Source organism: Numenius arquata, chromosome 11, assembly GCF_964106895.1.
Source record: "Numenius arquata chromosome 11, bNumArq3.hap1.1, whole genome shotgun sequence".
Classification (NCBI taxonomy): Eukaryota; Metazoa; Chordata; class Aves; order Charadriiformes; family Scolopacidae; genus Numenius; species Numenius arquata.
The window spans coordinates 19244447-19316333 of record NC_133586.1 but is presented as its reverse complement, the minus strand read 5'-3'; the positions used below and the strand labels follow the sequence as shown (position 1 = coordinate 19316333).

At 40.9% G+C, this 71887-nt stretch overlaps 3 protein-coding genes across 25 annotated transcripts; 1 reads left to right on the top strand and 2 right to left on the bottom strand.

Annotated features, from left to right (window-relative positions):
* Positions 1 to 4133: 4133 nt before the first annotated feature.
* On the top strand, positions 4134 to 8659 carry RPS27L (ribosomal protein S27 like). Its single transcript, XM_074155908.1, has 4 exons — positions 4134 to 4169; positions 4498 to 4606; positions 6945 to 7055; positions 8142 to 8659. The coding sequence occupies exons 1-4, from the start codon at positions 4164 to 4166 to the stop codon at positions 8168 to 8170; spliced, it is 255 nt and encodes an 84-aa protein (XP_074012009.1). The 5' UTR covers positions 4134 to 4163; the 3' UTR covers positions 8171 to 8659.
* Positions 8660 to 9894: 1235 nt separating this feature from the next.
* LACTB (lactamase beta) lies at positions 9895 to 22281 on the bottom strand. Its single transcript, XM_074156737.1, is given in 6 exon segments — positions 9895 to 12652; positions 15091 to 15256; positions 16923 to 17268; positions 17611 to 17801; positions 21050 to 21116; positions 21931 to 22281. Coding segments are annotated over 6 exon segments (1665 nt in total). The 3' UTR covers positions 9895 to 12108.
* Positions 22282 to 34871: 12590 nt separating this feature from the next.
* TPM1 (tropomyosin 1) lies at positions 34872 to 55486 on the bottom strand. 23 transcript variants are annotated; one of them, XM_074156713.1, is made up of 10 exons: positions 55058 to 55171; positions 54278 to 54403; positions 53973 to 54098; positions 47577 to 47710; positions 46246 to 46363; positions 45678 to 45748; positions 44783 to 44858; positions 44163 to 44225; positions 43834 to 43903; positions 34872 to 35897 (listed from the first exon to the last, which is right to left on the bottom strand). In XM_074156713.1, the coding sequence occupies exons 1-10, from the start codon at positions 55169 to 55171 to the stop codon at positions 35815 to 35817; spliced, it is 981 nt and encodes a 326-aa protein (XP_074012814.1). In that variant the 3' UTR covers positions 34872 to 35814. The 23 variants fall into 23 exon arrangements, 22 of the variants coding, with proteins under 22 accessions (XP_074012814.1, XP_074012820.1, XP_074012821.1 ...); XM_074156717.1 differs by lacking the exons at positions 44783 to 44858; positions 54278 to 54403 and adding exons at positions 42473 to 42551; positions 45356 to 45431 and having other exon boundaries at positions 35879 to 35897; positions 55058 to 55350; XM_074156718.1 differs by lacking the exons at positions 34872 to 35897; positions 54278 to 54403 and adding exons at positions 36232 to 41001; positions 42473 to 42551 and having other exon boundaries at positions 55058 to 55486.
* Positions 55487 to 71887: the final 16401 nt, after the last annotated feature.

Here is a 71887-nt window from a genome sequence, read left to right as displayed (position 1 = left end):
TTTGTCACTATATAAAAGCCATAGCATCATAAGAGTGTGATGCTGACTTGTACATTTCAAAAAAGCAGAATTTTAAAACCCTTTACCACCCTTAAGTGACCGCCCAGGCAGTTCTGCCTGAATACCACAGCTGCTCCAATAAGCAGATGTTGAGTCCCAACCAAGATACCGCAGAATTCCATTTGTCACTGAGGTGCATGTAAAGTGCACCAGTTAAAGCACCCACCTTCAGAAAGGCGCTAATATGAATAGCAAAATGCACTTACTCCCTCTGTTCGTGTGCAATAAATTTAGCAATCTTTACATACACATTGAGTAACCAGAAAATACTTGTGACTTTTCCAACTCCTACATTTTAAAGAAAAAACCAGATTCATTCCCACTCTCATTTTCACTTTCTCAAGTGACAGGCATCATTACTTGTAGCTTTCAAAAATACATTTTTTTCTCTCAGTTCAAAGGTGAGACTGGTTAAGTAAAAAGAGAACTGTGTGAAAATTGGTCTTTAATTAAGCTCTTCTGTTCAATGCATACAAAATTGTAGGAAATTCTACATCTTAATTGTTTAAGTGCAAGGTTTCAAAAAAAAAAAAAAAGCCAAATAGAGTTTAGAACATGTTGGTAGAACCAGGATCCTGTTGTTTTGGCAATAATTGGAATCTACAGGTCCAAGTCCTACAAGAAATAATGTTATAAGGCAGTCTTGCCCTGAATGCCACCTAACTGCAAATCATTAACATGAGCTTTGCTCCTTAGCTTTTGGACTCTGATAGCTAATATGATAATATTTTTGATGTATATCTTTAACAACTCTGGTTTTGGCAGATGCCTCTGTAATTTATTACTGTTTGATGACCATCATGTGACACTCCTTTTAAAAAAAGTCACTTATTCCCCAGTTCCAGGAAATATGTCTTTCACTGCAGGTAGACACTTCTATGCTCATTCTACACTTGTCTTACTGCATTTGATATCCATATGTCCTGCTTTTAATTCCTAGTTGTAAGAAGACCAGTGCATGGGTTTAATTTTTTTGGTCTTTACAAAGAACAGTACTCTCCTTTACTCTAGTGATCTGAATGTATGAATTTTCCATATGTATACGCTGCAGAACTTTACATAGAAGAGGTTAAATCAAGTCATTATCAGTGAAAAAAAAAACAACTTAGAGTATGTACTGTTCAATTCCAGAAAGGAAAAGCACTGTAAGACTCTTATCTATAAGTTCCAATTAATTTCAAGGTTTGCTCTTATGGCAGTGCTAAAAGTGGACCTTCTTCAAGTTGCAGTGCTAATCTAAACCATCTCAGCATAAGCATATTTAAACCAAGTGACTACATGCCCTGGTTTACACCATTAATTTATAATCAATTAAAATTATAATACTTAATTCTGCAGTATAGGCAAAACCACAGACAGACTGTGTTCCAGATCAAACACACCACTTGAAGTGAACCTACTTATTTGGAGTGCAGCTTAGAGCTGGTTAGTGTATGGAAATCTAAACCGTCTTAATGATAGTACTACAGAGACATTCATGCAAATTTTAGTATTCTAGACAAACCACTGTAAGCATTATTAGGGTGAATTTGTTTTTTTTTTAAATCAGTCAATCAGTCAATACTCATTTCCTCAGTGAACACAGTCGATTTCAACAAGGTTTTCTAGTAACCCCCCCCTCCCAAAAACCTGTATTCTCGCAACATCAGACAGCAAATCCTAAGGACCCACCCAAATTCAGCTGCAGGAGGCCACAAATGGAGCACGACAGAGCAGCACCGGGTGTCAGTGGGTGCTCTCCCAGCCACCACCTCCCTCATGGCAGGGTGGGCTGGCTGGCTGTACTAGCCCAGCGGGAGACCACTGCCGGGCATGTCACCAGAGACACAGATTCAGCTTTTAAACAGCAAGAGACTGACACTCGCAAAGCAGGAAAAAAAAAACACCCAACTGTCACTATGTTGGTTTTAAAAGCCTCCAGACCAGTGTTTGGAAATTTTCTGTTGTCATTCCAGCAGACAGATAATGTTTCTTGTTCTTTTCTCTAAAATGACATCAAAGCCTTTGTTTGCTGGGAGGAGGCTGGAAAGGGGAAGTCCTTCTCTTAGAACTGAATCTGTCTCTGTCTCTGTAGGCCACGCCACCGTGGTAGGGACTGCATTTCTCTCCTTGTTAACTCACAGCTTAAACTCAGTGTTGCATTTCTGTTTTCTGAAGAGAAAACTTCAAAAAAAGCTTCAATCGTAAGGCTGAAGGTAATGCATTAGAACTGACTCATTCAGTAGGTCACTGAACTGCAAGCAGCTATGAAAAGGAAATGAATCTCCAAGTAAAACCAAAATAGAGAACCAAACAGAGGAATGTGTCCAAAACACATCCTGTTTTCAGATCATCCTGTGTGCCCCTCCTTCCACAGAAACCAATCTTTAATGTAAACTGTGACTTTAAAGTCTTCCTCAAGCACCAGAGGCTCCTTGCAGGGAAGGCACTTAAAAAGGGAAAGCCGGGAGGAAGAGGTGAAGGAGGGTGGCATTTTAGAAGTTCTGGGGTTTTTTTGATGGTGCTTTATACATTGGGAAGGTATTTTCCTAAACAAAGAAAAACACAATTCTTCTTCACATTCTGAATCAACAGGAGTCTCCCCTTTCCCTTCTGCTTGCAGATAAATAGCATACATTTGAAAAAGACTGAAAGGTAGTAGGAACAGCTAAGACTCAAGATCTGACTCTGTGCTGATAACAGGACAGCATGCAGAGGAAAGTATGAGTCAGAGCCTTTCATATTAAATTCCCCATGATATAACAATAAATACTTCCAAAATATCTCTGTGTGTCATCACCACTCCAGCGCATAAGGAAAAAATGCTAACATGGCATTACAATGTTACGAGACAATAGTTGTGATGGCGAGAAGAGGAAAAGCAATATAATGGCTTGAAGCACTACATAGCATCGCTCTATTCTTGCAGAATAATGTAAGGTTTTGGGGTGGAAGAAGTATTTTGAAAGTTGTGTACAGTGTCAGCACGGGAGAGGCCATCCCAGCTTTGAGAATATTGTTGCCTCTATAAAACTTACATCTTCACTTGTGCTCACGGCAAACTTTCAAAATAATTTTTGCTAAATGCATCAGTTCTCTCTTCAAAAAGGATATGAGTCAACACACTGCCTGTTGTTGCACGTTGTGGAAGACCTTTCATAGGAAGCAACTTCCATAAGGTCTGTTTGTGCCCCTTACTGGACTTCTAGTGAATTACACTTTTAACTGTTCCAGGCTTGATTAAATTAAATCCAAGAGTCTTTACAGATTATATTTGTGATTATTTTTATCAACTTCTGGAAAAAAACACTCAACCTCTCTCTAAAAAACTAATGAAAGATGTTTTTTTTTTCTCTCTAAAAAACTAATGAAAGATGGTTTTTTTTCATTCCACTATCTGCAATATTTTTATTTCTCACAGGTTCTCTAAATGGGTTTGAACACATACATGATGACTAACAGAAATTCTTCAGCATTTCTCTTTTTGATTGGGGTGGGAAACTGCAAAAGAACATGCACATAGGTTGTATGTACAACTTCATGCAATGTGTCACTTAGTATGAAGCAACAGATGAGTGACAATTTACTAAGCATCCAATATAAAAGTAGATGGGACTTCTAGATTCCATTAACTACCTGAACATACCTCTGTCATGCATTAATCTGTTAGAAAATGAGCAGAATTTTTGAAAAGAGAAGTGGGCTAATATTAAGACTGTCTTTCTCTGGGCTTAATCGTTTTTTCAGCGTCAGCGAGAGCGAGCGTTGTGGCACTGCCCCACCAGAAACGCCGTCACGGCCGTTCACGGGGGTCTCACGCCGCTTTGTCCCCAGAGTGCCGTTTCCTCTAGGCGAAACCAGCAGGCGCGTTACTCTGGCCTCCTGCAAAAATCCTATGAAGGCGGACGTGCTCTCTGCGCTGATTTCCTATCCAATTACGCCGATGAAGCGACGAGCCGATGCCATCGTAGCGAACAGCCTCCCGCCGAGGAGCAGCCCCCACCTCCCCAACCCCCCCACCTCCAACCACCATAGAGCCGAGTCCGCCGGGCGCCCAGAGCGGCTGCGGCCCCGCGCCCGCCGGAAGCGGGCGTGGAGGGGGCGGCCCGGCGGCGGCAGCAACCATGCCGGTGAGTTGTTTACCAGCGTCGCCTGGGCCTTTCCGCGGGGCAGAAACGGCGCGGAGCGCTCGTCCCCGGCCGATGCCGGCTCTCGGGCCGACGGGACGGGGGCTCCGGGTGACAGGAGCTACCCCGCTACCGCGGCCTTTAGCGGGGCGGCCGGCCGCTCCCGCCTCACCGGCTGGGAAGGCCCGAGGGGGGTCTGACCGTCCCTGCCGCCCCCAGCCCCGCGGGGAGGGTGGCTCTGGAGCCGTGGCCGTGCTCGGTTAGAGCGGTCTGTCCGCGTATTGCCAGCGCCGTCTAACGCGCAGTGCCTTCTCCCTCTTGTCCCGCCCAGCTGGCTAAAGACCTGGTGCATCCCTCCCTGGAGGACGAGAAGAGAAAGCACAAAAAGAAGCGTCTTGTGCAGAGCCCAAATTCCTACTTCATGGATGTAAAGTGTCCAGGTAAAGATTTAAACGGTTTATGTCTTAACAGAAGGAACAAAGCTAATTTTGTATGCAGTTCATCTTCATTAATGGTCTGATTTCTTAATTTTTTATTTTTTTTTAAATACAAGTGGTTTATCTGTTCTGCAGAGAAAAAAAGAAGTCTGTATATCGCTTTGGGTTCTTTTAGCAATAAAAGTGTTTTCAGCCTTTCACAAAAGTTAATTTGAGCAATCAGATTTTTATTTTCTTTCTTGAGGTCTGGCATGAGATAATTTTTTTTTTTTTTTTTAATGAAATCCTAGCAAGTAGGGAAAAAACCAAACCCCCAAATTTGCCTGTATAAGAAGTGAGATGAAATGGATGCCTTAAAGCATCCACAGCACAAATGTCAAATAGAAGACAAGATGGTTTTCCTCCTTTTCCAAGTTGGTTGATTCTGGAAAAGCAACCAGAAAAACTTTCCACAGGGATATACACAAGCATCCTGGGAGTTTACATAGAAGGTAAAACATATACAGCTGCCTTTTTCACATGTTGCTGTTAAGAAGTAAGCTGACGTCTAGCTCTCGTATACAAGGGTTCTATTTAAGGTGTTGCCTGTGTCTGCTTTTCACAGACTTTCATTACCTTGGCTCAGAAACATCTGTATAACCAACTTCACTTTTATAAACTAAAACATGGGGTCTTCTAGCACAATTACAGGAGTGTGCTCTACCAGTGAACAGCTTTGATCAGCAGAGCTACATCCGTATCGAGGCACAGAAACTGTCACGTGGTAACTTACCTCCTAGAAACTGCCGTGGTGTAAGAAGGTTATAGCAGTAAGCAAAGTCGTAGACTTACATACAGTAGCGATCATCCTGACTAAAAGGAGGGAATCGTTGCTGTATTCATCTTTCCATATTATCTTATTCTTTCCTAATAGCTCAGATTTCTAAGAAGCTCTGAGACGTTGTTTTCCATCTAAAAATGAGGTAAATTCATTAAAAATGTTTGAAAGTGTAGTTACTTTTAAAAAATATATGGTTGAAGGCTGTCACTGATTTTTTTTTTTTTTAAACTTTCTTCAAACCAGTGTACGTGCATGCGTATACTAAGATACTGTTAATGTCAACATAGGCCCATAGGTCACTGTTTATCTTCATTATTGTTGGATTAATTGGTTATTGAGTTTGGGGGACACACAGAGCAAAAAGCAGAGCTACAATAATGAGAGAGTCTGAAGCACGAGGCACTGAAAACACCAGACGGCCTCATGCATCATTCACTGGTGTTGAAGTTGCTAGCTAGTTACTGAAATAGATTTGGCTCCTTTCCTTGAAAAATCCACAAAGTTAAAAACTCATCAACGTGGAAGTACATATTCATGGGAGGAAAACAACATTTGCTATGGTTAAATTTTAGCTGTGAGCAGTTTTGTGCAAACAAAGATTTGTGCAGTTATTTGTGATTAAAACAAAGCAGAAATCTGTTATTCTGCCTAATGGGAGTTCTCTCTACCAACCAGTACTCATTAGAGAGCTTTCTGAGGGCCTTCCTCGCAACATATACTTTGTCATCTTACTGGTCCACACATGCTGAAAATGTAATCTATGCTCACCTTTGTTTGTCTATTTTCTAGATTAAATCCTTCACAAGTTTTCTCTCCGATAATTACTCTTGGCTAATTAAAAATACTTTGCAGGGACAAGAATGAAAGCAGTGAAAATCCCTTTGTCTAAGCCACGTATGAGAGTGATTTCATTCTTTCTTAAGTCATAGAATTTGGAAATTGTAAACAAAGTGTTGTTGGTGCCTCTTCTTGTATCTGGAATTAATGAAGTTATGTCTTCTTGTTTAAATAGGACACTGGCTTTGTAGAATGCAACCAAGCACATGCCTTGCATGTACCAATTATTAAACAGAAAGCAAACACAGATTTGAACAGCAGTGTTTATATTCACAGCTGCCAGACTTTGTCAACAGCAATGTTCTAGGGTTACAAGTTAAATATTTCTCTAGCTAGATGGGTCCTTCTCTTCAGCAGAGAAGGCTAGTCTAGAACTCCTCTGCTTTTTTTGGAGGAGGCAAACTACAGGCAAGTGAGAGCTTGTCAGCCATCCGGCTGTGTTGATTTTTGTATGGGGAATCGTAACAGTTTCAGTTAACTAATTTGTTTTCCTATGCCTATTAGTAAAAGCAAGTACTTCAGACCACAAAGACAATGTTTTGCTTTGTTTTACTTGGAATGCTGTGTAATGAAATACAGATCCATTTTTGGACAAGTGTATCTACAGTATCTGATTCAATTGCACATACAATAAAATAAAATCATGCTGGAAATAATGGAAAGTTTAATAATGCTGTTTTCCAGGATGCTACAAGATCACGACTGTATTCAGCCATGCTCAGACAGTGGTTCTGTGTGTAGGGTGTTCAACTGTCCTGTGTCAGCCTACTGGGGGCAAAGCCAGGCTCACAGAAGGTAAGGGGCAATGTTTAGCAGCCTAAGTATTTCACTTACATAAATGCATGTATGTATTTATAGCTTGCAAATATTTTAACTTTGATTTTGAAAACTGATTGGAATGTTTATTTTGCAACTTGCTTAGAGTTGGCTAGTAAAAACATTGTTAATGGGCCCTGAATTGCAAATTTTTTTTCAGATCCTTGTTTTTAAATGGTTATACAGATAGGCCAGGCAGCTAAGCAGCTACATTGTGATCAAACACACTCAAGTTTAGGTGGTTTGTCTTGTCATTTCCTTTAGCTTATCTGTAATAAATACTACCTATTTAATTCTGAGCTAAGTTTAGAGTGTTAAAAAAGCAGCATTAAAGGAGTAGGGTACTTCTGCCAGGCTAAAGCCATTCTGTGCCACTGCTAGTCAGTGGTGCCTTGCCTGTTTTTGAACAGTCATACTGTAAGGCAGTTCCCTGGCTCATGTTGCTTAATCAAAATTTGTTTTGTATAAATTGTAAGGGAACAAATAGCCACTGATAATTATATACAGATAACTAGTATAGCACCAGTATATCTTGAAATGCAGCCCAATGTCTGGGGTATGTGAAAAGCACTGGAAATACTTCAGGGTTTAAAAAAATCTAAAGAACAAATCCAGATTTTATTCATGTTTTGTTTAAAGGTCAAAAGGTAAAAATATATGAAAATTGCATATCATAGTGCTAACACCATGTGCTACCCTATGAATGTAGTTTATATGAGGACAGAGTACCTGAAATAAGGCTGTTGAGCAGTTGAAAAGGTATCAGCACTCCTAGCAGCTGTTTCAGTTTGGGGTTTGTATCACTAAGGGATGGAACAGTAAACTGAAATTTTATAAAGCATCTGGAAGAAAAGAAACAGTAACACCTTAGCCTTATTTTAAGCTGAATTATATGACAGCCATGTTGTTCTGGTTGACTTAAAGCAAACTCAAAAGTGCTAAATCTTCACCTCTTGTGGTACATGAAGTTTGTATTTATTGCACAAAAGCTGGGTGGGCAATTTTCTAAGGCAGTCAAACAATTTAAGGGCTATTCATATCTATACTCATGTGATTTCTTTGCAGGCTGTTCATTTAGAAGAAAGCAACACTGAACACTTCAGCATGTGGGTTTGGATCTGTGTTCCTGAAAGCCTTACCAGTTTAAAAATGCCTGTTAATACAACAATGTAATTATGATTGATTTTGTAAAAATTACATGCTATTGGTGACTAATGAGCTGGAATCTCTTTTTCAATAAATGATTTGAAGTGCAAGATTTTCCTGCAAGTTTGCAAACAACTGAGCTCTATTTTTATAATTTTACTTTCAAACAGTGTATTGTTAATTGAGTGGAGTCATTTAATATACATACCTTGGACATGCTGCTTCCTTCCCCTCATTAATCATCAACTACAGTAGTGTAACACATATGGTGACAGAAACTGCTCTAAGAATGCATTTTGTATAGTTTATTACTGCAGCTACCCTAACTGTAAGGGTTATATAGATTTAAAATGGATCATTTGCTTTCAGCGTTGCTTTAGTCCCTTTACTCTGTTGAGTAACGTGGTGATAAATAAAAAAAATGAAGTTACTCACTTATGTTCAGCCGTTTTTCTGGAATGCATGTTTTATCCCTCCCTCTAATCTGGTCTCGAAACTGCATTTGGTATTCTATACTGAGACTTCTGGACACACACACACACAAAAAAGTCTTTTGCAAAACACTGAAACCATTCGGTATAGAGGAGGCATATGGTGTGTATGTAAGCAACAGCAAGTCAGCAAACTACACTAACAGCTGTGAATGGTATCCAGTCAGTAAAAAACTAGTACAGCAAAACCATGCATATTTTCAATATTAAACGCTGACATTAAACAATTACCTTTTTGCAATGAGGAAACAGGTTTTTAGTTAGTTTTTAAAAGCCATCCCTTTCTAAATGGCTGTTAAAAAGTATTTTTTTAAGCCATGAGAAAACATTTGAAATCTTATATGTATCTTATTTTACTAAATAATATCTCAAGTATTAACATCTCTTTGAAAGTATCAAGTGTCTTGGGGAGCTAATTATTGTTGGCAATTTTTATTTAACCTGTATTTTTATGACTTTTAAAACTTCTACATTTCTAGTGAACCCCAAAACCCCATATTACAACTCGTTGCATTTGCAAGGTAAGTTTTATCTCAGTTAATTGAAACAGTGAACACTTATAATTATCAGATGCAAAAAGCAGGTGTTTGATACAGAAATAGATGCACCAATTTAGTATACATGCATTTTAAGAAAAGTACAGCTTTATGTCAGTGCCAAACTGTGCTTTCACAGTAAAGGTTAATGTAAGAGCAAGTTTATCATGAAAGCTGCTCTTAATTGACTGGTTTCCCACACTTACTGCTGGTCCACCAAATAACTGGTTTCAGAAAAAAGATCAAAATAGCAATATTAATTCATTTGTGACCTGAATACATGTGCTAAGGCCAGCTTGATTCCTAGTCTCCTGTATCTCTGCCTTCTCTTCCTCTACCATAAAAGATAAAGACTCATGATTAAGTAAATACCAAATTAGAGAAAGTCTGTGATCCATATTGTTCCAGGTGCTGGAAGATGAAATTTAGACATCATAGCATCTCCAACACTGTACATGTGACAACAGTTTTGGTTTTTTTTTAAAAAGCCTTAAGTTATGGGAGATACAGCATAAAGAACGTAGTATGCGTATAAAAAGTTGGTGGCTAAACATAGTCTATGAGGGGAGTGAGACACTGTCATTGAGGTCTTGGTATTAGAAATGCCTCAGACACTTCTTACCATTATTTGCTTTCATTCATACTTCAAATATTTACATTTATTAGTGTTTGGTCATGTGCAGACAAGCATAATGGTAAACCTATGCCTTCTACATCTTGAGTCTTTCTCTAAATCCAAACATAACGGTCAGTTAGTAACACGTTTTCTGTCAAGTATGCAAAATGGTTTGCAAAAATAAATACCATTTGCAAAAAAAAGTATAAGTCCTAAAATAACAGCATTACTTTTCAGCTTTTCTATATTTCAAACACTGTATTTGATCTATTTTATTCACATATTCTTCAACACAAAACCAATTCAGAACTACTTACTCTTGTTCCCTGTGTAAAATGGGCAATGACCTCTGCTGCCGCACATCTACCCAGCTGGTGGGTGCTCAGGACTGGGAAAAAAACCATACTTTGCTACTGTAGAAGCCACTCACCTGCAGTACAACTGTACTGGAACTCTCAAACACTGTTAAAGACCTCAGTGGAAGAGTGGATAATTTATTGCCTGACCAAATGCCGAGTTTGTTCGGAAGGGTTCTCTCTGTTGTCTCTACTGATGTGATATTCTTGAGAGAAAGACAACCCGTCATTAATGAATGAAAAAGTGAAGGATTGGTGAGTGAGCCAGAAAATCCAAGGAAATAGTCTAGGTGTAAGCTTTTACTGTTCTAAGGCACAAGAATGATTATAATTATGAAGAGTACTAAACCAGTTCTACTTCCTTCAATTAAAAATGTAGGTATAACACCAACACCTCAAAATATTAAATTTCCCTGTTTGTCAGTCTTAGGTAATAAATGTTACCACAGGCATGCTGGGAACAGAGCCCACAGCACGATGTTTCATCATGGGGCAGGTAACGGTGATGAAGTTAATACTAGAAGCACTAACTTGGGAAAGAGGCAAGTAAGGCCACCTTCTGCCAGCTGTTACCTTGCTCCTTAAATTCAGAGAGGCAGAGCTGCCGAGCAGTGCGGGGAGGTAAGTATTCAAACCTTTCCTGAAGGGTATTTAGGTTTGTCTCAGCCTGGAAATACTGTCTGATGTAACTGCAGGGAAAGTGGGGCAGGGGTAAATCTTGGATATCAGGGAGATCTTCTATGCCATTATGGAATACATAAAATTAACATATTCAGATGTTATTGTATTCCTGGAGTAAAACTGAAGATTAGAAAATGCTGCTTTGGAATTCTGCTAGAATTTATTGTTCTACCTTGTGCAAAAGTAACTCCTTGAGGCAGGTCTCCAAATGGAAAAAAGGATGGTTTTCAAAAAAGAGTCTCAAAGTCTGTAAGATTTCTACTACTGGCTTCAAGTGGAGTTATTTTAGCTCCTAATTCCTATATCTAAATGAATATCTGTGTTACAGAACACAGTGCCATTACTGGCTACCAAAGTTAGCATGTGTATCCTTCAAAAACAATGAGACAGTTTGACAGCTCACCGTGGTGTGCTATTCGGGCATATTCGACTGTGGAATTAATACCCTTATTTCACAGTAAAGTAGTTTCACACATTCTCTGTGTCCAACAAAAATGGAAGAGAGGACATCTAAATTACAAAAAAAAGGTTTTTACTTACATTACTCTAGCTTCATTCTTTTCTAATTCTTAACAATCCACAGCTCTGACAAAAGTACTGTAAGAAGCTCTGTACTTCTGCTATAAATCAGCATTCTGGATGTAGCTTCAAGGTTTGGGTTTTGTTGCATTTTTTTGCTTTTTAAGCAAGTAAGAAAAGTGCTATGTGAAAATATAAAAACCAACAGTAAAACTATCTTTTGTTAAAAAGTAATACTGAACAGTTTTGGCAGACTGAAACTGTAAGAATAACGAATTATGTCTTTGTGTGCTCAAATCAAGATGTGAGTTTTTTTAAAAGTTTAACATTTAAGGTAGGTAATTTATTGTTGGACTTCTCAGTGCAAGAAACCAATGCTAATTTTTTTCATCTTAGTCAAATGCTTGACCGGATGAGAAAAAACCTTGCTAATACAATGGTAATTTACACAGGTACTACAGGAAGTCACATTTGACTGTTACATTCTCCTTTTCTGTAAGTTATGAACTTCCCTGAGAGATGAATTCCAGTTACACATAAGTTTAGCACCACTAGCAGAAGTTAATTAAGTCAATTTTTGATGCTTTTTCTTCACATATTCTTAGTGATCTCGAAGTCCAATTACACCCTTCTCCATTTGTTTTTCATGTTTCAGTACAGTGAGTTCAGTTACGCGTACCTCTTTTTTTAATCTATATATTGCGCCCATTTTTCTTTATCAAATTCCCTCGCAATCTTTAAGGCAGTGCTGTTGAGTGAAACAGATTGCATATTACAGATAATACTAACAATTACTCCTCTAGGTGGTGCCACTAGCCCAGTATCTATAGTGTCAGAGTCCAGCTCTTCAGGAAGAATCAGGAGGACGCTACTTGCCCCCACTGCACCACCGGTATGCGATGCGTAGTGTCTCTGCTGTCTGCAACAGCCACATTGTTGTTTTTTCTCTACTACAGCCCAAGCCATTGCATATTTACCATCCCTGTCCCACGATACTTCCGTTTTTGGCACTGGGGTCCACATCATCGCCACTGTGTCTGGTTTGAGGTACCCAGGAAGAAGTTTGCTGTGAGTGTTTTTAAATTGTCCGGCTTGATAACTGTACAACAAGGCATTTCCAAATTTGAGAAGGTCACCTACTGACGACAGAAAGCCACCGCCAGCCCACTTGTAAGAGTTGTCCACATACGGTGCGTTTACCAGCCGTCCCTTTTTGTTGTAAACATAACACCTAGAATTCAAGAAAATTCAACTTGTCATTCTCGGATACTATACACAACTATTTTAAGCTGCCCTACCTTAAAAGGGCAATCTGAACACGTATTATCTTGTTCTCATGAAACTTTAGAATTTTTTAAAATATTTTTTTCTTAAACGTATTTCTTGCAGAAAAATCAACAAGAAATTCAGATGGAAAAACAAAAATTAAGGTGATTTCTTAGGTTAGAAGCTTGGTTTCAATAAAAGTACTAATCCTTCTATTTACTCTTAGGATATACTCAGAGTAAAGGCAATATACGAATAAAACGTGACAGTAATCTATAGATCAGCCAGCGCAGGATTTTCCTTAACTGTACCAGATTTACAAGAAAGAATCCTACAACTACCCCATACTCATCAGACACTGAGCTGAAATTTCACTGAAGTCTTAGGTGACTGCTCTGAGACAGAAGTTTCCATTTATGATTGATTTTCCCCCACTGCTCCATTACAGTTACCATATTCTACAACAACTGAATATTCTGGAACTACTAAGAAAAGTGAGAAGCATGAAAGAGTCTTGCAAAACCTGTCATTAAAATACAAATTAGAAGCTACCAAACAGAATTGCAGAATGAACTACCAGGAACAGAACAACAGGAGTGCAGACTGAATTATGCTTTTGAAAGAAACAGTCCAATCATGACTGGATTAATGTGATACAACATATGAAAAGGAATGTTGAATAACTATATAATCTGATGAATTTCAACCTTTGGCGTTTAGACCACAAGATGTCCATGTACTACTTGGAGAGCTGTGAAAAGGAACCAACGCCAGAAAAAAAAAAGGGGGGTGGGGGGTGGGAGCAGGGCAAACCTACTATCAAACAGGAGAGGTACATTCCCTATCGAGTCTGCACTTATACTGGAAAACTTCTAGGGAACTTCTGAAAGCCGTAATACTGAACCTTGGAGGTTGAACCAAAGGAAGAGAAAAGAATGGTCCAAGACTACCAGCAGCTCTGCCAGTGACTTGATTATCTTGGTGTCCCTATGGTCAGCTTTTCGATCATGGTACCTGTCACAAAGTTGCTGAAATGCCTGACTCACACCTCTAAGAGATCTAGAACACTATTTTTAAACATTTTCATGTCAGTGAAATATAGTATAACCAAACCATTAAACACACCGCAACATGTCAACATGTTCTAGTTTGAGGCACCAAGCTAGCTACTTGTGGAAGCAAAACCATCGTATTAGCATCTCATAAAAAGACACCCAAAAGCAGTGTTTGTCCCAATTCTTTCATCCCAACCATATTTCAGTTTATAAAAGGGTTAATATACACACATATATTTAAAAGAACTTGACTGTACAAGCTTGATAATTTATGAGAACATCACTAGCGTCTAGGTCTACAGCCAGAAGAGCCTCTGAAAATTTGCAAGCAAGATAAATAACCAGCACAAAGCATTTTAGAACACAGCAGAAAAGCTATCCCTAAAACATTACAAACTGCTCTGTATGTGTGTGTGTGTGTAAGTACACACACACACTTTAAATATGCACTTATATGTAAGTACTATAAACCTTGGATTCCACATGTTCATTGCCATTTTCATTCTTAGCATTTTAGAAGTGGAACTTTTCAAAGGTTTGATTATCATTTTAATGAGATTTTTTCCATAACCTACTTTTGTGATTCAGTTCAAATTCTTCTCCTACACCAAAATTTACCAGGTGAGTCAATAAAGGAATTTCAATTTCAGAACCCAGACAGGTAGGTCAATAAAATAAGACTGGAGAGAAAGACAAGAAACTCTACCCTTATCCACTACATCAGAATGGATTTTCCAGTTACATAAATTTCTCTAGGGTTTTTTTGTGGGTTTGTTGTTTTTTTGTTGGTTTTTTTTTTGGTTTGGCTGGTTTTTTTCCAAAAGTTAATAAAAAGGAATCAATTGGTAAAACATGTTCTGTGTTAAACAGAGTTTTAATTCTGGTTTAAAAAGACACTACAATTACATTTATAAAAGCTTGTGTTACTGTGAGACTATTACAATTCCACAGAACTCTTAAAAAGTCAGTATATTAAGCAAACCAAGGTAACTATATATTCTAACATAATCTCCAAATTACTCCTTTATTTTTCTTTATTTACACTTACCTGCTTATTTGTACCCAAAATAAATGCAAACTTCAAAGTCACCCCTGGCCACTCCCTCCTTACAAATACTTTTATAACATGAAATGCTTTTTTTCCTATTCTGTAATTTTACATGGTAATTACAGAACCAATACCATAATGCTGACATAAAATCAGTTACATGACTAACTTTGAAATAACATAAGCCACTTCATTTAAAAGCCTGAAAAAATAATAATTCATGCATTCTTAATTCAGTTGGCTTAATAAAGACAGAAAGAGCGACAATTGTGGGAAACAAAAAGTTTCATCCTTGTTTACCTTGCTCTGTTATATATCATTGCTTCATTGTCATCTAGTACAGTCGATAGCATATCCAAATCACGAAACATTTTTAGCATATAATCTGTAAATTTTTGTCCTGAAGCTCTCTCCACAACAGCACTTAAGAGAGTAAAGCCATACGTTGAATACAAGAACTGACTACCTTGAGGAAACACAATATGAAAGGGGGAGAAAAAAAAAGTTAGCTGCATGATGCTTAAACAGAATCTGAAGAATAAAATTTAAGTAATCACATGTGCAAATAAAACCATATATAGCAATGAATAATCAATTAAAAGACTCTCCCTCCATCCCCATTTTAATGTGAATCACAAGCTTATGATACTGGGCCCTAGGAATTCCTGTACCACAGCAGACACAGACGTTTGCTAAGTGCAGGTAGCTCTAAAAACAGTGCTAAAAACTTTTCAGGGATCTGCACGAACAGCCAGGTTTCATGCCAAGATGTGGAGACTGACACTTAACATCCTTTCCACAAGATTTGCCACACCAGTTCTAACAAGGATCTCTGGATTTGGAAAGCTGAAGCAAACCATAAAATCACTTCTTAAAAGACCTCATCTACTGTGACTTGTTTGTGTGCCTGTACCCTAGAGATGGAAAGACAAGGGTAGTACTCACTCAAGGCTTTCAAAGGTCTCGATCACCTCTACCATAGTGTTTCTAGTTCTAGTTTTCTAGCTCTAGAACATCCTGAAAGACTATAGGAACACTAACATGCATCTTATTTAAGACAATATAATTTATTTACAAAACAATGTTTCATTTTTAAAAATCTCATTCTTGTGGTAATGCCCTTTATGAAACATCTATGTATCAAGCAACTGCCAGACTGGCTACAGGCAAGACAGATCTCTTACTTGAAATGGTTCCTAGAACTCTCCAAGATGGCAAGTGGTTAACTTTCCCCCGCCTCCTATCCCTCTACCCATAAATGCACACTATTTACTGTTTAGTAGCAATGCATATCATTTGCCTGTTAACCTAATTAATTTAGAATTTACACCCAAAGATCCTCAAAGTTGTCTCTAGAATTAACTTAAATAATTCCAACAATAAATAACCTTAACAATTCTGTGATTCTATGGCCTTTCTGTAAAGTCTCTTAGCTCTGGTTTATTGTCTGACTAAAATTATTTGCTTTTGGTTCATATCTAGAAGGCCCAGAACACGAATAGAGCAAGTCGGTATCCATTTACAAAATACTTTGTAGACACAAATTTGTTACCAAAATTATAATCTGCTTTAGCGTTTATAAATTCAGTAACTGGTACATTTCATAGCACTTACTGCATTACTTAGAGCTCTCGGGAGAAGTGTCTTATTTCTACCTAAGGTCCCTCTTTCTCTTCTCTCCTGCATTATCTGGGACTCTTTGTATTACTTTGTAAGCCTTGGCTACACCGTATTTTGAACCTGCTGGATTATGGTGCAGATGCACCATTAGAAGGTACCCATATAAGCATAATTCTTTAAGTCAGTAGATTGGTAAAGATATCTAGACAAGACTGTTATCTAAAATTGAATGGATAAAATCCTGATCAGTTCACTCCTCAAAAGTTACGTCAATTTTAAGACAATTACATGACTAGATGGTTTGTGCAGAACAGCCCAAATACTGCCCCGTTGAGCTTTTAATGGGGCACAGGAAGACAACAACAACAAAAAAAAAGGTGAGGGTAGGGGGAGAAAAGCAGAACAAACCAAAAATCCCACACAAACACTCTTTACTGACTCTACTATCCTCCAATTTGAAACAAAAATTTCACCAGAAGAGCACATCATGGTTTAAATGAATAGAAACTCACCTGGTTTAAAGAATAAGGGATCATTTTTAAATATCTTCAGTGATTCAATCACACTTCCAAATTTTTCCTTCAAATAATACTCCTCTTGCTCAAATTCCTTGTCTCTCCTGCCAGGTTTTGAATTTCGGCTTTTTACCTCACCTTCGTGTTCTTTCCTTGGTTTGACAGAATCAGTCTTTTCTATCCCTTTGCTGCCGCCTTCTTTTTGTTCTTTATCCTGACATGGCTTTGTTAATTTAAATGCTCTGTTTGCCTTTTCTTTTTCTTCTTTTACTTTTGTAATATCTTTTTCATAGTGACGAATCCCACTCAGGTGTGAAACTAACAGTCTTGTAGTAATAGCGACCTAGGTATAAAGGACAATATTTAAATGTGAGCTCTCTTCATTAAAAATATGATGCATACTAAATCACCAGAAAATAAAAATTCAACATGACTAGGAACAGACAAAGATATATAAGGTCTTTTATCTATCATGTATTAAACCCAGTTGAAATATATACATATTTAGGCACACACTACACACTTGATATAAAACTGAAGATCCAAATTTCCAGCGTTGCTTTTTTGAGCTGCAAACATCACCATTTGTCTAAATGATTTTTGGTGTTTTACAGGAATAGGTCCACACATATGGCTGTGCAATGACTGGAACAAAAATCCAAAAAAACCAATTACAATTCCATACCTTTTCACCCTCGTAGACTTTTTCTGGAAATTCAGGGACGTATTTCTGCACTGGAGCATCTAAATCCAGTTTCCCCTCTTCCCACAATTTAGCAACAGCCATCATCGTAAGACACTTGCTAATACTAGCAATTCGCATGATCGTCTCCGGCTTACATACCACACGATTCTCTACATCAGCATAACCCAAACCTTTAAGAAAACAAAAACATTGTGATAAATATTTTGCAGAGAGACACGCCGAATTGATTATTTGCAATGAATTAGATTTACTGGCTCCTTAAAATATTTTTCCTCTAGCTAACTGGGACATGAAGCACTGGACTATCCCCACTCCTGCTTCAATCAAGTTAATAACATTTTAATGTAGTAAGAACCATTAATCAAAGCCCATTTCATTGGCCAATGGCATCCCGAGTTACTGATTGTCCTGGTTTGAGATTACAAAACAAACTTAATGATAAATGAGATTGAAGATTAACCCAAAATTTATACTACTGAGGTCAAATGTTTGATGTAGAAAAACTAGACACCAACATCTAGACTGTAAAGTAACCGACCAACTGTGATAAATACCCCTTTTATTGTTCTGAATTAATGGTTCAAACAGTAAAGGGTCTTATTTTATCAACACAGAAATTGAGAAAGGAAATAACACACAAACTCAGCAATTACCTAAGCTGTAAAACTTCACGAAACAGCGGCATTACGCACACTGTTTCAACATCACTCAGCATAACTTCAATTAAAAGCTTAATAGAATCATAGAATGGTCAGAGTTGGAAGGGACCTTAAAGATCATCAAGTTCCAAACCCCCTGCCCTGGGCAGGGACACCTCCCACCAGACCAGGTTGCTCAAAGCCCCATCAAGCCTGGCCTCGAACACTTCCAGGGATGGGGCATCCACAGCTTCTCTGGGCAACCTGTTCCAGTGTCTCACCACCCTCACAGTAAAGAATTTCTTCCTAATATCTAATCTAAATCTCCCCTCTTTCAGTTTAAAACCATTACCCCTCATCCTATCGCTACAATCCCTAATAAAGAGTCCCTCCCCAATCATCTCCATACCAGTGTTTTACTATGTCACCTGTTGAGGGATATTAGTTGTTTAGCGTAAATAAGTAAGCTCTAATTAGGATAAATTACTTAGGATTATAATATGGTGTGATTTGTGCTGTTTGCCTAGCTTTACTTAGCACGAGTAGCTAGATTTGCTGAAGCATTTAGGCTATGATATTTATTTTCCTTAGTAATTTTCCCAGCAGCTGGTACTGTGCCGTTTAGTCGTTTAATATGGGAAAGGGTTCTGATATTGCACTGATGTTTTGGTAGTGTTTCTCCCAAGTCTGGGACTCTTCAGTTCCCCGTGTTCCGCCAGCAAGTGCAGGTGCACAAGGAGAATAAATCAGAAGATAAGGAGGCTCCAAGCCTCAGCAGAAACTGCAAATCAACAAGGTAAGAGCCTGCCTTCCTGGTCACAAAAAAAGAATCCAATAAGGTGTTAGAAGACCCCAGACCAAAAATCACCATTGGACTAAAGGACATGTGGATAGTGTATGAAGAGCAGGTGTATGGATCACAAGGGTATAATTGCTCAGGAATTTCTTTGTTTGGGTTCCCTCTCTTTGGAGGCACCCAGGCCAAGCTGTCCTTGTTGCTGTACCTTTCAATTAAATTAATTATTTTATAAACTCCAACGCCTGAGACTCTGCTGCAGGAAATCTGGTGTGCAACACCATGAATGGTGTGTGGATGCTCGGGCAGCAGCTTCTCCCACAAGTCTGGTAGCCGGAACTGGAATTAATAAGGCATTATCAGGTTCCCATACTAGTCTTCAGTTTGAGCTAGATTTGAAGAAATTATGCAAGTGATGTTGCAGCATAAAAAGCAATGAAATGCAGTAAGGACATATTTGCAGTTTTCAGTACAAGCAAGGCCCGCAAGCAATGCACGTCTGTCTACATAAAACTGCAGCCTAATAATTAACTACTCGGGAATAAAAAACCTTGCCAAAATACACAAAATAAACCAGATGACATGTCAGTTGCCCAAGACCCTTCCTTTTACATGAAGTTGCTACTCAAGTGTTTACATGGTGCTTGTGAATGCAGATGCTGTATCCCTCAGTGAAAATACCTTCCAAATCTCAAATCACTCCCATCAGTTTAGCAAGAAAGCAGGTTCAGTACCGTGATCACAGAATATATGCAACTTACACCTGTTCTCCCCATGAAGAAGGGAGGAGGACAACAAAATGAGCCAAAAGTCTGCTAGGGCAATGTTTCCCACCTCCCAGCCCCCTTACTAAAGGCACCGTTGCTCTCTGTGTCAATACGCAGCGGGGTACAGAATGCTCTGCCATGGCTTGTGCTCCCACATGAAGTTGTCTTGCTACTGGTGATAAATCACAACCCTGGCACTAGTTCCCTGAGGCACTTACTGCCCTGCATGTCAAGGAAAGGATTCTGCAGAAGTCTTATAAAAACTTCTACTTTCATTGCTAAGTAATTTGAGACCAGAAAAAGCTATCTGGTTTGAGAAAGCCTGTGATTAAGTTTCTAGCACAATTTTCCTACTAGGCCACATGACAACAGGTATCAGAGGCTCTCCAACCCACTCCTGCCACGATGAAAGAGAAATGAAAACCTATAATCAGCTTTACACATCTGTAACAGTTAATGCAACAACAACTGTCAGAAGAAAGTTAACAACAGTCTTACTTACAAAGATTATTTTTTCAACTTCTGTATCACATTAATGAAATATGTTCCCATTTACTACTACCATTTAAGGTGTCCAAAAAAACCAAACCCCCAAAAATATTTCTGAAAACAGACGTACAGTTTGGTGTGCTCTTTTAAATAAACATCAAATGTCTACATGATATGAGCAGTACTAACAGACTCTACTTAAAACTGAACTGTGTAACCAGAAAAACCACTTGCAATTTCTGGAAGGAAGATACCTGTTCAATCTTGGTACCTTCCCAGTAAAAATCTACACCTCAGCCTCCAAATGGGAGACAGATCACCAAATGTGAGCCGTTACTACTTTGACTATTAAGTAAGTTCCTGTGGGGAGAACAGTTCTTCACCTCCTACATACAATTCTACCAGACCACTCTACAGCTCCGTGCCTGGAGTGTAAGTACATTCAAAGACCGATCTGGCAAATTAATGGAAGAAAGGTTCTTAAACATAACTGTTGAGATACATTAGCACATTCAGGAAGCGAATAACTTATCAGATCCTGGGAATTACTGAAGCTTACCAAGGAAAGTATCACTTCATACTCCCTAGACACCTGCTTCTGGCCACTATCTAGAGATGGGACATCAAGTGGATGAAATCCCAGCCTGATCGGTGAGTCTGAATCATTCATTTTTAAAACGTTCATCGCTTCCCAGCAGCATGCACGACTACTACTCCCACATACTAACCTTCTGACCAGACTTCCTTTCCATCTACAGAAACTCCAACAAGTATACCCGGGATTCCCGCTTCATCCTGTCAAAGAAACGAATAGAGGACATTAAAAAGGATCTTCACAGTTAAAAAACACCTTTTCCCAAACCCTAAAAATGCAAAAGCCATCCTATAAATGCACCTGCATATTGCTGTCACGTTACAGTTGAAACTTTGTCAAGTACTAGTTGGGCTGAACCGGTATAAACTGCTTTAGAAAAGTAGCCATTTAAATCCAGCAACTGGGAAAAATACAACTAACAACAATAAAAATGTAAATAAAATTATTTATTTAATGATTTAATAAGTTAGTGATCAGGACATGCAAGAAAACCCGAACAGAAACAAAACACTACAAAATTAGTAGGCAACACGCAAACTGCATAATCTGTTAGCAAGCAGAATTTCAAAGGAGTTTGAGTCAGATTTTCAAAGTAACTACAAGGTGCTTTTTAAACTCTCTCTCCTCCCTACAGCCCTCCAGGCCTCCCCTTGCTCCGGGACACCCCGCGCTGCCCCCCACACCACCCTCGGCCCGGCCTAAGCGTCCCGAGCGCGGGCAGCCTTCCCTGACGCTGCATTCCGGAGAAAAACACTGAAATATTCCTGAGACGGCTCCCGCGACACCCGTCTGTGGCGGCCGAGCACCCGCAGGAGCCGGAGAGCTCGGGATGAGCCCCGGCAGCTCGGCGGGGTTCGCCCTCCTCCTCCGGGCCCCCCCAGAACCGACACCCCCACAAAACTGGACCCAAGTCCGTTGCAGCGATCGCGAAGTCCGCGCGAACGAGATACCCGCCTGCCTCCCCCCTCAGGGGGACGAGCCCCCGGCTGCCCCCCAGCCCCCCTCCCTCAGCACCTTAATCCTCCGCAGCAGATCCCGGCTCCTCTCGATGGCCGCGCCGAAGCCCCGAAGGGGCGGCAGCGGCTTCACCTCCGCCTCCTGCCCGCCGTCGGCCTCGCAGCCCGCCGGGGTCGGCACCTTCACCCCCAACGCTAGCCCCAGCGCCAGCCCCCAGCCCCACGGCCGCGCCCCGACACCGCCGCCCCCTCGCCGGGGCCCCGCCACCCGCCCGGGGGCTGCCGCCCGCCGCAGGGCCCCCGCCAGGCCCTGCATGGCTGCGCCGCCGCCGCCGCCGCCGCCTCACGGGCGACCGCCAGGCAGCTCCAGCCGCGCCCGAGCGCTCGCTCGGCCGAGCTCCGAGCGCATCGAGCGCCGCCGGTGGCGGCGGGAGCGGGACCGGAGCGGGGGGGAGCCCCAGCAGGGCCGGGCAGGCTCCGCATCCCCCCGCCCCGCAGCGCCTCTCCCGAGCTGAGGCCGGTCCCCCTTCTCCTGGTGGGAGTCAGATCAGCGGGGCTTAACCAACGCTTCCATCGCAGCCATGTAGTAGAAAGGGAGGGACAGAAGATGAGGATGGAGAGAAGATGAAGGACGCTCCAAGCCACGACATAATTTCTCACCTTAACTCCGCACTTCACAGCCAACGATGGCAGGGTCCCACGAAAAAAAGCCTGCTGCTGAATGCCCAGCAGGGCAAGCTAGGCTAACACCAAGATAAACCCTTTTACCTGCAAGATGTGCATATTTAATCTAGATTAGTGAGAAATTACTTACAAACGTTGAATTTTCCAACGCTGGTTTTGGAGTCAAGCTTCAGCCTCGAGCAGTGCCAATGGCACCACAAGCACTTCCTCACAGAAATTATTTTTCCATGTAGTTGCTCTCTTTAGACAGAGACTATGGAGAGACAACACTGCCCTTCAATTAACGCTTTTAAACTGTCTCAAAACCTTCCACATATTTGGTTTCCAACACAACTTTAATAGCTCACTTTAATGATTTGAATGTTGACTGAGAAGCAAGCTGAAGAGACTGAAGAGTGACAAAATAGTGATAATATTACTCAAGAAAGCAGAAGGAAAGAAGGATTTTCAGTGCCTCAGCAGATTCAGATTGACAGGTAGGCAGCACGTCAGCTAGATCCAAGTCCCATCCATGGATACGTCCAAAAACCAGGACTCTCGTGAGCTTTGCCAAGTAGATAAGGGTGCAGATTTGGGATCCTCACAACAGCCTTTTATGACAATTAAAGAGCTCATATATGCCCAATGCAAAGGCAAATCCAGAGCCAAAGTCGCCAGCTGAATTTTTAGTCCACGCATCTAACTGAAGCATCAAAATATCTTCATTAGTATGAAGATACTCAGTCATCCCCTTCCTATATGTCATTGCTGGGAAACTGCGAATTGCAATGATGCTTGAGCAGATGATGTTGAGTTCAAAGAAGGTTAAAAAACCCCCTCAATAACAGTCCATTTCAGTCTTTGTTTAGCACTCTTATTGTTCCTTTTTTTGGATTTCAGACTACCTAGTCCAATAGTCCAAATGCAAGAGGGGAGGAGAGGGAGGGACTAGTTTATATGAAGTAAGCACACCATGGTCCAAGATGAGTAGAACATTCTAGAGACGATACCAAAAGCAGCAGAGCCCTTGGCATACTGTGGGGAAAGCACCAGTGTCCTAACAGTTGAGAAATGTTCATAGTAGCCTTTAACTCTTCAAAGTCAGTCCTCTCAAGGGAATGCCTTAGACGGGACTGTTGTAAGGACCTTAGCCCTGCAAATCACAGATAGATGGGGCCAGGACGTATCATTACTTAGCAACGCAGAAAGCTCCTTGTGCAGAAAGCCCACAGGGTCCCATCTGATGGATTGTGCAGGGGGTTGAAGTTCATTTCTTGGGAGATTTTCTGGGATATTTACACAATGACTTAAAACCTTATGTATAGATGATGAAGGATTCTTGAACAACAACTAACAGCTTTTAATAACGGCCACTCCATAAATGTTAGAAATGTTGACAGAGAATACACTAGCTTAAAAAATGCAAAAAAAAAAAAAAAAATATGAGCCATACTTGTAAGCAAAAGTGGGGAGTCTGTCCCTTTAGAACTCCACATATGTTCTGCTAGGAGAAAATCCTGAGATGCTAATCCAGGGAGTTCAATCTCCTTCACATCCGATGATCTCAAAAACTGCAGGATTTGGCAGGAAGTCAGGCCAAATAGCTTTCATGCATAAAGTCAAATGCAGACCAGATGCTACGCTTTTCACTGCAGGCATTTATATCTCATTAGTATTTTCACAATAAAACTCCGTTGCTTATCACAGTACAACGTCATACCCGACCCATACAAGATGCTGTATTTACTTTCTCGTAACTCATTTTCGCTGTGTTAAACTGTCTCTGGAAGCGTTTTGCAGCAGGATTCTCTGCATTCTTACACTAACCTGCTCAGTGGGAACACTCTTTGGCATCGCGCTTGTGAATGGGCCCAAGCCAGAAACTGATCTTGCCATATTTCTCTGATTGCCTTAATGAAGAACTTTGTGTTAAAGCCAGTAGCGCAACATGGACTGCTGTTATCTGTTGTGTCTTCCTCTAAGCTGCTGGTTTTGTTAACTTTGAGTTAAGATACCAGGCTTAGAAGGTTTTGAGAATTTTCTACTCCCACTGTTAGCAACAGAAAATGAAGACAGCAAGCACTAGGCTAATCCAATTCTAACAAAAATGTTTAACGAAGATGTTTTTCTTCTATCCTTGTCCATCAGTTACTTAGAAGGATAGGCACAGACTCTCAGCTGTAATCCATCCTCCTTATGTAACACAGCCAGAAAACTCCATCTGGAGACCCCTCTAGCATGGTGGAAAACCTCCACACGGTTTTCGACTAAACCAGCTGACTTTTCCTCAGCTCTGCCTCCTTGCCAAGTTGTTACTTACCCGATTTGAAAAGCCTGTGTGAAGAGATATGTCTTATTCTGATGATAAAGAGCAGCGCAACACAATGGGTCTCTCAGCAAAGCAGGGCTGCGCTCACTCCCCACAGCACGGGCCAGCTCCCGAGTCTCATCATCAAGATTCCTTTAAGGCTTTATAGCCTTTGGACAAGACAAACACCAAAGGCTCAATGACATGAGACCCTAAAGTGCTTATGTATCTTCCCAGTCATCTTGCTCTTGTAATCGTATGCTATTTTGTTCACTGGCTTTTTAACAACACTGTCAGTGTGTGAGCTGGGGAACACCAACAAGGTGGGCAGCAGCTTTCACACTGCTCTCCACCATCAAAAGGTGTAAAATGCTCATTCTGGTGGTCAGCGGTATGCGGAAACATCAGGTATTTGCAAATAGTGAGGCTTCATCAGTATTTCCTAAAACGTGACTCAAAAAAAAAAATAGATCTACAGGCATTTTGAAAACAACTTCATCACTTCTGTCAGTTCTCCTCCATTTCTGCAAGTGCTTTTGTGGATCCTGATGTCTCATCAACGTTTAACAGATGTTGTTATGGCTGTTCCTGCTTGTAGGTCTGGACTTTGATCTGTTTTTTTGCTACGATGATCTCATTTACTTTTTGAGATCACTGACATGGCAAAATTCTACAGCAACATGCCCCTAAATTTAACATTTCCATTAAAATTGAAAAGCTGGGTAATGTTTTTAACAAACAACATCCAAGGTTTGAACGATAGGAAATAAGTGAGGGATATTAGTATTCCCCTAATAAAGGGCTGGTCAGTTCTTAAACCATGAGTCCGGCTCTGCTCTTTCATCCTATTAAATACCATTTATAACTTTTGTACAGTAGATGGCAGTAAGAAACCTTACCAGTTTAACCACTTATTAGCAAAATGGGAGGTTCCATTGCAGTGGGACTTCTCTTGCCTGTCACAGACTTACTGAACTGAGTTGTTATTACAGATTCCTCACCCGTGTACATTTTTTGTTTGGTCTTGATCAGTATAGCAGTTCTCAGAGTATTATTATTATTTGCTTATCAAATAAGGTAACATCTGCATGATTACGGTCCATGTACAATTTCAGTAACAGTCTAAACCTACCTATGCTAATCAGTAACGTTCTGTGCTAGGACATTTACACCCAGCCAAAAACCAGACATCCCTTCCCCAAAAGGTACATAAATAGGTGCATACTCACAGTTTTATTTTAAGATTAAAGTCTTCCCTGAGTTATTTTTTGTTTTTTTCCTAAACTAGGGTCACAGGTGGGTGAATTCTCCAACAATGTAGCTGAGAAACATTAATCGGGAACAAATCTTTAAACATGTAAGATGTCTGGACCAGGAGAAAAAAGTAGCATTAAAAACAGTAGGTCTTTAGACACAGAGATCAACACATTTATCATCAGCTCTGCTTGCACTATGATTCAGGTATTTGTTAATCTTAACTTCTTCAGGAGTTTAGTTAAACCTGATGTACTTTTTCTATGCTGCACAGGAACACTGATCCTGTTGTGGTCACACCAGCAGCACAGTCGGGCCATGTCTGTGTCCCCATCACAAGGTAACAGGGCAGCAGTGGTGGTCCTCAAGCTCAACCAGGAGCCCAGCAGGGCTGGCTCTGCCCTCCAAGCAGCAGCTCATACCTGAAGACTTGTGCAGCACCACAGGCTGGTGACTTCATATTCCCCCTCCGCCCCCAACACACACACTATAAAAGGAACATAACTCTCCTTAATTTACTCCATTTTCCTGTGTACTCTGGATGTGTCACCTGGTGATTGTTTACTTTCAATAAAATAGAACATGAGAGTTTTACAGTGCCACATTATTACTGCCTTAGTTTAACAAGTTGCATGCAGCCAGCCTGACACAGTTCCTAGAAACAACAGGGTGGGAGTTTGGGAAATACTTTGCATGTCAGGGAAAGGAATGCTGAAAAGACCATGCTGTGGTTACAGATCAGCCAAAGGCTGCAGACATTTCTTTTTCTTCTCTGCAAAGACATTAGTTTTGAAACTTCAGTTTCTCAGTGGTGATTTCCTCATACTTTTAATTCAGGGCCTGCTTTAAACCTCTTGAGACTCAGTGGAAAAATAATTGTCACCAGCTGAAAGTAAGTAATGAAGGAACATTTGTGAAATACATCAGTGTAAAAAAAGAAAGCCACTACCATCACCCGAGAAAAAAAAAAAAAAAAAAAACAAACCACACAGAATTATTTCCTGTTTTTTCTGAAGTTATTCTCCAGGCAACAGTCTCTTCTGGTAGAAAACTGAGCACAGACAGGACTGAGCAATTTTGTCCCTGAGAATGGCTTCACATTTATCATTAGAATTCAGTTACTGTGTATAATCTTTTTACCTTTTCCAGCTTTTCTTCTTATTCAGTGGGTAGAAGTACAACATACCATGGAAAATGATGGCTTGTGTAACCACTACTCACACAATGCAATAGGTACCAGACACCTCTTTGACTTTTCCAAGGATCACTTTTCAGACTGAATTATGTTGCTTCAAAACAAAGTAATAAATTATGGAAAGTGTAAAACACCTGAAAGGTCAAATATATTAACCATAAGGTATCAGTCTGAAGCTCATATGCCCAAAGATATAATTACAAATTGCAGGTGCTTAGGAAAGCTTTCTGGCTTGCTCTAGGAAGAGCTCCTCACAATAACTACCTCTCTTTTCACCCTTTCTTTCCAAAATATAAATCTCAATGAGACGACAAGTCCCAGAGAACTATGCATCAAGAAGTGGCAGTGAGAACTCTGCCTGCCTGACACTGACTGACTTACTCAGGAGAGAAGCATCCCAGGCAACTGCATTCAGTCATCCTGAAGCGCCAGGGGCGAGTGCCACCTTCACAGCGGGTGTCTACAAGTCAGGAAGGAAAACAACAGGCACATTTGCTTTGAGAGACAGAGCAGCAGGAGGAAAAATGCCTCTCCAGATTTTGTATGTGAATGTTCAGGCATATCCCTGTGTGAAGAACACAGTCCTGATTTGCATTTACTGTCATCTTCTGTTCTTCTAGATAGATTCTAGAGCCTTCTCAGTATCTATTCTCCTAGCAATTTCCCCAAACCATTCAACATTATTTAAAGCTCCAGCATGTGTTTTTACTGATGACTGTTGCCATAAGAAAATGCTTCTCTGCAGTTCACACCAAATACTCATCCAGCTATTCGCTCATGCTGGTTGCCAGCCCGTTTTCCACACGTTCACTGCTATGACTATCTATCTGTTCTAGCGTGGTTTCACCTACCTGTGCTGCAATTACACCTTCATTTCACTCTGCAGACATGTTCTGTGCCACTAAAAATGCTCTTCGTGAGAACTGAGCACAGATAGCTTGAGAAACTGCACAGGCCAGTGAAAAACAGGAAAAGGCCTCTTATCAAATTAGTAACATCTTGGATATTTGGGTGGAGGCATTTGGCACTGGGCTTGCGTATTCTTATGGGAACGAGTCCATGCATACTACAAACTCCATTCCTTTGCTTCATATTATTGTTTCCAAGTTGAGGCATGTTTCAAAAGAGCCTCTCTAAAGATGTGTAAGTGCACAATTACTATGTGCTACACAGATCAGTAAGAATGGATTTTACTCTATCCCCTTTCCATACCTGTAAAATAAGAGTAAATCAAGTTAATGGCTTCTACACTGGTTTGTGCTGCAATAGGATTATTGCAAAAACTAAAGTAGGTATTTCTTTCTTCTTTTGTACCTTTGCATGCAGACCTATGGGAAACTACTAAGAAAATTTGAAAAACTTCACTATTTGGGGGAAGACAACTACCTGGGATGACTGATTTCTACAGTAAGCACTAAGCTTGAGTTGGAAATACTATCATTTATTTCTTTGACCTTGAAGCAAACCAAAACCATTTCCATGTTTTAGATGCTATATACACTTTCTGGTGCATAGCAGTGTATGTCAGGTACACATACGCACAATTAACTTACAATTATACTTCAGCGTGATTAACATCACTCAGTAGAACAGTTTTACTACCTGCATACTCATCTTAATGTCTGCCACTCAGCTTGCATTCTTTTCCCTTCATCTCCAATAAAAACACCCTTGTAGTGCAAAGGTAAGCAAGATCCTGACGCCTGCATCAGAAGAGAACCAAGCTCAAGGTGTACTGGGGCTGGAGGGGAGCTGTGCTTTACTTAAGAATGACGACATTTTTTCCAAGTGGTGTAAAGAAATCTAACAAGTTCCTACTCGACTTGGTGCCTGTCAAATTTAAACAACAGGTGTGAGTAAAAAGCATTTCTCATATGGACAGCTGGTGCTCTTGCAAATTCTCAAACAGGAAAACAAAATAGAAACTAAGAGAAATCCCCATGTTGTCTGAGAAATGTATCTATAACTGAAACAAAGTGAGGCACTTAGTTTTGTTGTTCACGCTGCAGTACAGAGAGTAATTTCTTCATTATTGCTTCAAAGGCGAAACAGACATCGGGAAAAGAGAAACTGGGAAAAGAGACTTCAGAGCTTTCTGGTTTCACTGTAGTTCAAATAGTGATTCTGTAACTTCCCACCTTTAATACAGTATGTAGGTGCCCAATTCAGATCAAAAAGAGCTGCTCAGTGCCTTTGAACATCAGATTTTCCTTTGGAAACTGAAATACTGCATTGCAATCCTCACTGGGGAGGGCTGTTTGCTTTTTAAACCTACATACCGAATGCCAGAGCAGCTAAAGACCCAGCAGCTTTGATGCAAGAGAGAACTTCTCATTGTGCAATGACTCTATAAAGCTCAATTCTACAGCCCTGAGACTTTGCTCTAATGGAACTGTTTGTTTGACTAAGGCTTAGTCAAACAGGCAGGCCTTAGCTGTATATACTCTATACACCTCTATGGCCAAGGTTGCACATGCACTTAAAGTCATTTTACCAGACCACGTATTTAAAACAACTTAGCTAAAATGATACAAACTCCTATGCAATCTGCACTCAATTTAAACTTGGATATTATCGATTTTCCTTAATTAAGTGCAAACTGTTGATAGCAAGTGATTCACAAAAATAATGGATCCAGAGTAAACCCTTCCTATCAGTTCTTTTGCTGGCTGCAGTGTTCCCAGTGCTAGCAGCACGCACACTGATGGGGAAGCAGAGGGAGGACTCAATAATTTAATTGCTCACAATGGCAATAACCTCTGCTTCTCCTCCACAGACAGAGACATAACGACCTGTGTACTTTTTATTTCAATTTACAGGAGTAAGTCTCAGCACAGAGTGCCTCCCACGGATTAACAACCAGCTTGAGTCCCTTGGGCTGCCTCTTGTATCCACAATCCTTCCCACCCAGTTGTTAATCTCCAGGAAATGCCTTGCACTCAGACATGGCTGGATGTGAATGTAATAAAAACACACACACATTTGCTACATGTTCCTAATGCTGAAAAGCTGCAAAAAAACGTGGGTTTGGTGTTGTTTTTTTTTAAAGTGTCATGGTTTCCTGGTGAAGGTAATTGTTAATAAAGTCCTCACGTAGAGAAATTTAACTCAGATTCTGCTGGTGTGGTGAGAACCACCCAGAAAAATTATTTTTTATTGATTTTTACGGGGAAAAGGTCCTGAATATTGTACTTTAAACCCAGAGGAGGGGTGACAAAGAATTTGCTGCTACTTGGACTTTGCCAGACACCCTCTCCTGTGGCAGAGGAACGTGTAGCTGCAGGAACAACAAGCAGAGGCTACAGGAGCAGGACAAGGCACAACTCTATAGTAGCATTTAGAGGGGGAGGATTCATTCTTCTGTAGATCACCTTTATGCTATCTATACCCTCCTGACTGGCCTTTACTCCCCAGCCACAACTCTTTCTGTTTTTCTTTTAGCTGCTTTCTCACCTAGTTCATCTCCTAGATACAGTTTTTTTTCACAAATGCACAAATTACATCATCCCTGTAGCCTATTTTATAGTCTACATGTGTACAATAAACAAATAAGGAAGTACTGCAGCAATCCAGATTAAGTGGAAAGAAGTCTGGCAGGCTCCTCCTTGCTGGCTACAGAAAACCATAATCCAGGAAAGATTTTGAAGCATTTTCCCAGGCTGTTTCTCTTGTCAAGAGAAATATGCAAACTATTGGCGGACCTGCAAAAAAAATGCTCTAGTTTTAAACCGGAAACTCACACAGATCTCTATGTTAATATCAATACCAACATGTCCTAAGCAAGTTAAAGCAATTTACCAGAGCTTTGCAGTTTCACCTTTCTGATTATTCTTTCACAAATTTTCCTGTAGAGACCCCAGACCTGCATCATTTTCCTCAGTGGCACAGACAACTATCACTAGGTGTTAGGCCTTTGCAGGTTTTATCCAAATAAACACTCTTTGCCATGAGCTTTGGCTGAGACGGATCACATTTCTGTTTGAATCTCAGGGCAAAAAATGAAAACAGCAGCAATGAAAGGAATAATCCCAAGAAGCTGATCATGGTCACGCCCTGGAATAGAAGGTATTCAAAATACTTTGCACTATCATGGCCTAAATATATTTCATCCCTTTATACCCATGATCCATATATGCTTGCTGTACACAAAGGAAAGAAATGTTCTCATTTCCCCATGCATGCCAGTATGTTACAACATGTGGTAGTGTCAGTTGCAGCTAGGTCTGCAGGATTTCTTTTTTCTTTTTTCGGTATTGACTATTTTTTTAATGAAAAAGACGCTGTTTAATCTCTATCCAGCCATTCCTCAAGCCAGCAAAGAGACAGGAAGAAACCAGTGCTGAGGTGCCTTTAAAGGCCATAACATTAAAATCCAAAATACTACATAATGTCTTCTCATTTCAGCTCATTATGAGTCAAGAAATAACAAATGGGAAGAAATAGTTTTTTTATGTGCTTGTAAGACTCCTACTTGCCTCTGTTTCCCTTTGTTTTTGCTCTCATATAAATTAATTAACTGTGCTATCTAGATTGCTCACTAAGCTGCTGTCATTGTGCGGGATATCCTGCATTTATGCAATTCTCAGCAACAGCTTACAAATTGGCAAGGCCACGACTTATAGAAAACTAGATCGGTTCACAACTGAAGCCAAGATGATTACGCAAACTTGTACAGATTTTCCATACCTTGGAAAGAATAATTCACACACTGAAGAAAATAAGTTACACAGCTTCCCTCTATTAAAAGGAACTATTCCTGTGTGCATTCTCAAAACAACTCCATGAAGATAAAAATCATTATCCTTATTTTCTCTATTGCTTTGACCTTTTTGCTGCAATTCCCACCCAATCTTTCACTGATGCTCCTTTCTGCTTTTGCTGCTACTAACAGACATTACAGCAGTCATAGAAAGCACAGTGAAACATATTCCTACGATATTAAATGTATAGCAAAGTTTGTCTACTTAACCCAGACTTTGAGTAGCATCAAAGACAGCAGAAATTGGCTAATGTGCGTAATACCTTACGGATTCAGTTTTCTCACTCAGGTGCTAGAGCTCTGAGAAGCAGTGCTCTATAGGTGCAGGCTACTGCCTTATTTTTAACAAAAAGAGACCATATATATCATTCTTCTCTTTGTCTCTCATCCCATTCAACAGCACTTGATTGCCAACAACTAGATTGACTAGTTTTCACCACATAGAACTCTCAAGAAAATTACATTTCTGCAAGTTTTGTGAATGTAAGGAACCATTAAGATAGAAAGAGCACGCCTGTGAGTGTCCTGATGGAAGGAAAGGCACAGCCTGCAGCATGCCTTGCATCTTATTAGACATCAGAGAAATCCCATGAGGGAGCAAGAGACAACACAAATGTCTCAGTATCTGTTAAAAAAAAAAAAAAAAAAGCAAGATTACAACCAACCACAAGACATGAACCTGCAAGAAGGCAGGTTTTGCCAGTTCTGGTGCTTAATGAACTACTCATTTCACTGAGAGAGGACAACTCACAAAACAACCAAGACAATTACACAGCACGGCCGCACAATAATGCAGTATTTCAAACTGCCAAATGTGCTTTTGCATTGAAGAAAAGGCTGAGTAGCTCTCCAAACCAAGATACACATCTTGAGGAACACTGAATGATGCAGGGTTCTGTGATCTCAGAAATTTTTAGAGTTAACATTTTGGGAGAAGTAGCTGCAAAAGGGAGAAATTCCCATTTGTTTGGAATGGGCTTAAATCAAAAGCCCAATTTTTACAAGCCAATACTTTCTAGTTTCACTGAGTTTTGTCTGATTAGGCACTGCATGCAAAAAATCCATAATGGGTAGTGGCTTATGATATATGGTAGAAACAGATTTTCCTGCTACAGCAAATACATCCATATGCCTATTTATGTGTCTGTTGCTAGTCAGAAAAAAAAAAGCCACTTGATGTGAAAAAAAGGTCAGAAATAAAAGCTGCTTGATTCACCATTGTGTTCACCGCTCCCTTCAGCTCTCCTTGGAACTGGAAAGGTTTTATTTACCTAACATGAAGCTTTATGGATTCATCTGTAACAGTGCACTTTGGGGAAGCCTATTCTACAAACAGATTTTTTTCAGATTCATTCTTATCTCCTTGCTTGCACATACTTGCCCTATTAATGGTGACATGATCTCATTAAGAGACATTAAAACCACAGCCTTCTCCTCACCCTTACACATAATAAGAGGTGAATTCAGATTCCTCAAACCACAAAGCAGTTTGTGGCCTCCTGGAAAGCAAGCAGTTTTAAGCAGCAAAGGGTCTGACCTCACTCAGACACAGACCAAGGGGCCACAAAAGCAATCCAGCAGAGCAGGCAGCACCCTCAGCTGTGCAAGACTCACAGCCAAGTGCCAGGAACTCCCCTGTTGTGCTCCCAGCACAGCCCCTGACTCTCTGGGTGGCTTTGGGCCCTACCCTAAAAACTACCCCCCAGCACAGCACTTCCTACTGGAAGCAGCCCTACGGACTCCTCCAGCAGCACTCAAAGCCACGAGAGCGTGGAGGCTTGAAATCTTAGAATGCGATTACCCAACATTTCACCCTTGTGCTAAGGAAGGAGAAAGAGATTAGAAGAACTTACCTGTGCACAACTGTTTTTTGGAGCTTTAGACTGTCGGCCTCCAGTACAAGCTTAAGGCACTGTAGGAGCCTTGCAACATGTATTTTGCTTCCCAAAAACACTTAAAGGGAAACATGAAGCCAGGGATCTCATCCTTTCTGTTCAGGATGAGTTGGTAACAGCCAATGAACTATGCAAAAGCTTGTAACATTGTTAAGTTCTCCCCTTTACAACACTATCAAAAAAAGCCAAGGACTCACACCAGTACATCTTCCCTCTCCAACTCCCATTTAACCTGAAAGTATTGTGTGTTACTTTACCCTTTGATCACTACACCAGCTGCTGAGAAAGTCACTTGCTTTCAGTTACTTGCTAAGGGTCCGCTAATGGAGATTCTTTGATGATCTGGAAGATTATCTATACCTGTCTCCTACTGTGCTCCTTGCTGCTAGAAGAATGGACAGCATCAACTTTCAGCAATATACTACAGAAAAAGAAGGAATATTAATTATTTTTGAAGTTCTGAAGTTGCTCATTGACAGACCTCATAATTCAAATAAAGATAGTTACACGTGTAGAAATTAGCAACCACTAGTGAAAAGTTGGGTGAAAGGCTCTCATGAACTTGACACATCATTTTAGAAAGTTTATCACTGTATCAAAGTAAATTAACACATCTTAACAGGCAAGATATACAAATACATGGTAGTGTTTCAAAAAGCATGGCCTTGTTTCCTACAGAGTTCCGCAACGATCTTACTGACAACAGTTTTGGTCAACAACGCATAACTTTGGGAAGCTCTATCACCCATTCGGGGCCAGTTGCATCCTGCACCCATTTGGGAAAACAATCAACTGATGAGGACAGGTTCCTGCAATATGGCACTCAAAGGGCCCCTCTTAGCAGCTGTGGAGCCACATCAGTCCAAACCACTGCATTTTTATACATCAGCCTAAGAGCACAGAAGAGACTGAAAGCCAATGTGTTAAGTGTATCCCAATGAGAGACACGGCACACGTGTATATTTTACACAACGATACACAGAAAGCCAATGTGATGAAATACAAATCACAGGAGAGCAAAATTTAAAAAATGTCCTAAAATGTGCATTTTATTCCATATCATTATACAATGTTTACATACAGGTATACTTTTAAAACTGCTCAAAGAAGGTGTGAAAAAAGTGAGGCGAATATCAGTTTATAAATTCCTCCCCCTCCCCCAAATCCACACAAATAAAATAAATTTTAAAACAATCTTTTCCAAATTTATGTTTTCTCCTGAATTTATTGAATCTTTCATTTCAACATGAAAAATACAATTGAATGAAGTGAAATGCTGACCTACACTTCTGTATTGAGTTGCAAGAAGACAATTTAAAACCTTCAGAAGCCTTCACCTTTCTGTTGCTTACATACTTTCATTTTATTGAAATAGACAGAAAGTCCAAATCCTCACAGATCAAAAAAAACCTGATAAAAATAAATTACTGAGCTGGATAACTCCTGACTTGTCTGATATCAAACAAAAGACTTCAGTAGAACCTTTTGTTCAGAATAGCACCATTTTCACCTGATCTCTCTTGAACGTGAATTGTTCTTCTTGTTAAAAATTGTAGTTGGCACTTGAGGTGGGACACTTTCTGCCACTGCCAGGATTCTTCAAAAGACTAAGCGTGCTGAATTGCTGAACTCTCTACAAAGTGTAGGCAACATTTTTGTTGGGAAATGGCACATTTAAACCATAATGTAATGTAGCTTAACCCGCATATGGCTTGCCCATTTTGGTGTTTCCCTGACCCCTGCCTGATAATTTAGCAGATGTTCTTGTGACTGTGGTGAAACTAAAATAAAGACATGTTTATGGGGTTTCACGGCAAGCAGGTGTAAAAATAATAAAACGAATAATGTGGTTGCTGCTAAGAAGGTTTTCACATGTTGTTTAACTCCAGTAAAGTTTGATCCAGCATCTGATGCATACTAAGGTTTTCTTCTTTAGCATGCGCCACTTTCTCTGTTGTGGAATTAGAAAATTAAAACATGAATAGCAGTTCTTTGGAGGCACTGATTCTCAGAACATGAAGGCATGCAATCATCATTTCTATTGGAGGGTTTAGAAAGTTAAGAAATGTGCATGCTCATAAATACCGATGTCCCCAGACAACACAACTAGACAGAATTCCAAATTAATAAAACAAATGTCAAGTAATGCAAATTTAGAACTGTTTACAGCTGCATTTGTTAAGAAAATGCACTGCCAACAGAGACACAATTATTGCATGTTCTGGAAGCTGTTTGCTTATAGGAATGTGGGATGGTGAACAGCTTTTTTTTTTTTTTTTTTTTTTAAAGTAAAGCGATAAGGAAAATAATTAAGTTCTTTGCAGAACCATGCTTTAAGTTTCACGTAAATCAGAACTTGCAAAGAACAAGAAATTTAAAATTAATCTCTTCTTCAGTGTCGTGACCTTTAAGAAATTTATTTCTTCTAGAAAATAAATAAAATTGAAGTTAGTAGCTTTATGTTGCATGCACACTTTTATAGGACAGTCATTTAACACACTTATTTGATACAATAAATGAGCACAATGTTCTAGAGCTGCATCCTACAGAATCCCGTAATAGTAACTTCGTACTAATGCAAGCGTACCTTTAAACTGACCGGATATTTTCAGATGGAGCTCCCATTCCTAGTTGTTTTGGTTTTTTCATTTTTTTTTTTTTTTTTAAAGTCAAATACAAGTCCTATTCATAGTAATGCAAAATTATTGCATTAAAGTCTCCAGATAAACAAAACAGCTGTAAGTATCCTTTATGTTGGTTTTGAAATACAGAAACATGAATCCTCGTGGACATTTTTCTCTTGTCCACGTTCTACTGAATACCTCAGGGCCAATTCATGATGTCAGGTAAACTGAGTGTTTCTCTACTAGGCAGGCTGTTACTTTTTGGATACTTTTAGCTAAATGCTGTAGCTGTTCACCGAAGTGGAAAGGAGCTACTGCACAGCCAGAGCTCCCTGCTCCTCCAAAGCAGGTGTTCATACAGATAATGAAAAGCCTCATCTGGAAGAAGCATTTTCATATTTTTCCAACAGACACCAAGAATTTAATCCACTAGTTTACTACATAGCCAACAGCCTGAAAAAAGATAAATTTCTAGGTTTCTTGCTTATTTCTACATTTACTGATTAATTCTCACGGAAATTTGGAAGAAGCGTTTTTTAAACAAGTTAACAATATAGTCACACTAAAGTTTAATCCTCATTCAATGCCAGCTTTAGTTCATTAGTTAGACGACTGTTTTGCTCAAGTTGCTGGTAGAGTTGGTCTGTACAGGCAGCAAGCAGGTTAGAAGGGAAAAAAAGAGGCAGAATGAAGACAGATTAGACAGAGAAAACAGTTAAGTAAGAGTTAATAAAGAAACTGGTCACACCACAGACAGTTCAGTAACATACAGAGAAACATTTTACCTTTGTTTCTAGAACTCTAGTAATTAAGTAGCTACTCCAAGGAACGGCTATTATAACCTATGAAGAACTGGCTAAGGCTCCTGCTGTGGGGAAGAGCTGTGAGATGGTAAGTGGGAACAGAAATGGAAGAACTGCAGCTATATTCCCAGAACCACCAAGTCCTACTTTAATCTTTATGTACAGCGTGTGGAAGATTTGTTTTGTGAGTGCTGCTTTTCTTTGTAAACTACTTAAAATGAGGTGGAACCTCATCTGTCAGTGGAGGCAACTGTACCACAACCAGGGTAAGTAATGGCAAGAGAGACCCTGACAGCCAACTACCACCACTCTGACTCAGCCCGTACTCCTTCCCTGGGGAACCTGACTGCTGAAATAGTATTTTTGGTAGGGAAACATACTTCTGTTACTGGTGTCAACACACTTTGGCACTTTAAATTGTCCAGTTGTACTTCCTAAGAAAACAAACCCACACATTTGGTGAAAATGAAATGGAAGCATGAAAACCTGTGTTGCTCAAACACAGCAAACAGAGAGGACGGACGGTTCACGGTCAAAGGGAACAGCCACAGCTGCCTTACGACAGTGCCTTTAGTGAGAGTTGTTCTGCAGAGTGAAAGAACATTCCATGATGGTTTTTGACTGTCCTGTTTGCTCAAAACGGTCCATATTCTTCTCAATAGGCAAGATTCAAACTGCACTCCTGACCTCTTGATCCCAGGGTACTTCCCTACAGGAAATGACTGTTTCTGATTCTTTTCCACAAGCTTCCTAACAGCTTTCACAGAAATCCTCTTCCCCTGCAGGCTCTGGACACAGCAATGGCAAAGCTGTGCAGTCAGCTGGGCTGCAGGACATACTTGTGCAGCGAGTGGCTCCTCACAGCTTCCTCCCCAGCCCAAACTCCACCAGCCAGCTCAATAAAACCAGGGCACATTTCAGAGCTCTGATCCCACACCTGTAACAACTGGGTCTTGCCTCTCTTAATCAGGATAATGTCACATATACGCAGAAAAAACATCAAAATCTCAAAGTAACTAAAATTTCAATTCTTTTTTTTGTTTGCTTCATTTTGTATTTAGTTGTTATTCAAACATGACAATGCAATTTGAACTAAGAACTTGATGCTTACCTTCATCACAGAAAACTCCTCTTTAATTGAAGCAGAGATTTACAGTATTTCTCAACATCCAAAATGAGACTAAAACCTCATGTAAAGCACAGAAATAATTTCCTGAGTGTACAGTAGCCCTTGATTACCCGTGGGCAGCCTGTCTAGGTTGTGATTTACCACAGAGGCAGAGCCAAGGGCTGGTGCTGCAGGCAGCCACCTTCGGCCAAGCGGGGAGTTGAAGCTCTGGTGCAGAGCCAGGGAGGCTGGGCCCAGCACAGCAGGGCGCCCAGGGCAAATGAGGCAGAGTCAGCCCCACACTCCTGTCAACAAGACTCATGTACATGACTAACTACACATGGCCACACAACACAATGCACAGGTCAGGTCCAGCGGTGACAAGAGGGCTGAAACATGCTGCTGTGAGAAACCACAACAGCTCCGTGGTCTCAAGATCAGCGCAGCAGGGCCAGCTAGGAATTCTGTATCCAGCTATTTGGGTATCTGCATTGCATTGCCCATTTCCAGTACTCTGTCCAGCAATACATCACCCTACAGTGCAGAGAGCCAATTATGTTTGGAAGAAAAGGGAGGATTTAAATACTGATGCTCAAGGTTACTGTGTTAAAAATTACTAAGTTCCTACATTGGATTTTGCTTTTTTACTTCTCCTAAGAAACAACAGTATTGCAAGGAACTGAGGGGAAAAACAATACTGCTGACACAATAAACCAAAACACAAAATAGATTAAGGGGTTAGAGTTGCTGTAGCATAAGTTACTCTGGCTCAGCTGGCAAGTGACAGTTGATTACGTTCCCTGTAACTCTTCCATTTGTGAAGTTAACCTCGTTAGAGTGAGTCATTTTGCTAATGCTCATGCCATCATATTTGGTTACCCTTCACACTAAACATTTTACTATTCAGTTGCAATACACAGAGTGTACAAACCCACTTACTGTACCTCAATTGATGAATAGTAAGTTACTGAACTTTATTATCTGGACTCTGTGACTGCTGATACTTTTCCTGTACTTGGGCTTCTCCCCATAGCCTGTAACATTAGGACATGTGTCATTGGATAAAAAACTGGCAGGAGACAAATGGCAGGGAGGAAGACAATGCATCCATTTGCAAGGCCTATTTGGAAAACAGGTTTTGGAGAATGGAGGAAATCTAGCCTAAACTGCTCTGCTGAATAATCTTGAACAAGAAAGTCACATTTACATTATTCTACAAGCTAAAAACTAGAACTCAGCTACACTATGATAAGTTTATTTAGCTGTGGTGACTTAGGAACTGTAGCAATATATACAGTGACAGGCATAATCAGAAATCAATCCAGTTTAAACTGATTCACTTCAATGTGAACTGGAAAATAACTTCTTTCATTGTGAAGAAAATGAAGTTAAAATAACACAATGAACTCTCTAGTTGCAAATAACAATACAAAAAAGCAAGATGTCAGTATTTAATGCTTCGTCCTTAATTAGGCACTGCCAAATCAACCAAAAACCAACATTCAGGCTTTCAAACCTGAAATCTGTATCTTCCACTTTGCAGCACAATGATTTCATTATTAGTGTAATGATGAGAGTTTTCCTACTCCAGTTCTGAAACATTTCTCATGAGTCCACAATTCAAACTCACAAGTCTGAGTTAAGCACAGGAGTGGAAAGCTACTGAAACCTCCCTGCGTCCAATCCTGTCATGCTGCTCAAGAGAAGTATATTGTTAAAAAAAAACCCAAAAGTTAGCAAGCAACATCTTTGCTGAGTAATCAAGGTGTGAAATAGGGGAAAACTTTTTTGCAAGACATTTAAAGGACTATGTTTGGGTGAAAACAAGAATTTAAAGTTTTTAATATTGCCCCTTTAAATCTGTCTCAAATATTTAACAAACACATTTACATAAAGACAGGAAGTCTTCAGCATCAAGCTAGGAGAAAATTTCAGACTTTAAAGTGAAAGATCTGGTATCAAAGACTTGACTGCACTCTCAGCTGTGCTCCCATGACAAAGTGGAAGTAGATTTTGGCTCAACAATAACAACTGAAAAAATTCTCATTACATCTATTAGTCATTTTATTTGCATCAGATTTTGAAAAGACTAAGATCACAACTGGTCAGTTTTGACCTCAAAATACCAAAAGTAGTATTCTCATCCCATAGACTGCTATCACTGGCTTTGCATTGTCAACATTTAGGCAAAAGTGTTAGCAGAAAAAAATGAAAAAAAAATTTAAAATCCCTATGGCAAAACCAGCAATTTTTATTAATAACTGAAAGAGTTATTTAAATAAATAAAAGGCAAGGGAATAACAAAAGGGATACAGCTGGGATGTTTATTTTACATTGAGAGATGTAGAGTTTCTGTACAGCAGAGAACAAATAGAGCATGTTCTGAGACAGGTGCTAGAGGAAGAGAGTCAACTAAGCTAGAAGACAGGACAATGAACCCATGAAACATCCAAAGCTTGGAAAGATGTTTTATCCAACCCGATGAAGATGTCTTTGGAGAAGTGAAGCAAAGAAAATTATCTGCATGAAAAGAAAAAGTGAGATAAGGAAGGAAATAAAGGTGCAGTAAAGAGTTCCAGAAAAGCAGCAACAGCCCAGCGAAGTCCAGCATGCCAAGAGGACTACTAAAGAAACACCACACCATGCTGGGACTGGAATGCTACAATAATGTCATCATGTACCAGTACAGTACATTTTAAAGTCTGTTTTCCATTTAGAAATATCCCGAACTGAAGAACTACTGTAATCTCTGTACACAGAGGAGGAAAAGAGAAAACCATTTGCTTGATAAGCCACAGAGCAAAAGCATATTTTGGGGGTGGGTGGGTGAATTAAAAAAAAAAAAAAAAAAAAAAAATCAAAGGATACAAAGCAGACAACATTAGACCCCTACTAAAAAGTTGGGAGGGAGAGGAAGGGAAGTAATGAACAGATATAGGAATAAAAAAAGCAAAGAAAAAACATTTAAAATATGGGTGCAAGCAAAATACATTCCAAGCTCTGAGCAAAGCCTATGCCTTGCTGAAGGCATGCTTGCTTCCTAAAAGAAATGCTGCGACTAAACATCGCACCTCACAAGCACTTGAGAGCCACAACTCTCCCTCTTTCCCATGTCAACCGTAGAGGGTTCATGCAAGTGGAACAGTATGAGCATGGGAAGGTGGGTTTAGCGTAGCTGACCTCTGTTCTGAGTTTTAGGTTGGCGGAAGAAGAGTCAGTTTGTATGAAATACTGCATGGACTATTCACACCTCACAATTAATCACTCTCCCGCTTTCCTCTCAGAAAACTCTATTTTTCTTCTTATGACTAAAGTTGATATTACCATATTTTGGTATATGCAAATTAACTTACTACTACCGTCCACAAAATACGGAGAAGCAACCTACAACTCAACTGTCACTTTTAATGGGTTTAAATTAGAAAGTATTTTAAGTCAATTTCTACACTTGTAATTTAGAGTTAACAGCTGAAATTCTCAGAGCAGTTAAGGAAATTTAGATAGACACTTTCCACCATCATTAATAGAGAATACAGCTACATCTACATTTCTTTGAAACTTTTGTAGGAACTTTGTCAGAGAAAAACTGCGACAGCAGAATACACTCTGAATGCAACACGTACTGAGGCAATTTTCTGGTAAACTGAACACAATGAGCTTGGTAGACACTACTTGAACAGAGGTGAACTGAAAGTATAAATGCAGAGCTACAAAGGGGAACCACAAGACATAAGGATTGCAGATACAGAATGAAAGAGTAAACACGAGCTTATTAGGCAGCTTACAAAATCACCATGAGTATTTACCAGGCTAGGCACAACACTCACCCACACTCTGCCACGGTAAAGAAATTGTTCATGGTATTTTGTACACCTAGTCTCGCTAAAGGAATGCGTCTCCCACTACAGAGGGAGTATAAATTTCACAAGGCCGGAACTGCGCAAATGAGGGCAGGGAAGCAGGTGCAGGCACAAGCTGGGAAGACATTTACATGGAAGTCATATCGTTGAGAGCGTGGTCCAGCTCCTCACTGATGGCTTTGTACTTCAGTTTCTGAGCATAGAGCTCATCTAACATTCCCCCAAGGGAAGGCAGAGGTGTGCAAAGAAATGGAGCGTGATCGCGGGATGGAAGGTGAAGGTGGTGGCATGGGATACCATCCAGAAGCCGGAGGAAAGGGGAAGAGCGCACAGAAAGAGGTGTTCCAACAGACAAAACAAAACAAAAATTACAAAATTAGAGAGAATAAAAAAAAAAAAAAATCAACAGTGAATAGTTTTATGTGACAAGTTCATTAACTGCACTGCCAGTGGGGCAACACGTGATACAGAGAAAACAAAGGAAAGGAATTGTATAAGGGAAGCAAAATCCATGTTTCGCTGCCCTAGGTTTTCATTTTAACGCACAGTAGAAGGGCACACAGGAGCTAAGGAGAAAAGATCCAAAAATGGGGCTCAAGGAGGAGGCTATCATTTATTTTCTACTACTTTTTTTAAAACTCTCTGGTTTGTGTGATGTCATAAACTGTCTCTCACAGAGATCCCTGTTCCTTCTAAACACTTATCTTTCTTCTGTTTCCTTCCTGAGCCAGTGACCATAAATTTTCAGCAGCTACCTAGATATTTCACACCCTTTATGCAGAAGTCAGCCTGCTATGCCGCGCAATCAAGCTTCTTAAAATCCTAGGCTTAGAGTAACCCATCTAAACTCCATATAATTCTTAATTACAAACACTACTAATTATTTTCTCCAGAGGAAGAAGGCACATTCTACTATTCTACTGCAGTTCTGAAAGATTTATTTAAACCTCAAAACAAACTCTCTGAAGTTAAACAAGCTATCCTTCTGGTTATGTATACAATCCATTAGCTTTACTGAAAAACGGCAACTGGTCTATATCACAAAACGCCTGCCTTGACCCAGACTTATCACAGTCATAAACGAGGTTAGCCTGCTACATTCCTAATTATTACAAACATAACACAGCCCTTCATCAGCTTGTTAGTAAGACAGTAATAATACTTACCATCTAACCATTTACCCTATACATTTATATACCTCCAAGTAGAAGAATATAAAGCAAATAAATGAAAGGAGTCTTCAGAACAGAAGAGAAAAAGGAACAAGCAAGAGCAAAACATTGTTCACTCGAAGCATTTAAGTTGTCAATACACTTCAATTGAAAAACATTTTGCCTGTTTTACTTTTCAGGCAGACCCATTTATATAAGCAGGACAAGTTAGGTGAGCAGAACTGTGTACTAGAAAACTAGAAAACTCAACACAAAAGGAGAATAATTAAAAAAAAAATATCTGTATTTCTATAATAAGTGAGAAAAACAAAATCCCATACCTTCTAGGTCATCAATGCTCTTCTCCAGCTTGGTTACTGACCTCTCAGCAAATTCAGCACGGGTCTCAGCCTGAAATCAAGACAAATACAGACTAGTTTAGGAAACACACACATAGTACTTACGAACAAAAGAGCAACAATTCAAATGAGGAAAAAAGTACAACGAGAGGAGGCAAATAATAAGGTGATACTAATTTTTAGGAGAGACATTTAACACTTAAGCATCTCCAAAATGACATATTCATCCTTAAAGCATCAAAGTAGTATTTATATTAAAAGAATCAAAGTTGCATTGGAAGATCTGTTGTAAAGAACAGCTCTAATTTTACCTCCTTCAGTTTGTCAGTCAGGACTTTAATCTCCTCTTCATATTTGTCTTCTTTCTGTGAGTACTGTAATTAGAGGGAGGATCACTGATATTAGACCAGGTATTCTATATATACAAAAAACCACCACATTCGAGACTCTCTTCTAATAAAGTAACTGAATACAGGAAATTAATATGGGTATAACTAAATTAATTCCACTTACCAGACTGTGGTAATACAGAGTTTATTACAAGAGCCAAACTTCCCTTGAGTTATATACCAGTGCTATATGGCGGGAACTTTAAGTAGAAATTAGTACTACAGTTTTAAAGAGGAGTGCAATTTGGAGAAATTTAACGTTAGCACACAAGTGCCATTTTGAGGGACATTCTATAAATAAGATTTAATCTTGTCAGACTACTTCACAGAACATGTGGTCAAGTATTACTGACCTATTCAGAACTAGAAGGAATGCCGGGTTCCGATAAGAGCCAAATACAAATTGAGTACTAAGTCCAAATGCTTCTACTGACAATGGCCTTGCTGAAATGCTGCAAAGTGACCCGCGTATAACGAAAACCCCACAGGCCAATCCAGATGACAAGGTAAGGGACACATTCTCACACGAGTCTCTAGCCTACCTTCTCAGCCTGAGCCTCCAGCGACTTCAGGTTGTTGGTCACAGTTTTCAACTCCTCTTCAAGCTCAGCACATTTGCTGTTATTTCGGAAGGAAGGCAGGAAAGGGGCGGATGGAAGATTCAGTCAAGCAAAAGAAACAGGAGAAAATAGGGGGAAAAGATAGAGAAAAATGAAAAAAAAAATTACAGAGCAAAAGAACAGCCTCAAAAGCAGCTGAATCCATCACAGATTGAAAGCAACTCTTTATGATGCCAAATTCCATTTCAAGTGTACATTAAGATGATGATGAGACAGAAATTATCTACAGCCCTTGGCTTACACAGAAATATTGACATAGCCTTTACATGTGAGACAGTTCAGCTTCCTTTTGGCTGCACAAGAGATCAGTTTTAAAGGTAAAAATGAACAAACAAACAAAAAAAAGAGACCAAAGAAAACCACCAAAGCAAGATGCAAAGGGAGTAAAGAGCGTAGTGAGGACTTAGTTGTTACTACTGAGTGAGCTAACCAGCTATGGAAGCTGAAAGACTTGGGTTGCGGTTAAACCTCAAAACTGTTTATTAGTATCAGTACCTTATCCTCTGCAGCCATTAATGCTTTCAAGGTTTGATCCATTATTCTTAACTGTTCTTCCAGCTGTCGGACTTGGCTGTTAGTGAACACATGAAATGCACAAAAGCCATTCACAAAATCAGTGTGCAGGTACAGCATGCAGTGACAAAACACACGCGCACACACATATGAACACATTTACTTTGGCGTTGACTATTTATTTCAACAATTAAATGAGCAAAACGTAGCTTTGAGCTGAACACACAGTGTAGTGCCAATGTCTCATGCTGTTACAGTGGTCTTGTAGCACCTCACACACATTTTGGGACAGCTCAACACTTACCTTTCTGATAGTTCAGCACGTTCCTCAGCACGCTCCAGGTCACTCTCAATGATCACAAGCTTGCGAGCCACCTACAAGAAAAAGCAGTCAGGGATATTAAGCTGTAGCCCACATCACCTGTTTCTAGAAAGTAAAAAGCAGGGAGTTGGGCCTCTTTCCATTTTTTGGTCAACACATGAGATTTGATTACGTGACATGTTCATTATTCATTTCAGTCTTTGTTATCTGCCATTTTTCAAGACCTCTCTTTCATTCACCAAAAGGCAACTGAAACATAATTTTCTCCCTAAGAGACCAGGGAATACTCTCAACCATTTTAGCGCAAAGATCTGAGCACAGATCTCTTGCCACTTTGTCCCCTTAGGTATCCAGGCGTGCCCATTTTCCCTTCCACAGCTGCGAAGAGTCATGCATGTGGTATTTTGAACTTAAGAGGGGAAAAAAAGAAAAAAAAAAAAAAAAAAAAAGAACTACAGGTACAGCTTCTAAAGGGCTTTAGAAAGGGCTAAAGCTCACACAGGGCTTCTAAAAGGCTTTAGAAAGATATGACCTGCACTCAGTAACTGACCTCTTCATACTTGCGGTCAGCCTCTTCAGCAATGTGCTTCGCTTCTTTAAGCTGGATCTCTTGAATTTCCATCTTCTCTTCATCCTTCTGGGCTCTATTTTCAATGACCTTCATTCCTCTGAAAAACGTGAAAAACAGGAAACGCAAGATTCAGGGCTTGCCAGTTTATCTCCAGCTCTACTACTACTGGAGTGCAACTTTCAGGCAGGTGTATCAAGGTGAATGAAGTCTGTCAGATACTTGATTCTTCACATCATAGATCTAGCCCTGTGCATTCACACTTCAGAAGTTTAAAGGAAAGCAGCACATCTTAGGAAGAAACAAAATTGAATTTGTTTAGCTCTTACCACAGTTAAGCTACATTATTCCTTTTCGTTTTAAATTGAAGGAAAACTGATCTTATAGACAGGTAAATAAAGGGTCTTGCTTCTAAAGACATCTGTGCTTTTACACTCACGGTGAAACAGCATGGAAGAGCCCCTACAGGACTGACAGGCATTACGTTTATGGGCCAAACAAATTCCTCTGAGTTTTGCCATGTCAGAGCCCTAGAGCACTGAAGCTCTCTGTGCTCTGCATAAGCAAAATTTAACTCCTTCAAAACAGGAAACATTGTGTATTCCTCCTTCCATACATGTTTGACTCAAATTCTCTTAACTATTTCACAACGAACAATGAATCATTAGTGAGGTAGAAACACACATGCAGAATATGTGGGATTCTTTCCCAATAAAAGGTTACTATCACAGATATAAAATATAATTTGTAGAAGTAAGAGAGATGATCTTCCAAAGTCACAAATCTTGAGTTCCTAACTTACATGAAGTACTTCTGGAAATTCCAACCTAAATCTGAATGAATAATCATGCTCTCTTCTCCTTTGCTCATCTCCACATACCAGTCTCGCTAACAGAAGAACCAAAGCCTCTTCCAGCACTTTGCTATTCTACAGGTGAGATTTTCTACTCACAGTGAAATCAAAAAAATCACTCGACAGCACAAGAGTACACGTTACCCTGAAAAAGCTGTCATCCAAATAGAGAAGTCTGGGCTGGGCCAAGCGATTTTCCCAGGATGTGGCAGGATACATCAAAAGCCCTACCCAACTTAAATCTTATCTTTACAACAGAGACACAAAAAAGAATTCAAGCCCACACATTTTGGACATCCCTACACACAAGCTGCAACCACAGTCCATGTAGGCAAAGGAAGAGTGAATTACACATGTTCAGAGACATAGGAGTGGTTTAATTTATTTCCCTAACCCACACCCTAGCAATTACCATCTTTGTCATAAGGGTAACGATCCAGTCAAGAGTGGCCCCACCCACCTTTCACTCTCATCTGCAGCCTTCTCGGCCTCCTCCAGCTTCTGCAGGGCAGTAGCCAAGCGCTCCTGAGCCCGATCCAACTCTTCCTCAACCAGCTGGATGCGTCTGTTCAGAGAAGCTACTTCGCTCTCAGCCTAAGCACAGGAAGAACAGAAATTAATTCATAAGGCAGCATAAATCACCTCTTGTGAAAGAGTATCCTACATACCTGCTAGTGCCATCTAACAGCACTTCAGTAATTTCTGACTTCATCCACTAAAAAGCCCGTATACAGAGATGTACATGCCCTCATTGAATTGTAAGGTTATTGCTTAATGGAGGAAAAAGTGATTAATGCTTCCTTTAAATGAAGCACATTAAAGACTGTACAATTTGTACTACAAAGAACTGCAATGGAAGAATTATGCATCGTTCTTCAAATATTTTCTGTTATTGTATTTGCAGACATTAACCAATTATAGTCTCCCCCCCATTTTTATCAAATCAACACAAACTAATTACCCAATTCTTCTATGATATCCCAAATCCTTTATTTACCATCTTTTGCCACATTTTGATAAGAATTATTTCAATGTTTCCTTGAGTTCCTCAAGAAAAGTTCAGCACAAACATGCAAAAATACACCTAGATCAGCATTTACAATGAGACAGCTGACACAGAGAGAGCATAAGAATATTTAAGAAATGCCCAAATACCCACAAGTTTTGTTTACAGGCAAGCTATGCAAGAGCCGGCAAAGAAGGCACCAGCAGAGGCTACATCTTGGAAGGACCCTGGTAAAGGGAACAATCACTTAAAAACATCTCATTTTTTTTTTTCCCCATACTGCCATCCTCAAACTTCCTCCAGATTTGCCTCTCTTGCCTTACCTGTTCATTTAATCTTCTGTATAACACTTGCAACTCATCCGCCTTTTAACATTACAAGCTTTTACTCCTGACATTCTCAAACCTACACTTGCCTAAGTTACAGATTAAGTTCTATAACAGCTTTCTCCTAGTAACCTCATTATTAAACTTCATTTCATTCAAAAGGATATTAAGCACAAAATATATATAGAAAGGTCATTATTCTAAAAAGTTAATTACTTCCAAGAGCAACAGTTACTCTTAATTAGCACTGAAAACGATCTTGCTCTATATGAGGAAGTACACATCTGAATTTCCTATGATGTGTAGTTGCGGGGCAGGGGAATGCAACCTTTTATCAAAAGTAGATACCAAAAGTATCAGTTTGGTAGTTTTTCTTTAATTAAAAATTTAAGGAACTGTTATTCGTTGCTTTTACTAAACAGAGGCAGCTGGATACAGTTGGCCACAGCTAAAATTTTGTCGTACAGAACACAAGAATAACTTACACACCAGACAAATAAAGCAACCTTTGATATAACAGTAACATTGCCCCTCTAGAATGGTTGAACGTAACACATAACAGGGAAGCAAATATATATTTGAACATTAATGAGCATTGGCAGTCAACATAGAGAACCAGGAGTAGAAGAGACTTCATCCTTAGAGATCCACATTAAGCCAAATAAAAAGGTCTTTAGCTCTGTAATCAAGCAGCAGTGCGCCAAACCCGTATTTTCAAACTTCTGGCTTTAAACAGTAAGAATTTGAACATTCTAATTTGAGAAAGAAAACAACTTTTTCATAAATGTTACCCTTGGGAAATCTGTAATGTTACAAGTTAATTATTATCATGTCAAGACTCCTCATCGTGATAAGAGCATACAATATGCTTAGAAAACACAGGGTGACTAAAGTTCAAGTTTTTACTTCCTGCTCCAGTAACTCAATAAGGGTTTACCAACCAGCCTTATATGGCCCAAGTTACTCTTCTGCGGAGCAGGACTTCTCTCCTTATATGGTAAGGAAGGAAAAAAACCCCAGTGACACTAAGGGGCACTCCCACAGCTCACAGACAAACATAACCTTCTGCGTTTTTGCCATAGCACTTATACACCACATATTTTCGCAATGAGCGATGACATGGATAAGTTACCACTGGGTGTTAATTATTACTGTTGTAAGAGAGATTCTGGTTTCCAGAAGAAGGAAGAAAAATGCATTCTGAAAATGGGATTACCGACAGCCCCCTTGAGATGCGCGAACTCAAAACAGAAGAGATTCTTTTTTAAGGCAATGGCTGCCAGTCACAGTCTCGAAACTTTTAACAATCTGGTTTAACAATCAAAAGCTGTAAGCTGTGATATGTTTTGGCCACAGGTTTAGCTTTTTCATTGTTTGCGTATCTGTACCTTGCACAGGAAGAAAAAAAAACCAAACCAACCCAGAACAACCCTAGCTGGTCACATGCTATACATGTAAGGCACTGCACTAAGGGAAGGGTCAGATTCACACCTCAGCTTGCTTGCTGCAACGTTCTCAAAGCCTCCCTTCCTCAACCATGCAGAAACACAGCTGCCACAATAAAAAAAAAAATCCATACACAGCTAGCATTATAGAAGACGTACAGCTCTACATGGGCCTGTGAGTTCAGTTTTCTGCCTTTATTCACCACAGCACTGACCCCTTCAAACACAAAATTAAATAACATGTAAATGTACTCTGCAGAATTCCACATCATCCGCATAAACCAACTCCAAGGAAGCGACAAACATCAACCTTTGGAATCCTAAGCCTTATAGCAATTTGGCTGAGCTTCACCAGCAAACTGCAATCACTCCTCCAGAGCTATTCCTTCTGCCACAAAAACTAATAGCAAAGCTTCCCATTTTAATGGAAATCCCTTGATATGTTGTTTAGAACAACATACTTTACTGAAAGCAGGAAAATCAGTGTCCTGTACTCCACAGAGCTTAGAAAACGAGTACAGGTTTTTTTAAAGACAGAAACCCTTATGAAACAAGTTAATGACTGTGCCATGATCCCTCACTGAATCAAATGGATATGTGAAGTGATTTGCAAGAATGCAGTAGTTACACAAGCTTGAAGAGCCATATTTTGCCCCTTGGGAAGATCACCTGCAAGTTATCAGAAGGCTCTTCCTTTGAACTTGCTGCTCAGACTGTGCAGAAAGCCCTATATTATAAGGAAATCCAATAATCATTTTTTTCTATTGTAATAAACTACATGAATAAGAATTTTGTCCTTTTACTTCACTTTTACCCAACCACTGAAGACACTAAAACCACCGCAAGGGACACTGTACATTTTATAGCAGGAAACATTAAGTTACAGCTGCTAGAATTCCCCAAGGTCAGTGGCAAGGCAAACAACAGCCCCATTGGTTTTTTTTTCTGTAACTGCCACCCATACCTACATTTCTCTCCTACGTCAGTCTGTGCTGCTCACACCTGACTCTGTCTCTGCCTAAAACTGTGCCTACTGTTCCTTTCCCATCTTAGCTACGGAGTTTTGACAAGCTAAACATACTACAGATGTATAGTGACATATGATCATGTTGCCATGGTGTTATCAGGTACTAAGGGTAAGTACTCAGACGTGGACATCTCGGGTTCAGTCCCAAGAACATAACCTCTCAACAGTAGCATACTGACTTCCCACAGTTGAACTGGTTTGGATGGGAGAAGCAGACCACTGGTACTTGGAAAAAAAAAAAAAAAAAGATAACAAAATCATAAAAGCTTGCTCAGAACCTAATGCAAAGCATCCAATCGCAAACACCTCGCCTAAGTTCAACCTCATTCCAGCTCAGCGTCTTGCTGTTGCACAGCAGACCTAGTGTGGTCTACTTACGCAAGGCAGCTCCATCTGCCTCACGCACCGCCGAGGTTACCGAGCCGGAGCGCAGCACTGCAGGCCCAGACCGCAGTGACCCACTCTTCACCTGCGGCCCGGGCCTGCCCGCCGGGAACGGCGGCCTCCGCCCGCAGCGCGGGGAAGGAGCCGCCGCGGCAGGCAGGTAACCATAATGTCGGAGACGGCGGCCAAGGGAGCACCCACCCGACCCGCGGCGGGGGAGCGACGAGAGTCACCCGCGCCCCGGCACCCAGGCCCGGCCTCCCCTCCCGCTCCCACCGGGCCGCGCCCCCCGAACTGAACCGGGCCGAACCGAGCGGGCGGCCCCTACCTCCTCCCGCAGAGCCCGCTCCTGGTCCACCTCCCGCTGCAGCCGGCCCGCCCGCTCCTCGGCGGCGTCCGCCTGCTCCTGCAGGCTCCGGATTTTCCTCCGCACGGCCTCCAGCGAGCTCATCGCCGCCATACCCGCGTCTCCACCGGCCTGCGCCGCCTCTCTCCGCCCGCCCCAGCCCCGGAAGTCCCCCCCGCGCCGCAAGGCACCGCGCACCGGGGCGGGGCTGCCGGCACCGAGCTGGGAGCGGCGGGGCGCACCGCCGGGGCGGGCAGGGAGGCAGGCCGCGGGGAGAGGCCGGTCCCGGCCGGGAGAGGGCTCTGCGGCGGGGCCGGACCGGACCGGGCCGGGCCGGGCCGGGCCGGGCCGCGAGGACCAGGGGCGGCGGCCGCGGCCAGGTGGGCACACGCTGGGGCGGCAGCGCCCCCTGGCGGCGCAGAGCGCGCGGGCCGCGCCGGGGCCGGGACCCGCCTTCCCCCCGAAACCGCGCCAGAACCAGCGTTATAAAGCGACACCGAGCAACCCGCCGCTGCTGCCCCCTCCCAGGTGAGGTAGCTCCGGGGCTCGGCCCGGCTTTTGGGAAGGTTTGGTTTCCTCATCCCCTCGTGTCAGGAGGGGCCACGCCGGCTCTCCCTCCTCTGCTCCTGTCTTCTTTCTAGGGCTTGGAACTATCCAAACTCGTAGGGCAAACACTGGGTCAACTGCAATGCCCCAAAGATACTCCACATCCCCCCAGATAGGGACATCCTTAAAATGTCAGACATATTCCATGCACACCATTAAGTACAGCGTTTACCTCGATGAAAACAAGCCAGACACTTGCCTACCCCGCGCCTGAGGGTTGACTGCCAATACAATTGCCCTCAACTAGCTTCCAAATGCTGTTTTCCAGCAAAGGAAAATGGCACTGGGATTGGTTGGGAAGATTATTCTTTTCAAAAAGGGAATCTAGTAGCATTTCTCCTGCCTTTATCCTCGGCGAGCTATTTCCAAATACTCTGCATACTTTTCCTTATAAGGAATATCTCCCCTGGATCTATATGCGGTTCCTTTGAACAAGTCAAATAAACGTCCTGCTAGGAAGCTGCCTCTCATCCACGCAGCCATGCACAGAAGACGACAGACATCTGATCCACATTATACACAAAACCCCTCTCTCCCGTTCCTGCACACGCTTATGTTCGTTACGTTCTTCAGTTCTCTTTCAAAGCTATACAACTTAATTACCCTGCTGAAGTTAAACCTCTTCTATCCTTTGTTCATTTTAGAAGCGAAATGAGATAAAAGCATTTTGTTTTTCATGCAAAGTTGGTTTTTGTAACATTTCCCTTTCTAAAATACTCCCCCAAAATACTTTGCTTGCTTCATCTGTGGCAACTCCTCTTTTTATTATGGCTTTGAGGTTAATTTTTAAAGCTGAGTTATAGGAAAAGGACGGTTATCGCTTTGGAAATACTGTGGTTTCACCTAATCCTGTAATTCGGGCCTGAGATTTACTCAGAGAGAATTGGATCGCACAGCAGCAGCCACAGAGACCTGGACCTTAACTGCAGAGACAGTAACCTCACAGGGTTCCGTGCAGGCAATACATTAAACACGTCGGGGGCAGACAGGTGGGTGGGATGAGGGCCTGGGAGAGGCACAAGCTCTTACATTATTACCATATAAAGTGCTGAGCTATATATATCTCCCAGCTTGCTCCCAGGATCCCTGGCCTCTGAACTGCAAACCTAGCAAGTATCATCTTCCGGACAATTTTCTCTCACGCAAGACTGAACTTTTCTTTGACAAGTGAGACAGTTACAGTGATTTCCAGGGAAAAAAAAAAAAAAAGCACCCAAGAGAGGATCTTTTACCTCAGGGACCAGTGGGTGAGGCAAACTAATATCTATCAGGAATTCTAACGCGTGAGAGCCTAGAAACAGCTCTCGAAGACAGAACTAGCAGCCCTTGCTCTTCTAGATTTCCCTCTCCCAGATCTACTTGCCACTAACTCTCGATTCTGCCTCACTATCAAGATAGTCTTGTTCGAGCCTGAGCAGTTTTCCCCATCACCCAAACGGAAAATCCATTCTTTTTTCACTTTCACACCTCGACCGGCAAGTACACATGAAAAGCACGTGTCAAGTGAGCAAAACCCAATCAAATGCCTCTGACAGTGTGCAAACCTCATGCAAAGAGGCAGTGCTGCGTTTCCCACCTCCCTGCCCAGGAGGTGCCTGGACTCTGCCCCCAGCAAAGCTTTGGAGAGCTGTTTGGTAGGAGTCCTGGCTGTCCTGTGCAGAGGGAGCGTGTGGTTTCTGTTCTGGGGTGGTGGTGAAAGGGATGGGGGTAACTTACATCTGTGGCCTTTTTGTCAGCCAGTTCCAACTTTTCCTGTGCATCTTTAAGGGACTCGGAGTATTTGTCCAGCTCATCCTCAGTGCCCTTCAGCTTCTTTTGTAGAGCCACCAGCTCGTCCTCCAGCTGTGATACGGGTGGAAAGTGGTGGAGAGGGGAGGGCGGGCAGGAAAAGGTGCAGCAGGCAACGTGATCGTGCAAAGGGAGAAGTGCGAGTGCAGAAGAGACAGAAAAGGACAGACGGACAGAGAGAGAGAGAAGGAGAGACAGTTAGATTCTCTTTGCTTGTGGCAAGGGCACGATACCTTGGCAGCATTCTCCTCTGCGGAGAGGAGGCTGTCCTCAGACTTGTGTAGCTCTTCCAGCACTTGGTCCCTTGCATCCTCGGTCACATGCAATTGCTTTTCCAATTGCACAATGTCATCCTCTAACTAGGTGCACAAGAGGAAATACAATGCACAAATATGTTTCTCCCTGGGCTTAGAAAAGTGTGAAATTAATTTTTAAATTCCTCTCCCTTCCTCCCTCCTCCTTCAGGACCTCCCAGAAACGTGCAACCAATGTGCTCCCCTCCCCCAAATGAATAAAGCCCCAGGTGTAAAGAAGGGGGGGGTTGGAGAAGACCAGGAAAATGGGATGCACGTCTGGAAGCAGGGTGAGGGGTACAGCTGGAATTGGACAAGTCTGCTGGATGGTTCTGGATGGGACAAACACAGCTTTAAGTCTCCTTTGCCAAATCTCAGCATGTCTGTCCATTGCCAACCAGGTGCTCGAGGCAGCCTCTCCCAGCCGTGCCCCGATGACAAAGGCACAGAAGCCATGCGGCCGTCCCAGGGCCCCGCTCCCCAGCTGGGGTACTGGGGGCGGAGGGAACGACCTCCTGCTGGGCTCCCGTGAACCTCCAGCCAGGGGCTGCCAGGGTGAAGCTCTTCCTTAGGAAAAGTTCAACCGGTTCTGGGGGGGGGATGAGAAGGGGTGGGAATACAACAAGGTACGGGGTGGGGTGAAACAAAAAATAGAGAAAGGGGATTCGTCTGGAAAGACTTGCGCCCCGGCGCTGGCCGCGCCGGGCCCTCGGTGCAGACCTGCTTGCTTCTCTCCTCCGCTGCCTTCTTGTCCGCTTCGGCTTGCTCAGCTCTGTCCAAGGCGTTCTCCTTGTCCAGCTTCAGCATCTGCATCTTCTTCTTGATGGCATCCATGGCGGCGGTGGGCTAGGGCGCGTCCCCGCGCGAACTGCACCCGAAAGCAAAACTTGAAAAGCTGCGGGACAACCCCGAGTCCGAGATCCAGCCGCGGCCCCCGAGGGAGCAGCGCGGAGCGGCGCGGAGCTGCCGGGCGGCGGGGCCGATCGGTGCGGGACGGGGCGCCGGCGGAGTGCAAGCGGCGGGCAGGGAGCGCCTCACAGATATGTACTTTCCCAGGGGGCTGACTGCATTCCTCAAGACATCCAATACTTTTTTGGAAAGGACTTTTTTTTTTTTTCCCCTCCCTCCCTCCCTTCTCCGTTCGTCCCTACCCCTTTCCCTCTCTCACTCGGCTTTTTTCGGAGGCTCAGCGCTCCCATTCGCTGCCGCCTGCCATTTGACCGTAGATATGACTATATATGGGATGCGATGGGCGAGGTAAGGCGGGGGAGCAATTTGTTCCCATTTCCAAATAGGCTGGACGGGACGTTTCGCTGCTACTCCTGGGAAGGAAAAAAAAAAAAAAAAGAAAAAAGAAAAAAAAAAACCAGCAAGCAGGAGCCCGGGGAGCAGAGGAGACGGGCAGGCAGGCTGCTCGGGGCGGGCGGGCGTCCCGGCGACACCAGCCCGGTGCCGGAGCCCTCCCCACCCCTGGAAATCCATCTGTTTTAAAGCAGGAGAGTGGCGGACCCCCACGGCCGCGCTAGGCGGCAGAGGAATACGCGGGGCTGCGGGGCCGGGGGCGGCTGGAGAGGTAGTAAGGGGTTAACTGCATGCACGTACGGAATGAATGCGTTTTAAGACCTTCCCCCGGCAGCCAGAGGCCGGGGAGAGTAGGAGGGGGCATCTCTACCGAACAGTCAGGCAGGGCAAGTGCGGGCGGCGTGGTGCCGGGCCGGCCCGTACAGCGCCGAGCGCGAAGACCAGACTTGGCGGCGAGGCCTCGGCCGGGCGGGCGGGGCTGGGCTTCCGGCGGGACCCACACCGAGGGGGCAGGGGACCATCGAGGGCACCGCAGGGCTCTCCGCTCCTCCCCAGTCCGTGCTGGGGCAGAGCAGAGCTGCCAGCGGCAGCCAATGGTTCCCAGGTCTACCCCTCTCCTCTGCTGTACCTCGCCGGGCCTTCTGCATCTGCAGGGAGACGCGCAAGGGGTGCAAACACTGAACTGAAAAGAAAAGGCAGAGGAGAGTTACAACGCCCCTCAACTGTGACAGTGGTGGGTTGGCTTGGCCCTCCTGAGGTAGCCAGAGCTACAAGAGATAGAGCCCAGGAGAAGCTAGGACAGAGAAACTGGCTGGAGAGTCAGCTTGCACCCTCCACCCGCAACACCAGAGAGAAAAAGGCAGCAGAGACAATTAACAAAATAACATATAATTAAGTGGAGACCTATTTTTGCTTCTGGTGGGTCTCTCACAGTCTCATCAGCACAACGAGCAAGCCACAACACGCTCTGTCCCCACGACGCACGCTCCCTTGTACAGTGCAGAAAGTGGACGGACGTGCACGAGCCCCACAGAGTTTGGGTTGCACAAAGAGAAAATTAAGCAGCCTCTTTGTCTGCACTCAGTACTTGCAGCAGAAAATTCTTCCCCGGTGCTGTCATTGGAGCAGCTGAACTGATGATACTTTGCAGCAGGAGGGAATGTCCTACGGTCTCCGGCCCACTCTACTTGCCAGGGCAATGAGGGCTGGATTTGCAAAGCGGGCCTTGGAGAGCTTAAACGAGCTGCACCATGAAGGTTCCACAAGATAGCAAAGCCCCCTCCCCAGGGTTTAGACCAACACTCATCTTCCCCTGCTCCTGAGAAAGGCCACGCTCTGAATTCAGCTATGAACAATACAGGGTTCAGAGAGGCTCGCAGCTGGGCGCAGGGACCACTGGCAAAGTAGAAGCTTTCCTTATGCTTGCTTAAAGAAAAGATGATTTCTCACTGCATTGGTTTAATAACTAAGCTCCTATGACAATAACAGTAAAATAATAGTAATGATAGTAAAAATTATGAAGTAAAATGTTCCTAGAAGGTGAAATTCTCTTCACTATACAGACAATATTGTTCATTCACCCCTATTTATCAGTTCCAATAAAACACTATTTAAACCCATTAAAATGACTAGATGATCCGAAAGGTCCCTTCCAACCTATGCGATTCTATGAAATATAAACAGCACTGCACTGTCACAGAATGTTTAAAAACAGCAGACAACACAGTATTCAGAGTACTGAAAAAGTCTACAGATTTAGTTGCAACCAACTCTAAAGTGTAGTTTTCCTCTTTGCACTTATCTTGCTTTTACAAAATAGCCTATTAGAACAGATTAGGGCCCTGCTGAAGAAGTACAGTGAATATTTAAAAGACACTTAGTTACATATTATTCAACAACCTGACAGCATTACAAAATTTATCGATATGTTTTGTTCCCAGTTAGGAGAACTGACTCTTCTGCCACAAAAAAATTCCTTAAAAAGTGTAGATTATCGTGGCTGGGAATTCACTGAGGTAGCTCTTCTGGCTTTGGGGAAAGCAAATGTCTTGTGAAATTAAATAAACAGTATCCTGTCTGGCTAATTTGGGAGTGGTGCTGATAGGCTCTTAAAGAATTCCTTCTGCAGCTCCATTTTTCTGAAAGAATGTTAGCCATGACATGGGAGCCTCTGGGATATGTGAGAAAGTATGAGATACAGAGAAAAGGAAAGGAACTAACAAGTTTTTAAAAAAAAATACTTGGAGGATGCTACCACCACCATGGAAAAACAAAATCTTGAGCTTCCACCTACATGAAAATGTCCAACTAACAAGCTTTGTTTACATCAAGATGACCCTGTATCCATAGGGCTGAACTGGCTGATGGTGATTTAATTTTTTTTTCTTTGTAGACAGGATATGAGAAGTACAGACATGTGTAAACATGCTCGCTATACCTTTCATTAACAACTTCAATTGCTTGGAAATTTCTGTTCCAGCTGGCTAAGAAAGATAGTCTTGGAAATCACATAGCTTGTATAGACTCTCCGTCTTTAATTGATATGTGAAGAAAGACTGTATACAAATTATTTTTGCATACTGAAAAAATAAGGCAGCACAAACTTTGCTTTTCTGACATAATAACAGTTCTGTAATGTTATTGTTAGCTGCTGTGCTGAAAAACAAGAGAAGGTATCTCATCTCTCTCATTGACAAATGGTGCAGGAACTCCCTGGCAAGCAGTTTTACTTGCTTCCGGGGAGTACCTACTGCACTCATTTTGAATCCTGCTAATTTAATCAGTCTCCTTAGAAAATGAAGACAGCCAACACAAAGAACCAGAGAAGGATATACTTGTTTTGAAATTCACTACTTGTCCTATGAGTAGGTGATGCTGCACTTCAGGCTTACTGACAGTACGGTGTCATTTCCCAGAGCAAGGCTGGAATGGGTTTATATCATGATGCTTCTGTCACGTCGTATATCCCTTGACATAGGCAGAAATTTGCCTTGAGAAGAACCTGCTTTTCTGTGCATGGATTGGGCTGGTCAAAGGTAGCTCACACTGTTGATTCTGGTAACAGAAAAAAGAGTAAGTGAATACCTTTTTATGTGGTACCTCTTTTCTCTTTTTTTTTTTTCTTTTAAAAAGGAATATGCAGGAAATGACACCTAACTTTATACTACAACTGGTTCTGCCAGTTCTATGAAAACATGCCTCTTAAAAGATGATTAAGGATTCAAATTAGGTCAGTCAGAATGAACTCATAAGCCTGTGTCTTTTGAAAAGTGGAGTGTTCCCTCATAGAGGGACAAATATAAATAAAATATAAACTAATTTCTCAAAGGTCTCCGAGACCTCTGTAGCCCTTGTAAAACTACATGGGTCATTCTGGACAAAGGGAACAGCAACACAAGTGTGGCATATCATAAAAAAAACCAGGAAATTCAAAGCATCTGTATTCACCTGCAAAACAAAAACGATAGATACTGATGAAATTAGGGAGGATTTACCACTACAGTTAGCATATTTTATCCTGTGAGGATCTCTGAGAGCTTTGCACTAAAGGAGCTGAGGGACAATATTTCTAAGAGAAGCGTATAAATGGCAAAACTTCCCCTAGAGGGAATTGGTCAGATATGGTCCAGCCATAAGGCAAGAGAAGGCTCTAAAATAGAAGGTCAGAATCCTGAACATCAGTTCTCTGCACAGCTCAGTAGGCAGCAAATGAGTACAGAAATACCCCTGAACATACCAGTCATGTTTAATAAATACATACTGTAACTCTGTAAAAGGTTTTCCCTAACATTTCTAAGGTAATGGTGAAGAGTATTTTAGCTTCTATAATTAAAAACTATGGGATGACTTGCCGGAAAACAAAGTTTTAAATTCTTCTAAAATTATTTTAATATTTTTCTTCCTCAGAACTAATGTGTTGCTGTCCAGTTTGTCATTCAAGAAATTCGTGAACTCCTTAAGGGTAAAAGTATTTATAGTACAGTCTTCTGCACCTGCCCTGATCTGTAATCCAAGGGCCTACTCAGATGCCACACCAAATGCCAAGAAGCTCATGACCTAACTCATGACCTAAGATTTTAAAATAGCTCTGAGGTCTTTTTTTTTTTTCTTTTTTTTTTTTTTCAAGACCCCTTTCACCCTAATTACACTACTGGTATTCACTACTTTTCAGCTGAGCAAACGTGTCTCCCAAGGTTTTGTATCGTGTTTCCTTTTTAAATCAGATTTGCTTTAGCTGGTAGTTATGAATTACTAATGTAATTCTCTGAAAAAAAAAACCAAAAACAAACCCAAAAAACCCACCAAACCCCCAAGTAATGGAAAGACAAAAAAAGATCACTTCTGGTAAGATGTTTTCCCACACCCTTCTTTTTATAGCTTCAGAGAGTTTTAGGCCAAAAAAGATAAACAGATCATTTAAAACTGTTTGCTTGTATTTGTACATTGTTGGATTTATGTTCCACTCAGTGGAGTTTCTATTGAAGTCACTTACTTGAATTTGATTACAGTAATCTGGTGCTTAAAAAAAATATAATCTTGCAAAAAATCATCCAGTCCACTTTGATTTAAAGCATGCTATTGTGAAAGAGAAAAGAAGAATGCTGAAGAAAACAACTAACATAAAAGGGCAAGTAATATGAAATGTGGGGGAAAGAAAAAAGAAAGACTAAAATCAAGTTTACCCCAAACACCAAACTGAAAAGAACTGTGAATCAACAAATCCAAAAGGAAGTGACTCTCTCCTGGTGAAAGAGTCTAGTCATAACCTTACACTGTTGCAGGAACTGCATTAAATTTTGTGGATCTCCTCTGATTGACACTATGCCAAATTATATCATACCCAGTTCTATCAATGCAAGGTGGGAAAAAAGTTGCAGAAAGACCCACTGCTCTCGACAAGAAGGCCTATACCTTCAAAAGACGTAGTTCCATCCTTGTTAAGCAGTTCATTTGCCAATGCTTTGAGCTATATATAGATAAATACACTATCGTTGTAACATCTGCTGCCGCATCTACATGATTACAAGCTGTACTGAAGTATAGCTTTGCACTTTTGTCAAAGATTCTTTTTTTTTCCTGGCAGAACAAAGAACAGAAACCATTACATATCCTTAGCAGATTTATGTTACTGATCTTATTGGTACAGCAACATACTATGAGAGTAAATGGTGGAACAGAGCAGGAATGGAAAAAAAGACAAGAAACCGAACGATATGTCTGATGTCCACCCCTTCACACAACAGTACAGAGGGACATGCTGTAAAGACATATCGGGGCAGACAGCTACTTCCCTTCTCTTGGCTGCAACTGAGAAAACAAAGTGTTTTAGGAATGTCCTGAAATCATACAGCAGAGTTCATAGCAGGGAACGTACAGCAGTAGCAATGCCTGCAGCACAGAAGGCTAGAAAAGAAAAAGCTGCTCCAGTAAGTGAATCAGCAGAAGCTTCTGGGCTGTTTATGTGAGCGCTCCTTGCCTGCCAAGGAATTAGCTTTTGTTTTGCAGAGGTTCTCAGTTGTCACACAACAAGGCATCAATCTGAATTTGGACAAGATGTAGGAAAATATGTCCACATTCATACAGCCTAAATTCAACCTACCTGTCTACGACTGATGACCTAGGAGACTAGATAAAAGTCTTAAGAGATTCCTAGCCAAGACATACCAGCATGGGGAATTTCTGCTGTGTGAACCTGGCTCTGGGAAAAACAAATTTTCTGATAGCAAATAGAGCTATCATTACACTTGATCTTCAGCAATTATCCCATTTCAATCAAACTGTGTGTATAGCTCAAGAAAATAAGCAAGTAATTAAATTGTCAAAGCACATTATATAAGCCTACAAGGTAAAGAGGTTACTTCTGGAAGACTGATCTGAATTCACCTTTCTGGTGGGAAAATCCTGAGAACCTAACTGACTGTGCCTTTAAGTAGTATAAGTTTTTGTCAACAGCTAACCCTACCAGGTGTGGCCAAAGTTTTCTTACTGCCATCAAAACTACACCCACCAGGCAACAACAACAAAAAATATTAAAAAAAAAAAAAGAAAAGAAAAATTCTCTACTGAAACCTAGAGAAGTTTTTATCCTCTGATCTGTTCTTTTTTTCTGGGAGGAGAGAAAGAGAAGAAAGATGCATTCAGCCTTATTTTATAAACAATCGTTCATCATGTAGCAGAACAAATAGCACTCTATCCCCTTTCATTTCAGGCCTTATATTTGTACAGCCTGAAACTTGCTGCCACAGCAAGAGAACTGTAACAGTGTTTAGTCTCGGTTCAGGAAAGAAAAGCGTAGCCCAGATGCTAACTCTGTCCTTCTGAGTTCTATCTCCATGTATCCCCCAACCTTAGCTTGCTCTTTCCTACCCTCCCTGACAGCAAACATGCATTTTGTATCACTGAGATCTTTGAGCTGACAACTTGGCATGTTAGTAACATGACAGCGATAGTAAACACAATAAATCCAATCCATTGGAATAACAGATACATATTAATCTGTCCTCTCATTAGTTCCTTACACTACTTCTTTGTAACTCTGAAACCTTTCACAAATTAGTTGCCAGTTAATGCTTTTCTAGTTAAAGAACTTACTTGATGTTCCCATTAGTCTTCATGCTATTTTTGCTGTGGAAAGCTGTTTGGACAGAATTCATGGGTCTGTATAATTTGCATTTGCACATTTCTCCCCCAATGAAACAGAAAAGATAAATTCCCAGATCATTTTCCTGGAATTAATCCTGATTTGAATGTACTTCCTCAAACCTCAGAAGACATACTTTTGTGTCCCACTGTAAGAACCAAATGACCAGATGCAAAGGGAGTATCTGAAATAACAAGTTGCCAAATGCCATGAAGAATACCATTTTTCTTCAGAGAAAAACGATCTTTGAGTTAGTTAAAATTATCTCACGTATCACAATGCCAAAATTAATGGCTTTCCATTTGCTTGGGAAAGCTACACAAGAAGGTTGGATACAAGACTGCCATGGGATTGCCACACAACAGCCTTTGGGTAATAGCAGAGAGAACAGCCTCTGCATGCCCATCGCAAAGGCACTGCAATAGTTAATGCAGTGTATCACAACATGCATATTTCAGCACACAGATGGCAGTTTGAAGGATTAATATCATTGCAGATCATTCGAGCTCACAGCTCTTTTTCATTCTGAAGGTAAAATGGCCTCTGTATTTCAAATTACCAGATCAATTTTACCGAGCAACACATTGTTTTGAAATCTGTCTAGAACCTGGTGTCACACTTCTCCCAGCTAATGGCTGGCACTGTAACAACAGTTAGCAAAACAGCAGCTTGCAGGTGCCAACAATAAACTGTTTGAAGCGGTAATCCTTTGCATGTCAATGTGTTTAACATCCATCACAACCAGCCCATGGTCTGCATGAATTGTTAATCAAGTAGAATTGAAAACTGGCACTCAAATGGCATAGCTGCTGCAGCAGGATAACAGGCTAAGAGCCAGCCAGAAGCTAAAGTTTCATTAGAAGCTATTTTAACATTCATTTGTCTACAGGGACAACAAGCTTAGCAAACAATTGGACTTTTACTAGAGCCCTCTGCCAGAGTGACTCTTGAAAGTTCATGGCTGAAGTTAACATTTTACAAAGAATCAACTGCATGCTTTTCCAGCGCAGCCAACAGTGAATGAACTTAACCAGAGGCAGAATTCCCCAGTGGCCTTTTTGCAAAAGTTTTACTTCGTTGATTACAATTTCTTGTATAATTTCTCACAGAGACCGTATGACTATGTTCTGCTGCTGACACCAGCACATCAAACACAAATTCTGGTGAAGCTGAAGGCTGCTCACAGCTCTTCTTCTTTAGCATGCAGCTTTGGAGTAAAGGCTTCAAAAATACAACTGCTGAGAGTTAGTGAGATTTAGATATTCTGGACTCATTCATCCGAGCTATAGAGATGAGTGGGACTGCACAATCTGACTCGTTTCATCACCAATGGAATGAAGCTCTGAGTGCCAACAGCTACTCCTTCTAAAGACCTTGTTAAAAACTGACAACTGCTGCAAGTCTAAGCTGTGCAAAATGGAGGCAGTTTTTGGGTCCCCGACAAGTTGCCGATTCAACTTTGTACAGGCAGCTTTCAGTTTTTGCTATTGCCCCCGATAGCCTGAATGGTTTGCCAGTGTTAGCTCATCTGCTCCTGCTTTTATTAATAAAACTAGTAAAATTCAGCAGATATGTAACGTGTACACTGACGCCAAGTAAACACTAAGGAAAAAAGTGTGAGTTTTTAAACATTTTAGTAATATATTTGAATTTGAGTGTATAACAGGTAAGTTGTATTTTTAGATCCGTTGATTTGCTGAAATAAATCCTATGTCAGAAGTTGGGGTTCATGCTGAGCAGCTAACCCTTAACTTGCATTAGAAAAGCCACCCACCAGGCTTTTGTCAGGGCTGGTGCACAAAACACCATTGTTTCATACATTACTTTCCTTGCAAAAGGTGAGCGTTAATTTCATTCTGTTGTTCTCCACAACTGCTCAGATCAGAAAAGTACATTGTACACACCACATAGGAGCCCTTCTTGTTGACACTAAGTACTTTCCAAATTACTTTGCTGTAAAGCAAGATATAGGTGCCTGTTTCTGTAATACTCCAGGGTGTAAATGCATTTCCTGTACTCAAGGCAATGGTATATTTAAACCTTACCGGTATTGTTATTATTTATTTCTTCCCTTCCCACAGCATCACTTATTACCAGTTTCAGTTTGCAGGTCCTTTGGGCATGTATGTATCATGTAACGAGCACCTTGCAAAAATCCCCAAGCAAGTGTTAAATGAGTTAGTGTCAGAACTGAAAGAAGTTTAGCTGCATTAGTACACAGAGGTATATAGGCTAATTAGCACTTAGCACTGCCAGGACCAAACTCTGCTTAGTATCTCTGCATGATATTATGCTGCCCAGTTGAATCAGCAGCTTACTTGGAGCTAAAGCTGGGATTCCTCATATGGGGCTCTCCTCTGCATAGTAGGTCTGACCCCTGTTTTCTAATTAACCAGGGTATCTGCAGGACTGCCTCTGTTGTGCAAAATACAACCTCAGGATAGATGTCTAAGAAAAATACCTAGTTCTGTCTGTTGAGTGCTCTGCAAACAGGGAAGATAACATTTCAGAACAAGTCACCTTTTATTTATTCTATTTTTAATATATGATGCAGGAGCATGTTATGTATGGGATATTTAATTTTAGTGAAAAAATATATTTTAAAACAAAACCAATGGGAACCTTCTGCCTCCAATTTGAGGTAAATTAATTCTCAGAATTAATGTAGAAGCTTGGTGTTGCGAACAAGCTCTTTGTATGTCTTTGTATCCTTTTTGAATTCTGTAAGACTTTAAATTTCACTTTTTCCTGCATGCAGTTATTTTGTTAGACAACTGGCTCTCAAGAATTCTGACAAAATTGTTGGTGAAGAATGTGTTTACCTCCCCCCGCCCCGATAAATAATTTATTCAGTAAATGACAATGTCAAGCTTCATAAGAGCTTTGAATCTTGTTCTTTAAGTTTAAATATGGTAAACTAAACACAAATGTAACTGTTTTGATGGACTGGATTGTAAAATTTTAAATAATTTTCTTAATTAAAAGAAAAGTTTTATAAAAGGTCATGTGACATTGCAGGGATCAGAAGGAAGGAAGGATCCCTACTCTCCATCAGAGCCTATCACTGATTCCCAGTTGGTGCCTTTGCCATGTCACTTACCTACTTTGTGCCTCTGGTTCTGAGCCTGTATACTGTGAAAAAGTTTGAAACTGGCCAAAAAATTGCTATTTGTGAAGCACTGTGAGAACTGTATACAAACTAAGTATATTGCCATCTTCCACGACAATGCTTATTATCAAGGATATATCCTAATTATTTCTAGCAATCAATACAGCACATCTCAGCATCAGTAGCAAGGTAAGAGGGAGAAAACTTTACCAGAAAATTAAAAACATCAACATGAAGTATCATTAAAATCACTGGAGCTAGAAACCATATGGAATCACACTAGTTCCTTTAACAGAGACTTGTCTTCCGGATAATCTAGCTGGTCACAAGAGGTTTAGACTAAAGAGGCATTAGACTCCCAGGCGAGGCTCTTGTCAGCTTTGCCACAGACTATTCAAGCAATCTCTGACAAAGCAAACACACTCACTCTTGGTCTCAGTAAAACAGGGATTATGGTACTGCTCTTCCTCTTTTAGGATTCCAACATGAACACTTGCTCCTCAATGTATTTGTGTTCTCAGATCTTAGGGCAACAGAACCCCATTTTGCACCACAGACAGCATAACACTAATAGGTAATACTCTAAATTCACGTGTAATGTATGAAGCAAAATTCAGACCCAGAATAGTGGATTCTTTGTTACCTCACGGCACATTTCTTGTTTGAATTTACAAAACAATCTCAGGGCTTATGTTACTCAGTATTGAAATTCAGCATGGAACCTGCACTGCTTATTTTTAAAGCAAAACTAGACACTCAAGATAAAAAGAAAAATGAACAAGTCACTGAGTGATTTTCCCTGCCAGGCAAGTATTTTGCAGCTCGCAAAATCTTGAATGAACCCTCAATTCAGGGTTCTTAATTTATAAGTAAGAATTTTTTTTAATTTTTCTTAATCTCTCTCTAAATTAAGAAGTTAATTTCTTAACATTCTCCCTCTTCCGAGTTCCCATATTATTTTAAATTGTAATGAAGTATTTGCTATGTAAAAGCTAAATTCTTCTTCCCTAGACTAGCAGAAATTTGGCAGTAGAAACATGGCTTCAAGAGCATTGGGACTAGCTCAATTGTGCTGCTACTGTCTTCATAATAGGCCATTTACTCCAGAAATAGCTGAAAACCTGGAAGACAGTTATGATGACTGGAGAAAGATGACGACTTTCAGGACATCATGCAGTGCTTAATTTATATTACACATGGCCAGAGAAAGCACTCACCAAGGACAGAATACATAACCAAGATGTAATTTTCCAGAAGTTCCCAAAGAAACCCTCAACTGCTATCAAAAGTCAGTAGGCATAACCAGTTACGGGCTTTTGCAAAATTCTAAATGAATGAAAGAGAATACCAAGAAAGAATAAACCTACAAGTACACTTTTATCTGTCCCTATCACAGGTTGTGATAAAGTGCAACAACACAATATAGGTTTGCTAAAGAGAGGCAGAATGGGGGCAAGGTAGGAGGCAGAGTCCTATTAGTTGCCTAAATATTCCCTCTGAAACCAGAACTATGTTAGGAATCTCCATCTTCAAAAACACAAAGTCTTTTTCCTACTTAGAAATGGCCAAATGGATTACATTCAAATTTAAGGAAAAAAAAAATAATCCTGGACTGCATCTTTTAATGCCAAGTTTCTGCCTGGAACAAATTTTTGTGGTTGCATATTAATCCCTTAAAAACAGCATAGAAATGTTGACAGCTGTAATAGTTATTCATGCTGGTCCTTTACTTCCACAAAGTTGCTAAAATCTTGTATTTAATTATCCATGCCTAATTATCATGCCAAAATTAAAAAAAAAAAAAAGAAAAAAAAAAGAAAAAAATCCCCACTCCATTAATTTTCAAGAAAAAGATCCAGTATCTGTCTGTAAAACCAACATGGGTGATCTTTGGCCACAGACCCCCAAGCTCTTCACTAGTACAATGCAAAAACGCAGGACTGGGTGAAACCCTTTTGGGTTCAGGGACACTAATGGCACAGAGGCATCTTGTTTCACTGGGAGCCAGCTTCTCCTAGTAGAAAAGGGGCCTCACTGCTCTATTTCTGCCTTTGAAAATCTGCACGTGACCTGATTCAGCATCCTGCATTTACAGGTACTGACCGCATCTCCCATAGAAGCTTGTGGTATATGAATTAGCCAAAAATACTGCAGAAAACAATAGTTCAGCAGAATAAAAGGCACAAAGACACTGCAAGTTTTTGATTTGAAAAACCCAATGTAAGTCAATTTTAGCCTGTAGCTGGTGGGGCCAGATGACGTTTGATTATCAGCAGGGAGTTCTCCAAGACTGATGACAGTTCTCTTCAGAACAGTTGACCCAGGGTTCTTTTTAGAGGAGGTTTTGGTGTACATCACTAGAAATGCTTTAAAATATGCAACTTATCTACTGTGTTGCCATTTAACCACACTGTCTGGTAAACCAAGGTATTTCTTTACTTACCATATGTGGCTTAAGGTTGGAAACAGGAAAATGAGCATACAGTGTTAAAGCTGTTGTGCAAGCAAGTTTAATAAAACTTGTGGAGGGCCAGGAGTCTTTCATTCTTTATTATTAACAAGTTCCAAGCACAACAAGAGGAGCAGAGGATGCAGAGCTTGCAGCGAGGAACTGCATCAGTGTCCATTAGTCACAGGGATAGGAATTTCACAATTTCAGGCTGAGCTGATATGAGAAAGCAGGACCAGGATGGGGTAGGGATACACCAAGGGCAGATTTTAACTGGAAACTGTCTGGGATGTTAACGGGTAGTTTGACCAAACCAAATTAAACAGCTTCCAGCAGAAACACAATAATGAGAAGTGCTTCTTCTGAACACAAGCTGATGATGCAGTGAGGATTACAGACTCAATACCTGAGATCTTATAATTCCTATTTTTACAGTCCAACAGAATATACACTTGTCTGTCTTTGTCAACACAGAGCAGTTAGGGTAAAACCAAACCAAACCAAACATTAAGCAGCTCTCTCTAGGTGGAATTGCAACTAAACTTTTTACAGGGGAGTTTACCACAGGATAGTGCAACTGAAATCTGAAAGGTCTGCAGGAATATATACATTGCTACAAAGTAAAACTCTTTTCTTCCTGTTTTCTCCTGTTATTTTAATACCACCAGTATTCTACAATATTATGAAAAATCCTGATTATTTTTATTTTTTTTAACCCTTCTGGAAATTTCAAAATATGTATTTTTTTTTTGTCTGATTAATTTATTTTTTTTTACTTTGATACTTTTCTACAGAACAAGAAAGGCTGAAATGGGGTTTCTGTTGACAAACAGGCTAACAACGATGATGTGTCCCACTTCGCCTGTGAAGAGAGAAATAATACTAAACCAGAATTTTGGAAAACAGATTAAAAAAGGAGGAAGCTCATCATCAAAGAATATTGATTCTAAAAAATATGAAATTATTCTGATTCATAATCCTAAATTCAGAATGATTAAAAGTCCTTTCATTCAGTTACTTCAACAATGACAACTTATTCACAGAAGTCATCAGAAATTGTTAAAGATTTCCCAGTTAAAGTAATTTTAACTGGGTAGAAATAAGAAAAACGGACAGAATAGCATCAGGTAGATTCTTTACTTTTCAGAGATGTACTTTGGAAAAAGTGTTCTGAGCTTTGCCTCTTCATAACTGAGTATAGCTGCTCACAGGGGCTAACTGTTGACAGTTCTAAAATCTACTCATTGAGCTGATGAGGTTAGAAAGGTTAACACTCAAGCAGAGAAGAAAATAATTACAATATTAAAAGGCTATTTGAAAGTGAAAGGGGTACCTTCACCTGTATGAGTGGCATCAGTTCTGGTGAGCAGGTGGGCAAAAGCAAAGCTGAGGAGACTGGTGAGGCAACTAGATGAAGGAAAGGGAAGACTTCTCTGAAAAAAGCATGGATGAAAAGAACCTAAGTGTTTATTTTGGAAAGGAGACTAACAACAATTAGGCTATATAAAAATAATAAATGGTGCAGGAAAAAAGATAGCCAGGAATTTGTTTTTGGCTACTCATGTTAGAAGAAAAATGAGACATTCAGTAAGGAGCTGGAAGACAGAAATTTTAAAACGAATGAATAGAAAACTTGGATAAAACACAGTTAATCTATGAAACTTACTGCTGCAGATAAAATTGAGGCTAATACTTCAGCAGATACAAATTGTGACCAGTTATGAGATCATCAGGAATCCAAACACCACAGGAATTCTGCACAGCATAGTTTTTTAGCTGTCCATGCTGTCCCTTCTCCTCCCCTCCAAAGAAACAAAATCAAACGAAAGACTCAAACAGAATATAAAGTCCCATGCTTCAGGGAGGAAAATCAATAATTAAAAAGAAATCTAAACCATAGACAGGCCATGTCAGAATTGTACTTTACAGACTTTGGGTATTCTCTTTGAAACATCTGGCACTGGCTATAGAGACAGACTTCTAGACTACATTGCTCTGCACAAGTATGGCAAGTTTAGCTTTTGCCTTTATATTGTGTGTATTTTGCTTTTCTGTCTCCCTATCTGTTAGAGACATAGTCAAAGCTTCCTGTGTTTATGGAATGTCTGCAAAAACCACTAGTTTTTTGGGTGGGGAAAACTGACCACAAGTGCTGAATGTTCAGAGGTTGTCTCAAAATTCATCTGATGATTAAAAACAGGCTTTGGGAACAGAAAACTCTCTTTCTTCCTTCCCCCAAATCAGTGTGCTGATTTAAATGCATGTGTTTTTTAAAAAGGAAGATCAGTGTGTTTGTTTTTTTTAATAAAGGAAAAATATAGGAATTCTTTTTTTTTTTCCTAGTAGCAAGAGCTTGGATTGTGTCAGCTTTGAACTTTGCAAGTTCTGTTTCATTTGTGTTTGGATCTCAGTTGGGCACCTTCTCCCACTGTGCACACATATGCAAATAATCTTCAGCATTTTCTGTGGAGGAGAAATGGCAAGCAAAACCCCAAACACCCTCCCGCTCTGCCCAAAATACTAACTCTTTCACCAGTCCTTTGAAGAAGAACCACCACACCAGCTTGGGTCTCTCCCTCCCTTTCTTATACTCTCTGACCAGAGAAATGAGAATTGAGTGAAGTCTGGAATAGCATTTGCTAGAGCCACAGTCCAACATCCTCAGCAAAAAAAGAAGAGAGCACCAGTGCTGCAACAATTCCCACCCAGCAGATATCCCCTTGAAACCAGAGTGAGCCAGTATTCACTACAGCAAGCTGAGCAAGGCAATGCTGTTAGCCTTGCTCTAGAACTGAGGAGCTGAGGCACAGAAAAGCAAAACCACTTACCTATTGTAGAAATTCTCCTGAGAGAAGGGACTTATATACTCAGGCCTTCTAAATATGAAAACAGTTATCCAGTTGCTGGAACATTACTTTCTGGAAGTTCTATTCAACTCCCTACCTTGCTTTCATGACTTCCTTATTTAGCTGAAGACTCCAGCCAGATATAGAAAAATATGTAATATTGAAAAAATAACCATTCCTTTTTCCTTTGTCCTTTTCTTGATGTAGTAGGAAAAAAAAGTGGGGGGGAATAAAGAAAAAAAAGAGAGAAGCAATTTTTCTTTGTAAGGACTTCGCAATACGAAGCTCAGCAGAGAACTGCTGTAGGACAAATTCTGATGAGACTGTGAGTTCAGTAGCTTGCTTTCTTCATGGCAGTTATCACATAACTAATCTCAAGTAGATGCTGCCCGCTGTATTTCTTTCTCATTGCAATGAAGATGTGTATCAGACTCTACAATAAAGAGCAGTAGGGAACAGTGCTACATACTAAATTTAGAGGGACAAACATCCCCCCCACTCTCCTCTTTCTCAGAGAGATATTCTCACCCAAAACAGAGTTAAGAGTTGGCACTTGCCATTTGGCAATTCGTGGGGTGCACAATTTAACTCTGGAAGTGAAGAAGATGTTCAACTGAAACTGTAGAGGAATTTTAGGTAGGAAAAATATAGTTACTCACACTGGAATTCAGCTAGAACCCAGGAGTTATCAGCACTTGCAAAAAGTAGTAGGTAGCTTATATATGTGTCTCTTAGAGCCTTCAGTAATGACATACCAACAAAGGAAAATGTGGAAATTTCAGCTTCACATTTACTGTCAGCTCCATTTTCCAACCATTGCTATTACTGTCTTTGTTTCTATAAAAACAGAATACCATTAAAAATGGTGGAGCATAATCAACAAAGCACAGAAAATCAGCAGCAACAGCAAAACCCCTGGAGCCAAAGCAGTTTAGTTCAATTGCTTGAAAAAAGAAAAGGGCTTTAGCACATAGATCTTACCCTGAGGGTAATTTGTGTAGGGCCCTCCTGCCCGGATGGTCCCATACTCCCTTTAACAGTCTTGCAAAAAGGTTGCAGAAGCCAAAAGTATCATCTGTTAGAAGCCAGGGTGAAAGTAACTTTGACTATAAAGAATGGAGAGGGGAAAAAACATAAAATCAATCCTTCCATTTTTTCAAGTACTGCTTTTTAAAAAGTAAGTTTTACTAAACTCCAGACATTG

What these genes read in the sequence shown, in the direction of transcription:
- RPS27L (XM_074155908.1), top strand. An exon ending in CATGGATGTAAAGTGTCCAG is followed by an intron (nt 4,607 to 6,944) that starts GTAAAGATTTAA and finishes GCTGTTTTCCAG; the next exon opens with GATGCTACAAGATCACGACT. An exon ending in CAAAGCCAGGCTCACAGAAG is followed by an intron (nt 7,056 to 8,141) that starts GTAAGGGGCAAT and finishes ATTTCTTTGCAG; the next exon opens with GCTGTTCATTTAGAAGAAAG.
- TPM1 (XM_074156713.1), bottom strand. Translation starts at nt 55,171, where the DNA reads ATGGATGCCATCAAGAAGAAGATGCAGATGCTGAAGCTGGACAAGGAG. An exon ending in CAGAGGAGAATGCTGCCAAG is followed by an intron (nt 54,099 to 54,277) that starts GTATCGTGCCCT and finishes CCCGTATCACAG; the next exon opens with CTGGAGGACGAGCTGGTGGC. An exon ending in GCTGCAGATGAGAGTGAAAG is followed by an intron (nt 46,364 to 47,576) that starts GTGGGTGGGGCC and finishes CACGTTTTTCAG; the next exon opens with AGGAATGAAGGTCATTGAAA.